General features: G+C 34.6%; 1 protein-coding gene across 2 annotated transcripts; it reads left to right on the top strand.

Moving 5' to 3' along the window:
* Window positions 1-32,348: 32,348 nt before the first annotated feature.
* Window positions 32,349-54,703, top strand: LOC18433423 (calcium-dependent protein kinase 13). 2 transcript variants are annotated; one of them, XM_011624718.3, is made up of 9 exons: window positions 32,349-33,366; window positions 33,869-33,992; window positions 36,666-36,809; window positions 37,003-37,155; window positions 42,912-43,027; window positions 43,121-43,288; window positions 53,654-53,884; window positions 53,991-54,201; window positions 54,302-54,703. In XM_011624718.3, exons 1-8 carry the CDS (start codon window positions 32,875-32,877, stop codon window positions 54,141-54,143), a joined length of 1,581 nt encoding a protein of 526 aa, XP_011623020.1. In that variant the 5' UTR covers window positions 32,349-32,874; the 3' UTR covers window positions 54,144-54,201; window positions 54,302-54,703. The 2 variants fall into 2 exon arrangements, with proteins under 2 accessions (XP_011623020.1, XP_011623021.1); XM_011624719.3 differs by having other exon boundaries at window positions 43,121-43,308.
* The last annotated feature ends 17,386 nt before the right edge of the window (window positions 54,704-72,089 follow it).

Genomic DNA, 72,089 nt, shown 5'->3' with positions numbered 1-72,089 from the left:
GTTACATGAAATACTCAGCTCGTTTTAAGATCATTCAACTAGTATATAAATTATGATATTATAATATTACATAACCATTATGATAATCAAATTATTATTTTATAGCATTCATGTTGTTCATTATTTATTTACATTTGAAATATTTCTTGTGAAATATCGTCCTCACCATTAGTATTATTATTATATCATAATAAGTTATTTTGATGCTATATAATAATAATAATAATAATAATAATAATAATAATAATAATAATAATAATAATAATAATAATAATAATAATAATAATAATAACGTATATTATCACTACTTAAAAGGGAAAGCCTTCTATGTTCCCCCCACAACATAGAAGTTCTATCCTTCCTCTACCATCCAGCTGTCCATTTTTTATCAAGAGAGCCACTCACCGTTTGATCTTAGATCCGACATCTCAAAGTATTTTATTTTTAGTTTTTTTAATGCAAATTTTCTTAATATAAAATTTCATACATGTCATCTTCTCATTGGGGCGCACCTATAAAAAAAAATAATACCAATAAATTTTCGATAAAAAATAATGACCAAAATACCCCTTGAAACTTTTAAGGGTATTTTGGTTATTTTATTTTATTGAAAGTTTAATAGAAGAATGGACGTCCAAATTTTGGTGTCAAAACAGTTTATAGAAAAAAAAATTAAAAATAAAACAGTGATGTGACATTGTGATTGGGGCAATCTTAGCCCTCCATTCAAAAATGGACGGTTGGATAAGGGTGACGATAGAACTTCTATGTTGTAGGAGAAACATAGAAAGCTTTCCCTTGTTACAATATTATATTAACATCTTAATATTATATTATATATCTGATGCTGATAATGATGATATATTATTATATAATTTTAATATTTATATGTAATATATTATACTATTTACTATTATTATTTGAAATATTTATTATTGAAATCATGATACTTAAATAAATAATATAATAATATCATGAGTTGGAATATATTTAATTGGCCTTAAGTTATTCACGAGTTAATATTTTAATTTAAGAATTATATATCTAATAGAAATAACCTAATATAATTTAGAATATTTTTATTTTTATTTTCATATATTTTAATAATATATATTCTATGATATATTTCTCTTCTAAAATCTCTCAAAATATATGGATTTACTCATAATGTAATATTTTTGTTTAAGAATTATATATCTAATAGAAATAGCCTAATGTAAATTAGAATATATTTGTAAATTAGAATATATTTATCTCTACTTTCATATATTTTTGTCTAAAATGTCTCAAAATATATGGATTTTCTCTATTCTATCAAAAAATATCTCTCTAGATAAAATAGTTTGGATTCATTTTTTTGTGAAAAAGCAATAAGACATCCTACAACATACCCTAAACTTCTATATTTTAACTTCACTCGAGGCTTTTGAATTTAATTTATTTTTCTACAAATCAAATCAAGCTCAAACTTGAGGCATGCGCACTTCTCATGCACACGCACCTGTTGAAAAAGTGATTCGCTGAAAATAAAATGACTGAAATACCATTCAATTGTTAGGGATATTTTGGTTATTTTAATTTCATAGAATGATTCTGTTTTTTTCTTTTTTAAAGGTGTGAGGAGATGATGCACATATACCCTCAAATTTTCAGCCTAAACCGATCAATAGAAAATAATATTAATAATAAAATATATTATTACCATATACACTCTCTACCGTCCAATCAAGATCAAACTGCGTATGTGCAAGTCCACACTTAGGTTAGGTACACCTATCCCAAAATTTCAATTCAAGAGGATTCGTCGAGAAAAAATAGAAATGAAAGAATGCACACATCAACCATCCAGATCTTGGAAATCGAATTAGGGAATTGGATCTGAGTTATCCACATCAGGTGATATTATTGGACAAATTGATACAAAATGTAAGATAAACAAACTTCCGTCCTTTGGAATAAATGTTCCTGTTTTTTCAAGGGTGTGCCTTTTTTTTCCTAATAATTGAGTGGGAAAGATGACAAGTCCCTATTCGTTTTTACAAATAGTTTACAAATAAGTTTTATGAAGGTATTAATGTGGTGGTGTCCGTAGTAATGGAAACCAGTTTGTGGGATGCTACCACCACGACCCCAGCCCCTTTTCAGTGCCTTTTGAAAAAGAATAACATCAATGTTGTCAAGTATTAGGACATTGAAAAAGATGTCTATGGTGTTGTTATGAATACGTGATTTTAGGCAATTTATATAGGTAAACACAAGAATACTGTGTCTAGTAAATGTGTGCAAGCGTTTGGTACTCAAGCATAAGACGCTAGTAGTGTGGAAACATATGCAAGTTTTCGGTGTTTATTGCAATAAAATCTAGGCATAATTACAATCAGGAAATGACCATATATATTCTTGGATTCAGACAGCCATGACCGATTCTCAAATGGACTAAATCTCTGGACATACCCTTGGCATATGCATTAAAAGTCTATGCTCCAAAATCAGAAGTTTTGGGTTCATGTTTGATGCGTACATCATTAATATGTTGAGTTTTGTGGGATTTGGAATAAGATTTAAAGGGTGTTTTGGAGCTTCGCCGGTGGAATGTATGACTGCTAAAGGCTTGCAACAAACTTTCGATTTAGGCAGGATGATATTCAAATTGTTTGAAAGAAAGCGTGGACATAGCTTTAATAGATTTCAACCAAATTTCAAGCGATTTGGACAAGGTCTGATCAAGTCTCTGAAGCGCTGATGCAGTTGTATATAGCCTTGTTGAGGATCTACAGCAAGTTGTCTCTCTGCATGCTCCTTTAAAACCTTCAAAACTAGGCCCTAATGGCCATGAGATGCACTGAAAATTGTTGAGCTATGCTTTTATAAGCTGGATTAGTCTATGGAGCAAATTTCATAAGCTTTGAAGATAAAAGACCCACTTTCAATGTTCACTGCGAAGCTCTATGTCTTCGTCCTTAGGATTGCGGCGAATTATCGAATTTGATAGTTTCAAGTTCGAATGAATATGGTTTGTTCTAGAATATGATCTAGAAGCCCTGATATATGTATTTGAACTTTTTTGACGAGATTTGAACAAGTTTATATCCTACATTGATGAAATTAGGGCAAGTATGAAAGTAACTTTTGAACTTAAATAAATGTTCCTTCATGATCTGGAAAACATTTCACATGGCATGGCTCATCAGCAAAGTGATTTGATATGTCTTCCTAAAGAATATTTAAACTCAAGATTTGGATCAAAATGTCAAGTTCCTATATGAACTTGAAAATTTTGGAAAGATGATTATTTTGCTGACATAGCTTATTTATGGTTCTTCAATCTTTTTCACATGCTTTTTCTTAAGAACAACGGTTTTGGATCACACATGATAGTACTTTTTTAGAACCTAAAGTAGGTTGCAATTCATTATTGAGTCCATGATGAATTCAATTTGTGAACCATTCAGGATTTGCATGAACAAGGTACGTAATTTTATATTAGAAATAAGACTTACACATCTAATGATCTAAACTTAGACATGCATGAGGCATAACCACCCTTCTAAGTATAAACTTTTTGTGGGGAAACATGAGTATCATGGAGGGGACTGGGTCCCAAGAAAGCAATATAGATGTTTTGTAATAAGTAAAGAGAAAGGTTTTGTCACACCCCAAAAAACTTCAATACAGATATTCTTGAGATGTGACAGTCCAAAACATATATACATCTCTTGATAGGATAAATTTATAGTGGCGAGGTCTTACAAAGTAAATAAAGAAAGCTAGCACAACAACAATATCTTCCAATGTTGATTTTGACTAGCACTCAAAATGAATCCGCAGTTATCTTGAAAAAATGTTTACCATAGTTTGATGAGTTTGGCTACTCAGTAAGTGATCATCATAATCCTAAAAATAATCATGGTTGAAAGATATCAATATTTTCAAAAAGAAGATCTATTAACAGAAATGCATCAACAATTTCACTTTCAATAAATGCATAATTAAGTATAATCCGAATAATTGAAATGCATATAACACTTTAACGGCAGTGCATAATTCAAAGGATTTCACAAAATACCCTATTGGCGTCCCAAGTAGGTCACCTATATACCCCATCAGCGTCCTAATGGATCCACTTAATCCCTATCGGCATCCCAGATAGGTCCACTTAATCCATGCAGGTCCACTTATACCTCACCGGCATACCGATGAGTTCACTTAATCCCTACCGGCGTCCCGGATAGGTCCACTTATACCTCACCGGTGAACCGGATGAGTCCACTTGCATACTTAAATTATTTCTAAATCTCTTTAAACATTCGAAAGCAGCAAATATCATGTACTAAACATATCACTAAAATCATTAATATGAATCTCACTGACACCATTAATAACAGTCACTTTCAATAACATTTCAACCAATCAAATATTTTGGGCTCAAATTTAGAAAGGTAGCAGTTCGTAAAGACATTCTAGCATAATTGCCAATCTAATATGTATAGAAAAACTCTTATAGAAATTCAAGAATACAGAATTATCACAATTTATGGGATGTTAATTTGCAAATAAACATTTCACAACAATGCTATAATCAAATGCAAAAATATCATTTTTCAAATAATAAGGCAGTTATTTGCACATGAAATTCACAATGTCTAAATATCTAAAAACAGTAGAAAGAAATCTCACAATGTTACTAAAAGCAGAAATATCACATTTATTTGTAATAATTTGATACTATCTAAAATTTTCTAACAATAGGCAAGATAAATAAATAAATTTATTTTTCTAAGAATTTACAGCATTTAAAATTTATAACATAGATAAAATATCACAATTTTTATTAAAAAGATTATTTTTCAAGATAATGAGGTCGTGTGCGGATAAAACTTTATCGTGCCTAAAATTCAAGATAATAAGCGGAAATAATTATTTCATTTTATTTTTAAAAAGAATGAATTATTTTTTGAGACAATGAGGTCACTTACACACAAAACTTATAAAATAAAGATCTTGGACGGAAATATCACTATTTATTAAAAACAGACTATTTTTCAAGAAGACGATGTCACTTACCTAAAATATTTTGAGAGGGAGCTTCCGATAAAAATTCGGCTAGAGAGAGAGAGACCTCAAAATTTTCTAGGGTGGGAGTCCTCGCCTCTCGTATTTAAACTCTTACGATACCTTATAATAATATTTTATTAAGTTACACCTCATACACGAGGTGTAACGTTTATATTACCTCTTATACGCTTAAAGCCCACGTCCACTGGACATGGCAAGGTAGCAGCAAACAAAACAAATTCAAACTAAAAGCTTTGAAAATGGTGATGGTCCCTAAGGACTATCATACTCATATGGACCATCACTTATTAAAAGTTTTTTTTTTTTTTTTTTTTTAGGATTATTACAGGTTTCTCCTACTGTATAGAAGATACTCCTCATCCAGCCGTCCAATTTAGATCAAGTGAGTCACGAAGATCTAGATCTGATGCCTCAGAGTATTTTACTTTTAGTGTTTTTTTTTACAAATTAAATGAATAAGAAATTTGGTACGTGGCATCATATCAATGGGGCGAACCTTATAAAAATATTAAAAATAATTTTTGATAAAATATAATGATCAAAATAGTCTTTAAACTTTTAGGTGTATTTTGGTTATTTCATTTTATCGTAAATATTTCTTTATATTTTTTACATGTGAGACTTTAAGAGATGAGTGGACTCCCAAAATTTGGTATCAAAATAGCTTGTAAAAATAAAAGTAAAAATTAGATAGTGTGGATACGTGACATTGTGATAAGAGCCATCTTCGTCCATTCAGAATGGACGGTTCGATAGGGGAAGCATACGAGTTTTATGCAGTAGGGGAAGTATAAAAAGTTGCCCAAAAGTAAATAAGTGAAGCTTTATAGAAAGACATTAGTGGTAATGATTACAAAAATAGAAATGAAAATAAAAAGTGAAAACTTAATTCCTAGAAAAATATAACAAGATAAAATGGTAGGAAACTAAGAAACAACATGACAATGAGAAGCTAGGCATATTAGATTACAGAAAAAGAATGGAAAGCAGGTAGAGATAAGAAACAGAGAGATTTCTCAAGTGATTGAGAATGGAAAGCAGGTAGAGATAAGAAACAGAGAGATTTCTCAAGTGATTGAGAGAGATAAAGTGGGTGTTGCATCTCTGCTCGTAGAACATATTTGAACTCTAAAGTACGAGTTATTCATGAGAAGAAGAGTAAGACATGTTAATTAGGGTTGAGAGTAGGTAGGTTCATCCAGGTTGACTACGTTTAGGTAAGTCGTGGACCTGACCCAGATCTAGGTCGAGTCCATGTCAATTGGAAATCTGGAAAAAAAAAAACATTAAAAATGTTGTATATTTTTATAGTACGTATAATAATGTGTGTATAAAAATAAAAATAAAATGTATATTTTTTAGTTGTCTTTTATTGCCATAATATATTTGTGTTGGGTAATGTGGTATATACTAAATATGTATTTGTATATAAACCTTTTTAGGTTTCATTCCTCCTTAATGAGAATTGATCGAGATTGTTTCACTCTAGAGACTTTCTTGAGTTCTTCATCTTCATTTGTATATAAACCCTTTTTAGGATTTCATTCCTCCTTAATGAGAATTGATCCGACCATCTCTTCTCTGTTGCTGCTCACAAATCGTCCTTTTTGTGAAGGTTGGTAATCAAATAAAATTTGTTATTTTCTCTACGATTTTTGTTTACCTTGCAAATTTTATGCTTTACAAATCTCATGATAAACAAAGCTTTTTGACATTCTTGGTGGGCACCCTACTCTCTCTCTCTCTCAACTCCTTTAGTTAAGCAACCTATTTCTTTTTCCCACTTCTGAGAACTTTTTATTTGGCCCCTTTTCATGCAAATCCAGTCCCTTTTTCATGCAAATCCAGCCCCTTTTAATTCATATATCTTTACTCCATCTGCTCTCTCTTAGGTCTCTTCCAACGGCTCCTCCTCTCTCAAGGGTTTCTTTTAACTACTTTCCTACTTTCCCTCTCAACTTTCTCCATCTCGTTTATACTTCAGAATCCTCAACATTCTCTCTCTCTAGTCCGCACTTATATTTTTGTTCTCTGTAAGTCAAGCTTTAACATCTCCAAAAACCCCATTTCACAACTCACTTATTCTCTTGCTTTTCTCTCTCTCTCTCATATCATGAAATTCAAAAATAACACAGAAAGTGCTACTATTTATGTGCGTCTTGATGGGAAGAACTATTGCTTGTTGCCTTTCCAGATGCAACGCTTTCTTATAAGAATAAAATTATGGGGCTATGTTGATGGCTCTATACCCTAACCTACCAATGAGAATGGGCACAATGATTGGTTTGCTATTAATAGTTGCATTGTTACATGGATCATGAATTCGGTTGCGCACAAAATTTGGCGCAACCTCACATATTAACTTAGTGTCAAAGCCATGTGGGATTATTTGAAGGAGATTTACTCTCAAACAAACACGGCTCGTCTCAATGCACTTGAAATAGAAAGTATGAAAACACAACAAGGGTATTCTACTGTCCAAGACTATTTCAATTCCCTATCGGACATATGGAATGAGATGGACTCGATGGAGACAAAGTCACCTAACGAGGCAGTCACTAAAGCAAGAAATCAGACTTGTTTATTTTATTTTCTAATGGGGTTGTGATCAGAGTTCGAAAATATGAGAGCATCTATTCTTCACCGCACTCCTGCTTCATCACTAGATGATGCTGATGCCCTATCAGATCTCCTTGCTGAGGAGACTTAAGCTCTTTTGGAATTTGCAAATCCAATTCACCAAACATCACTAATGTGGATTTAGCTATACCCAATAACTCTAACAAGGGTTTCAACTTTGGCTAAGTTCAATGCAATATATGTAAACAAATAGAACACATCGCTGCACATTGTAAGAAGCAATATTTTTGCAATTATTGCAAAAAGTCTGGCCATGTAATTGTTGATTGTCGAAAGAGACCTCAGGCTCATGGAAAGGCTTCTATATGTGGGTCTACTCAATTAGCTACATTGGCCTCTATTTTTAATTCAGTCACCATGGAGGATGTTGTTTTTGCTGACTCCCACTCTTCATCTACACTTTCATCATCTATAGTTCCTCCATCTATTCCAGGTTTTCTCTTTACGGACTCAAATACACTTAAGCAACTTGCTCATGCCTTATCTGCTATGGGCTTTTTGGGTAATTCAAATGCTCTTTCAAATACTTGGATCATAGACTCAAGAGCATCTAACCATTTGACATGATAAATTTCTCACTTATCCTTTGTGACACATCATTTTGATAAAATGACTTATTTTACTGCTAGTGGATGTTTTCTTCATGTTACTCACTCTGGTAATACCATTATCCCTGGTCCATCTGGTCATTCCTTATTACTCGGGATGTCCATCATATTCCCAACATTCCTTTTAATTTGATATTTGTTGAGCAATTAGTTGACAATAAGTGTTTTGTATCATTTTCTAATAAAGGTTGTGCGGTGTAGGATCAAGCAACCGGGAAGGTGATTGGGAAAGGCACTAAGAAAGGTCGGCTCTTCACAATTTATTTTAATGAGGCTCGTTCTTACCTTTCACAAGCCCTGCCTGTTTGCCACATTTCCCCCGTTTCTCATGAAATAAGCCAATCAAATTCCCTTTGGTATATTTAGCATTGTAGGTTAGGTCATCTACATTCTCAAAAAATGTTATCCCTTTTGAATTCTGGACTTTTACCTACTGTCTTTTCCAATAAAAAGGTTAATAAATATATTGTGTGTGAGAGTTGTAAGTTGATAAAACACGTGGCTCTACTTTTCCCCCATAATAATAGTAAAAGTACAAGCCCTTTTTCTTTAGTGCACTCTGATGTGTGGGGGTCTGCTTCTATTCCTTCCATTAGTGGGTTTTCTTATTATGTGACATTTATTGATGATTTTTCTAAGTACATATGGGTTTATTTTCTCAAACATAAATCAAATGTGTTCAGTGTATTTAAAGACTTCCATAGTATGCTTAAAAATCAATTTGAAAAAAATATTAAAGTCTATAGGTCAGATTTAGGGGGGGAATACCTATCTAATGAATTTCAGGCATATCTTCGTATATGTGGCATTATTCATCAACGTTCATACCCTCATACCCGTTAACAGAATGGAGTCGCAGAAAGAAAATATCGGCATATCCTTGAAATTGCTCGCTCTCTTCTTATAAGCACTAATTCTCCAAAGAATATGTGGGCTGAAGAAATCTCCACTGTTGTGTATCTTGTAAATCTTCCTCCTACTCATGTTCTAGAAAATGTTTCATAGTTTCATAAGTTTTTTAAAAAACCCCTAACTACTGGTGCAATTGTTTTGTTCTTCTTCCTTCTCTTGCACGGGATAAACTCTCACTTAAGTCTATCAAGTGCATGTTTGTGGGCTATGCAACCAATTAAAAGGGATATCGCTGCTTTGATCCTACTATTAATTGTGTGAGAATCTTACAACATGTTACCTTTTTTGAAAATATACCTTTTCATCAACATCATTTACACTCGTACATACACCTGATTTTTCAATCCTGCCTAGATTCGGCATTCCTAGTATTGTAGGTCGTCACTCAAATGAGCTAGCTCTTCCTAGTGCTGATCATATATTACCTCCAGTTGTTGATCTGCCTACTGTATATCAGCAACTTCGACGGTCTCTTCGTAAGTCTGTTTTTCCTAATTGTCTTAACTTGCCAATGATCAGCTCATCCCATACATGTTTTCCAACAACCACTACAAACCCCTTCTTTCGAGCCATCCTCTTATTCTCAGGCATCTAAACTCCAATGTTGGCACATGGCGATGAATGAGGTAATTGCAGCTTTAGAGGCCGAATCACACTTGTGATTTAGTTACATTGCCCCCTAACAAGTATATCATTTGTAGTAAATGAGTTTAACTAATGGCACTCTTGACCGACACAAAGCACAATTAGTTGCACAAGGTTACGCCTAAGATGACTACAATTCATACTCTTCTTGCACATACATCCATTCGTGACTGACCTATATAGCAGATGGATGTCAAAAATGCCTTTCTTAATGGAGAACTTCAAGAGGAAGTTTATATGCGCTAACCACCTGGGTTTGTTGCTCAAAGTACATCTTTAGTCTGTCGACTTCATAAGGCAATTTATGGTCATAAGGCAATTTATGTTTGAGCGTTTTCGAGCTATCATTCTTGCAACTGATTTCATTCAAAGTAAACACGAGCACTCTATGTTTATTCGTACCACAAAGGTTGGAATTTGTATTGTTTTACTATATGTTGATGATATTATCATCTTTGGAGATGATTTTACTTCCATCAAAGATGTGAAGCTACGATTGCAAGAAAAATTTCAAATGGAGGACCTTTTAGAAGCATCTTACTTCCTTGGCTTTGAGATCACTCGTTCTAAGCATGGTTTTTATATTCATCAACATAAGTATATTGTTGATCTTGTTTCAAATACCCGATTGAATGATGCGAAGGTTGTTGTTACACTCCTGGAACTCAATGTTAAACTTTCTGCACATGTTGGTAATGATCTTCCAAAGCCTACAATGTATCACAAACTTGTAGGCTCCCTCATCTATCTCACTATGATACGTCCAGTTATTGCATATGATATCCATGTTGTGAGCTAGTTTGTTTCAGATCCTCGACAACCACATGTCTCAGCGGTTCACTTAATTTTGCTCTATGTTCGAGGCACTTCCAATCGTGGATTATTTTTACCTCCACATCGTCTTTAGATCTTTGTGGATATGCATATACAAATTGGGCAGGTGATCCAGACACTTGTCACTCTACTATAAGATATTGTATATTGCCTGGATCATCCTTAATATCATGGAAGAGCAAAAAATAAGATACGGTCTCCAAGTCAAGCACTAAAGCTGAATATTATGCTATGTCATCCGTTGCTAGTGAGATTATTTAGGTTCGTGCTCTTCTCAGTGACTTTGGTATTACTATTTCAAATCCCACAACATTATATGCAGATAACCAAAGTGTGATTAAATTTGCATTTAATCTAGTCTTTCATGAGCAAATAAAGCATATTAATGTGGATTGCCAGTATGTTTGCGGCCACTATCTTGATGGCATATGTTTCTTCTAGTACACAAATTATTGATATTTTCACCAAATCAGTTACTCAGACACACCATGATTTTCTATTAGACAAGCTAATGCTTTACTCATGTCCACATCAGCTTGAGGGGGATAATAATGTGTGTATAAAAATAAAAGGGAAAATATCTTCATACCCCCTATTTTTAAGTTTCATTTCACAATAGACCCAAGGTTTTAAAAAATATCTTAAGGAATAAAATTTGTAGTTCTTATTTCTTCTAAGGTGAGAGGTTACCGAGAGGAGAGAGTGAGATGTTTGAAAAAACAGGGGAAGAGAGAGTGAGAGATAAGGGAAGAGAGAGAGCGTGCGAGACACGGGAAGAGAGAGAGACAACGGAAGAGAGAGAAAGGAATAAATTTGGGATATATAAGTGAAGAGAGAGAAATGATTGGGTTTAGAAAGATCATGTCTTTCTTACATTTGTTTAGGTTAAAAAATATGTTTAAAGTTGGCAAGGGGTTGGAAGATATCTTTTGAAGCCTTGAGTTTATCAAAAAATGAAACCTAAAAATAGGGGATATGGAGATATTTTCCTAAAATAAAATGTACATTTTTCAGTTGTCCTTTATTGCCATAGTATATTTGTGTAGGGACTAAATACGTATTTGTATATTAACCCTTTTAGGGTTTCATTCCTCCTTAATGAGAATTGATCGACATTGGTTCTCTCTAGAGACTTTCCTAAGTTCTTCATCTTCTCCAAATCTAATAACGTAGTTACATAAATTTATATGTACCTTACAAACATAATATCGAATCATGTCGAAAGGTTTGTCCCCATCTGCGACCCAACCGAATCCCATAGGGTTCAAGTTGGACTCGGACCTAGACCTGACTTGGGTCTGGTCTAGGCCAAGTAGACCTAGGCCCGACTCATTAGGAGTAGTATCTAGGTCTAGACCCAGACCCAATTGGGTCTACTCATCTGGTCCACATGTGGACCAGACTTGGTTCCCACCCCAAATGTTAACAAAGAGTGTTGAAATAAACTTGTGTCGACCCTTTGATGCGATGAGTTGGCCCGTCTCGGCTAGACACGTATACTGGAGCCTACGGGTCAAGTGCAGGCCATTTAACTTGGACGCGACTCGCATTGGCCTGGGTTAAGGTTGACCCGATATGAACCAATATTTATGTATATCATATATAGATAACAAAAATCTATTTATTACAAATAAATAATAAATAAAAATAATTTATGTAAACCTTGACCCAACCCGTCATCTTGATCCAATGACTTGGATCCCACCTAGGTCTAGGTCGGGTCTAGGTACAATGACATGGACCTAACCCTAGTTGGATCTAAGTTTTGCCCTAGTCCAACTAGGATCTAGTTAGATCTGATCGGACCAGTTTACACCCTTATTAATAAGTAAAACAAGATTATTTTGTAGATACAAGAAAAAGACAATAATGGAATGCATGTAAGAAAGGAAAATATGTTTTAAAATAAAATGAAATAGGGAATATAATTAATAAAAAGGATGGTATACTACAATATTATTCACTTTTGGTACAAGGACGTCACAATCGCTATTAACAATGGATGTGAAATCCGATGGGTTAAATTATCTCACAACATTCGAGAAACTTTATTAGGACTTTGTGTCTAGTCAATGATACATCTCCAACTACCAGATGTCACATCTAATGGTCAATAATAATTGCAGCCTCCTTTTATAAAAAATAAATAGTTTTATTATATACATTTCCTCAAATAAAAACGTGGAGTTGAAATAATTAAAAATTTAAAAGCAAGAAAAAGGAGGAAGAAAATGGATTTGTCTAGAGAGTAAAGGGGCTGGCCACTTTGATTAGTATATAACATGAAAAAAATTACAAATAGATAAGTATTACTTAGGAAAATTTCTTTATGCATCAAGGGAGGCATATCTACATTTGTGTCCCATGAGGCATAGGACATCATGGTATGTAATGGTCCTTCTTAAAAACATAAAGATCAATCGTATATAAATTTCCTTAAAAAAAGTGCTTTTTTTTTTTTTTACATATTCATGAAGATATACCTAAAAATTAGGTCCGGATTCCATCTCAAAAATAGATTAACAGGGGACGCATATGTACGTATGAGTCCTAGGACTCATAGAAACCATGTCCTGTTAGTTATTATTTGATAAAAAACAAGTACTTTGAAAAATATTTGGTGCTATCAAGGGCAAATTGTGCTCTTTGCTCCCATTTGCAAATAACTTTATGAGGGTCATCTATTTGACCTCAGATCGGTTCTTTTTATTCATATGAACAATCAATCTAAAAGGAATATTTGATTTCTCGCTTGAAAAATGATCTAAATGAATGCATGTTCAAACAATGAATTTAGCTTACAAAAATAATGCCAAGTTGAGTACTTAAAAACTATTATTAAGGATTGTCTACTATGAGGTCATTTATCAATCATAAAAAGAGCTCAAGCTCACGATTACTTATGATAGAAATCTAATGGCTTGGGCATGTCACATAGTTTGATTTTATTTTATTATTTAAACTTTCAGCCTAGTCAATAGAATAAATGCAACTGTCTAATTTCATATCACATGGTCAATATTAATTGTGACCTTCATGTAGCAATTATAAATGGTCTTATTATATACTTTTTTATATTATTATTTGGGAAATTTATCAAAATACTCATAAGATGGTCTAAGAAGGATAATGACCTTAAACTTTCTCTTAACTCATATCAAGCTTGGGTAAAAGAACTGGGTTGTGTTAGGTTAGCAACCAACCTAAAAATTTGCCAAGACTTTCCATGAATCATGAATCAAAATACTCATGCCAGATAAGTTATTTAACAATCTACCTATATCTTTTGATTTAATTGTAATATACCCCGTAAAAAAAAAATGTGATTATGACTTGGATTAGTTGCAAAAGTGTAAATGTTGTTGGCTATTTAACAATCTACCGGTATCTATTTGTGACATGAAATACCAATTTATAGCAAAAGACACATGATCTCATGAGTGTTTTGATAAAGTCTCTTTTCTTTTTTTTTATTGGGGCATGTATGTTGCATTCCCTTCACAACAAATTGTACACCTTCTCCTGTAGCCAAAATACCAACTTACAAGGATTTGTTTAATCTAAAGTTTCTAGAAACATTAGCTAATGGTGAATAATTAAGTTTAAGTTCCTAACGTAGTTAGCAAGTCGGTTAATAACAATATATCAGAAAATTAGAATATGAATCGGTTTGCTCCAAAAAATCAAAGGCAAAAAATAGTGTCAAAAATACATGTCGCCAAAAATTAGTTGAGTTAGGGAATCATAAATATTTCGGATTTGGCTCCAAAAAAACAGAGTAAAAAAATCATATATATAAAGATAACACAATATAAGATTAGGTTATTGTATGGAGACATTAAAACCATTTAAATCTATTATATATTAAGTGAGAGGGATACCCTTGCTATTCTTACCCCACATCATTTTTTTTTCCAAAATGGCCATCTCTCTCTCTCTCTCAAGGTAACACATCTATCCCTCTCTCTCTCTCCACGTATCTCTATCTATATAAAAAGATGATCATTATTTCTAATTGAAGCTATAGGGGTACTCTCGCTATTATTGTGTCATGTGTCTTTTTTTTTTTCAAAATTGCCTCTTCTCTCTCTCAAGGTAAGACATTTATCCCTCTCTCTCTCTCCACGTATCTCCCTCCATCTATCTATCAAAAGATAAGCATGATTTCTAATTTTATATTATATATTATTTCCTATAATCTCCTCTCTCCCTCTCTCTAACTCTCTTTTTTTTTTTTTTTTTTTATAAAGATAAGCATAATTTTCCTCTCTCTCTCCACATATCTCTCTCTATCAAAAGATAAGCATGATTTCTAATTTGATATTAAATATCATTTCTTATAATCTCCTTTCTGCCACTCTCACTTTCTCTCCTATCCCTACAATTTTTCTACATCTCTCACTCCCTCTTTTCTAAAATCTCTTTCCCTTTTTCCTAAAATCTCTCACTCCACCTCTCTATAACTCTCTCTCCACGCATCTCTCTCCGTAAATAAGATTTTTCTCTATCTCCTTTTTAAAATGTGTCACCCACTCCCCTATTTCCCTCTTTTCTTGATAGATATAGAAGTTAAAGATTATAAATATCTATCTTTCTCTCTATTTTCCTCTCTATCACGTCCCTCTACTTTCTCTCACTTCCTCTCTCTCATCTCTTTTTTAAATATCTCACAAAATTTGAAAGTTTTTTCTTCTCCAACAAATTCTCTCTAAATCTTTCTCTCCCTCTTTTCTAAAATCTCTGTCTAAATTTCTCTCTCCCATGCTCTCTTTCTTATTTATATGATCATCTTAAATTTCTCATTCTCTATTGTAAAGAATTTTTTTGGTTGCGGTCTTGACTCGACTTTGCTACATGAAAAACCATTAACATCCAAAGGTATTTAATATTTAGGTTGTGTTCATTAATATTTTCTATTCCTTTGTCTTGGTGAGCTTTTTGGTTGTATCTAATGCCCTTGGGATTTTGTTTTAAATGGTTTCCTAACTAAATCTTAAGTGTAGGCAGCTAATTTGAACTTTCCATGTTCTTTTATTGTTGTTGTTTTTGACTGGTTTGCATGTCACTGTGGACAATACATTTTCGTCTTTATGTGTTTGTGTGATACAAATGATGGTTATATTACCCGATCGTGTCAGGGTGTCAAGGATTTTAAATCCTGAATGATGATGGCCTTCTCTTGGTGAGAAAGAGTTGTTGTCGCTCTCTAGCTCATGTGATTTAAAGTTCCAACTTTGTAGGATTTGAATTTAAGAAATCAGTGTGTTACTGTGTTTTGGATGAGTTTTTTTGTATTGTATTTCTAAATTAATTGTAAAGAGTAAGAATAATTTAATTTTATAAGAACGATACCATTATAATTAGATTCTATAATTGTAATTACAAAATTTATTATTTTAAAAAATTTTAATTTATTATTTTTTCATGCATACTCTCCCTCTCTCCTCTTTATCTTAATGATTGGATAATAAATATAATATACATATTATATTTACAATTATTATTTTGTAATAAATAAATTGTAAAATAATGTAATGTAATTTTAATTATAATAAATAATAAATTAAATTTAAGTGGAATACTTTTATTCTTATTAGAATATTATATTATAATTTTTCCTTGATTCCCTCAAGTCTAAGAACAATTTTTATAATAATTATAAAATTAGATATTGGAAAAAATAATTTATTTTTTGTTCAAATATTATAATTATAACTATTTTTTGTCCCCAAAAAGTAATTCAAAAAAAAAAAACAAAAAACCTTGCGTTATATAATAATTGTAAAAAGTAAGTATTAGTAAAAATAAATTGTTTTTATTAGAATGTTACAGTTATAATTAGATTCTATAATTGTAATTACAAATAATATTATTTTAAAATTTTATTATTTTTCTATGCATATTCTCTCTCCTCTTTATCTTCATGGTTGGCTAATAAATATGTTATAGGTGATATTTATATTTATATTTATTATTTTATAATAAATAAATTGTAAAATAATGTAATGTAACTATAGGTATAGTAAATAATAAATTAACTTTATGTAGAAATAATTTATTCTTAATAGAATATTACATTTATAATTTTTCCTTTATTTGCTAAAGTCTAAGTACGATTTCTATACACATATATTTTTATAATAATTATAAAAATTAGATATTAGTAAAATTAAATATTTTTTGTTCGAATTTTATAATTCTGACTAATTTTTGTCCCCAAAAAGTAATTGAAAAAATTAAAAAAATAAAACGCAACACCTTGCTATGTGAAAAGAAGAAAAATAGATAATATTAACCCTATAAATATTTTATTGAAAATATTATTCGATGATAAATATGTTTGTGATTAATATTAAATATCATGTGCAATGCCCGTACATATTACTAGTAATTTTTATGTCTTTACCTAGTATCATAAGAGTCATACTTGACAAATGTTGTCTAACTTTCAATAGATACAACAACAATGCTAAGCATTTGGGAGCATAATGTCTGTGTGAATTGGGAGCACAATGTCTGTGTGAACATGTATATGTATCAATGGGGACAAGGAACCTACACATCACTCAGGGCTGCTTCACCCATCCAGTGCATTTTTTGCTGCAACTGCAATTTCTAAATCAGAAATTTGCACCAATGCCTGAAATGAAATCATGTTAAGAGTATTGTTAAAGGAACAATTAAATTTGTGAGCTGCCTTTATAAAATCTCCCAAATCAATGACCTGGAAACCAGCAGTCTTCTCAAAGGTAGCTATTTTATGTACAGAACCAAAAGCTGAAAATACCTGCATCACCATTAATAAAAAAAATTTAAGATTCGAATTTTGCCAAATACTATTGGTTAACATATAAAAAAATAAAAAAGTTATAATTCTCCCCCTTTGATAAGTTACTGGAAAATTGTCCACAAAGAAAGTACCATCTACCTAGGCTAGAAAACAATGACACTGCCAACACAAGGACATGGCTGACAGCAATTTATAAAACTTCAGGACGTTTAAGAAATTCAATAATTTCACAGGGTTTTGATGAGAATATAATAAACTGTAACAATCCTTAAATAATAGAAGGGGAAATACAATGCCCAAATAATATACAAGGAAATTTCAAAAATAAACAATGTGTGGCTCATTTGAAGAATGCTGCAAACAGCAGGTCACAATAAATGAACAATGATGCACCATTAACTGAATACAACAACTAACTGACAACAGCATTTGTTAACATTCTTGATAAGCAAAACAATATCTAAATAATTGAATTACATCAGCATGACCACGCTTCAACTATTGATAAGAAACTGCAGGTTAAGCTGGGAAAACTTCCCAAATACTTTTCGATGGATAAGAAAACAAAGATAAAAGTATCACCATTCAAGACTGCACCTGTCGGAAACAATAAGAGAAACAATGATCTAGAGGTTATAAGCCACCTATAGCTAATAAAATCAGTGAGAAAAACCAACTCCAGGAAATCAAGCATTCAAATTACAGGGTGCCAATACAATCTTGCGGACTAGCCATCCACAGATATAGGCAACCAGTTATCAAAGAGATTTTGGAGAAAATTGCACCCTCAATTTGTCAGTCAGTTAACACTTCAATTTGTAACCATAGCAAGAACATAAATGGGAGCATTAGGAGCAAGTTTTTATAAGAGAGACAAACAAAAGGAGAGACATTGATCTAGAGATCTGAAACCACCGATACCTACTCAAATCAGAGAGAAAATTTGCGGCCAAGAAATCAAGGATTCAAATTCCCAGTGTTAGTACAATTTTGCAGAGTAGGCTTCCAAGGTTATAGACAACTTGCTGCCTGAGAGCATTTGGAGAAAATAGTATCCTCAATCTGTTAGATAGCTAATGCTCAAATTTATAGATGTAAGCAAGAACAGAAATGGGAGCGTTAGGGCACATTTTTAGAAATGAGAATCATATGGGATAGTTAACAAGCCAATGCATTTATGTTGAGACAAGTCCTGAACTCTTACTTAAACATGCTCCCCATTTTTCATCAATGGTGACATGTCATTTTGTATGTTAAAGTGAGGGATATTTGTTGCATATTGCTAGTTTTTTTTTAGAATATTATGCATAATAAAACCAATTAAGATACAAAATACCTTTTATAGACGAAGATTTATCAATAGGATAGACAACAAGATTGATTTAGGTCTATCATCAGACCACATGACTCTGTGAAATCAGTAGTAGAATGGGTGATATATATACTTAATGACAAATGAAAATTATATTACTTATCTTAAGGAGTGCATGTGTCAGTTCATATATGGACATCATTAAGAAAATTATGATCAAAGATAAGTAAAGAATTTAGATAACACAGACATGAAAGATTTAAACCCTGATGATAAAATAATTTACAAAAAACAACCTATAATCTTTTTGGAATATTAATATTTATGTAAGATTCAAGTCAAATAAAGATGGACTGAAGCCCTCTACAAAACCCATGTGGGCCCATAGCAAATTAATTCAAGTTGATTTAATAAATTTTAGATTCCTATCATCTTGAAGGGTCACCATTAGAGAGAGATTACTTAACTCTTTTTTAGAGGAAATAATTCTACAACTCTAGCCTAGGTGTGGGAATTCTCCCCAAAGGTGAGAGTCCATTTTCTTCTTCAACTGAAGAGATTCCCCAAACCCCAGTTTGTGGATTGGAGGTTCCCCATACATAAACTTGGGGCCGTTTCTTCTTGCCCCTTTTGCATGGCACATCCCCATTTAAGCAATGTTGAAGGAACTCATTTCAAAGATAACTAGAGTCTAAAACAAAGCAGGATAGTTGTTTTGATCAACATGACGACGTCTAAACCTCACTTGAATCAATTCACAAACATTGCTAGAAAATTTTTGAAACGTATATTATTAAACTTTATTCCAAATGAACTTTCCAAAACTTAATTCAACCGATGACTTTAATATCATATGAAAGTGTTGCAATATGGTTATTTTTCCAAATCTTATTTTGTCTTGGAATGAACCTAGTAAATTTCTGAAGTGGATTTTTAGGCACACATCCTCCAAAGAAAGTTTTTCTTGATAAAACGATTTTCAATAAAGCACTCACAAATTGAAGTGAATTTTTTGATGAACAACCTCAGAGGGAAGTTTTACTTCAGAAATGATTTTAAATGCAGCACTTGCAGCCCCACGAGACAGGTTCACAAGTTAGCATGAAGTTTTTACTATTCTGATGTAACTCTCCCCTCATAAACACCATTATTTGAACCATTTCTTGTCACATTTTGGATGTAGGTTTGACAAAAGGTCATGCATTTGATCATACGACTCTCACACATGAACACCAATCTTCTAGACCAATGGGTTAGATTCTGGGTAAACAAGTACACAATTTGGTGCTAAGTTTAAAGAATGAAATTATGTATAGAGCAAACACCTTACTACAGGAAAAGCCAGTAAATTTCATCTTTCATGTAGCATGTGTTACCTTGCAATGCTTGTAAAACTGCATACATAGAACACATAAAGTTCTATATTAATTAAGCTGCAGATGAATTGATGCAACACCGGTAGTGATGAAACTCATTTGTTGAGGCTAGTAAATTGCATGAAAAAATAAAGAAAATGCCGTGCCCAATCTTGAGAGTGAGACACGAGGACTTTTCATCTAAAGTAGACATTAAAAAATTCCACACTCTAGATAAGTTGCAGGTTGCTCTATGTGGAACCTGTTGCCATGCATCCCCGTGAAGGAGGCAGAATTAAAACCTTGAGAGGTGATCTTCAAGTCTTACTTGCAAGCAGTGCAGATCATATGGCAAAAACCCATTAAAACCTGAAATGTTTCAGACCAAATCACCTCAACATAAGAAAACACCTTGAATTCAATAAGACTCAAGAAATATGTTATGGGCAACCTCTCAACCTAGGAAATCTATGAGCAACCTGTTCATCATGTATTCCAGTCCTAGAAAATGTTCATGCAATTTTTTGAAGTCAAATTTATCACAGGACACCAACCAATTATTATTCAATAAAGGTTTCTGTTAGAACGATAACTAGATGTCACCCAAGTGCTACAAATGTCACATGATCCGATGGCATTCACTGAAACGTACTAAGCACAAGTTACTATTAAGCTCAAAAGCAATGCCTTAACATGATTTGATTGTTCACCCTCTATTGAACAGAATCCATAATAAGCACAAAGTGGAATAAAAGAAGCCTCAAAAAATCTGAATGGGACTATATATAAATGTATGTATATAAAGTTCTACGAATTTTCCCACCAGAGAACTACTCACAACATGGTGAGTGTGATTGAAAAATTAGTTTTAATATTTTTTTATAGGTGCACTCCAATGAGAAGATGACACGTACCAAATTTCATGTTCATAAAATTTGTATAAAAAAAACTGAAAATAAAATACTTTGAGACGTTGGATCTAAGATCAAATGGTGAGCGGCTCTCTTGATCAAAATTAGATGGCTGGATGGTAGGGGAAGCATAGATCTTCTATGCCATAGGGGAAGTATAGAAACCTTTCCCTTATTAATATTATAGTAGTAACACTATTAATATTTACTATTCTTGTATGGGAAAATTTTATTTAGAACCGAGGTTCTAAACAATCAAATTCAATCCTACCTCAAAATTTTCACTAGAAGAGGTTGTTTTGATGCCCAAATATCCTTAAATTCATCATCTCCAATTCAAGATGCATGGACATGAGGAAAAAATGGATTTCAAGATTTGGAAATAGTGTATTTTGTAACACACTTTTGGACCGTCAATTTTCAAGTTTTCATAGATCTCTCGATCTACACTATTTTTGAAGCTTTAAAATTTATAAATAAAGATGAAAATATATTTTAAGGCTATCAAAAAGATTTCCAGTATTAAAACTACATTTCTTCACACTATTTGAATGTAGGCTCTAATTTGATTGTTTAGAGCCTAGGCTCTATACAAACCATACCCTTCTTGTATTATTGATATAACCAATGTCTTATTATATGTCATATTAATTTCATCATCATCAGCGGAGTTTTTTTCCAATTAATTGGGGTCGGCTATATTTCACATTAATTTATCAATAAATTGTCATCGGTAATTCAAACTTCAAACCTCTCAATATAAGTTTTATTTGTATTGTTGTCAATGTTGTTGTTGTCATCATCATTATTATTACATATAATAATGTATTACAATTATGCATATTAATAAACTCTGCATACGGTTTCTAAGAGTCCACGTAGAAATGAGTCACCTCTTAAAAATCTATTTTTGAGATGGATTTTTGGATATAATTTTTAAAGACATGCAATCTCTAACATGGAGATCGTGAATGTGAAAAATAAATACATTTTGAAAATTAGAAATAAGAATTCTATTGAGAAATTATTTGCATCATTAGTTTCAATTATTTTTCGATGGACCACTTATTTACATCTATTTTTAAGACGGATTTTTTATACCTTAGGAACGCATATTTTGTAGAAATGCGGTCCACCCACACGAAACAAATTTCCTTATACTATTATGATGTTTACAGTTAATATATTCTAGTATTATTTTTATAATATAACTATTAATACTTTGCCATTATTAACATTATATTATCTATTTTCTATTATTATATTAACTACAATAATATAATATTATTACAATTATTTTTATTGTTAATATATTCGACCATTAATTTTATAATAATACTATTAATTATTAATATTCACTATTCTTATATTAATGATATTATTAATAATATAATAATAATACAATAATATAACATTATTATAATATGAAGTATTAATACAATCCAAACAATAGACATACATCTTCCGGGTCTCTCATCAGATGAACATCATGCACCAATATTCTAGGAGAGCCAATTCTAGGAGATGTCTAGGATGGGCATCTTCCCAATACATGGACCGTAAAGGACAATGAAATGTCTTTAACTTATGTTTTGCAAATGAAAGCTTCGTATAAATTAAAATTTCAATGTCTTTTCTTGTGTGAATGTTCTATAAAATATTTTTTATCTTTTATTTTTTATTGTATTTATTTTTTTGGGTAATTCAATAGTAGGAATCAAATTTGAGATGACGGGTTGTATACAATCTTTATAAAGGTTTTAAGAATAAGCTAACCGGACCGAAACAAGTCCGTCCAGATCGAGAATCGTCGGGGTCAGTCTGATTCGGCCTAATATTAAGAACTGACATAACAAGTGGTGGCAATGGACGGTTGGCCTAGGCCAGCCCGGTCAACCCGACCCTAAAAAACTAGGACCTGGACGACAAAATGTGGCTTGAGGACAAGGCTAGGGAAGAGCAACCACATAAGTGTAGGGCCGGGCCGGCCCTGGGCCATGGCCAGCCTTGTTCCGCCCGACCCAGTCCTATTTTTCTTTGTTTTTTCCTTAAATTTTCTTTTACTTTATTTGGCCTAGCGCGGATATGGCTAGGATTGGGCCAGGCCAAGGGCTTCTTTTGCCTGGTTAGGGCCATGCTAGGCTTGGAACGACCCTATGGGGATTGGGGCTAGGCCGGCCCAATTCAGGCCTGGCCCGTTGCCAGAACTGGCTGGTTAGGTAAGAGAACTAAGCCAACTTTTTTTTTTAATATTTTTTATTTTTTTTTGGTTCCCTATTTTTTTTAGTTTTTTATTTACTGGTTCACTTAGCCAAACCACCAATCCAAATTATCGATCAGTCAATTTGGATGGTTTTCCAGAGGGATGATTTGGGTCACTGATCCATGTCTTAAACCTTGATCTTTATTTGGTATCTCTTCTATATGTGAAACCTTCACATAAAGCATACAAAATAGTTTTATTTGGAAAATTTGTTTATAGCATAGGTTTTATGACACGACAAAATTTAAAGGAAAAAAGTTTATACAAGTGCAGGGTTGTTTTGATATTCAAATATCCTCAAATTGATCATCTCGACATCACAATCCATGAACATGAGAGAAAAACATATTTCTGAGTTTTGGAAATAGTGCATCTTGTAATGCATTTTTTGGCCATCAATTTTCAAGATTTCATAGATATACTCAATCTATACTATTTTTTAAGCTTGAAATTTTATAATTAGAAATAAAAAATATATTAAGGCTATCACAAAGATTTTCAGTATTGAAACTACATTTCTCGACTCTATTTGAAGTTGCACTTTACTTTGTTTGTTTAGAGCCTTGGCTCCACACAAACCACACCCAAATTTAAAACATAGTCTCACATTCTAAAACCCTATTGAAAGAAAAGTGCAACGTCCACCTGACTGGTGCATAAGCAACCTTCTCAATTTTTTGAACTGGGAATTTCTTTTTCTCATTTTTGTTCGGGTGCACCTGGTAAATATAAATCTACACCCCATTTTCAGATAAAGAAAATTTGCGGGAAAAAAAATCAAAAATCAAATTTAAAATTGTTTTGAATAAAAAATTGACCATGCAAGGGGTACTTTGGTTCAAATTTTGAATTCAGAATACTCTTTTATTGTGTGCACCATTTTTCAGATGTATGGGCACCCAATTTTCAAATGAATATCATTTGTAACTAAAAATTAAGAATAAAATCATTTTGTAGCCCTTGATAAGCCTGGTTAGCGTTAAAAGGCGGTTGTTCATCGGGGTGGCAACGGGTCGGTTCCGGCTAGACCCAGACTCGAGTAGTATTCAGGTCCAAGTTTTGGACCCGGACCCAACCCGTCGGGTCCAAAAATTGGACCCATACCTGTACTCGTCGGGTCTTGAGTCTACCTGGGTCTGATTGGGTTCATTGCCACCCTCACCGTGAGCTTCTTTCTTTCTTTTTTTGTTCCTTTTTTTTACCATCACATACCCATATTATTGGCAACAAGGTCATAATCACCTGCAATCAATGTTTTAAAATGCGGTCGCATCTTTTAAAAATACGGTTGTCTGATACTTGGATATTGATTTTATGCTTTGATTGTTAAGTTAGGATGAATTTGTGACAAGAAATCGAGGATTTCAGAGGCCGTTTCAAGTTTTTTTGAATGTTTTATGAAGCTAATTTCAAGTTTATAGTTTTTATCAAGGGATAGTGGATACAGAATCTTCGATAACTATTATTTTTGGACTTCAATCATTAAACTAAAATACCTACTATCATATATATTGCCTCCATATTTTTTCTATGCATTAACCTATTTTTATAGATTTTTTAGAATTTTTTTATATATGCATCTGGACCGCATCGAGCTGCATCGGCCCTCCCACCGCTTTTGGCCGCATCCTGCATTTGAAAACACTGCCCGCAATAGATTTCAAGCAGTCTGATTTATCGTTTAGTTCTTATTCATTGCCAAAAAAAGATTACGAGTTCTTATTGTATACAATCCTTAATATATCCAAACGAATAGGGCTTAAAGTAAAGTATTTTATCTCCAACAGTTTACAGGTATGGGTCAGGCACGGGTTGGATCTAGCTGGACCCAGACCCGAATCTAGACCTGGACCTGAATAGTATTCGGGTCCATGTTTTTTACCCAGATCGGACCCACCAGGTCTAAATGCTAGACTCATACCCCAGACCCGTGTCGAGCACACCCGGTGGGTCTTGGTTCATGTCTGGGTCCATTTCCACCCCTACTTGTGCACGAAGCACCCTTCAAGCGTCTAAACCATTTGGACTCTATATCGTCTTTCAAGTATTCTGCTCTATTTTTTTTAGCTTCAAAGTTTATATTGTACGGTAAAAACAGATTTTTAGGCTTATTATAAGGCTTCCAGCAAAAAAAAAAAATGCATTTCCTAGGGTGCGGCTCACTTGTGGAAGATGAATCTTAGATTAAATGATAATTATAATTGAAGTGGAAAAAATTTACGCTCCTTTGGACTGGGAATGTCATTTTTTTTTGTTATGTGGGCCTTTGTGGTATCATGTCTGCTAATGGGGCTGAAATGGCGTCATTGTTGCAAGGTTTAAAGATTTTAAGGACAAACCACTGGTCTATTATGTATAGTGGAAGGGGATTTTTTGAATATCATTTTTTGGTGCAAAAAGGAGCAAATAGTACTGGCAATTGAGGCAACGCTGGTTGCAGATTTTGGATTTGGGGAAATGATATGATACAACAGTTGTATAGTACTATAATGCAACAATACTTATAGAAAACCATATTTTTAGTATTTGTATGATCCCAATTTTTGCACATATATTCTCTTCATCCTCATAATCAATCATATGAAAGCAAAAATTCAATTTGCACCCTAGATATGGTCAAAATTAGTACCCATCCAACAATGAATCTCAACCATCCATATAATAAATTTTAAGATCTTGACTTTAACAAATTCAAAAATCACTTTTTTCTTTTTTAACATTGTTAATCTAATGATTATAATGCTATATAAAAATTTTGGGAATAAAAAAACCCTTCTGAGGCCTATAGCTAACCATCGCAATAAAATGGACGGCTTATATTAATTGGGCTAGAATGAAAACTTTATAGTATTTTTTCAAAAAAAAAAAATTTGCGATTGTTCTTCATAATGAAAAGAGTATACATCTAAAAATTCGTGTTAAACAAATACGTTTAACATAGTCTTTATAGATGGTTGCATTATACTACTATACAACCGTTGCATGAAATCATTCCCTTTTGCATTTGACGGCTGTTTCAAGAGTTTCGTTTTATAAATGTTCATCAGAACGCAAATGTTTTGGCATGTGCATTAGCTCTAAAGGGGCTTCTGTTTTTTGAGTTAGTCATTTCTAATGATGTATTGGGAGAGTTATAATATTATTGTTGTAATCAATTAATAAAAAGTTTCAAATATTGTTAAAAAAAAAAAAAGAATGCTCCTACAAGAGCATACGATCTATTTACTCCCTCTGATAAATTCCAATCTAAGACTTTTATGACCCCAATTTTTAGGATATTATTATTCACCCAAAAAAAAAAAAAAAAAGGATGTAACTTCTTCAACCTAATAATTACCTTTAAAAAATAAAAATTTCCAAATTGCACCATCTTTTTATTGTTATTATTGAAATCAAAACATTTCAAGATTGAATGGACAAAATCCAAATTTTTAGTGTGAGATCCAGGTGATGAATGACCTACAAATCTATCCTTTCTAAAACTAATCATTTGGTGATTTAAATCTTAAAAGTTCAGGCCAGCTATTATGAGGGAGTACATGTACAATATACTCCAACTATAGGGTAGTAACCGTGTTTGCACCCATTGGTCATGAGTATCCACATGGACCAACTTTTTTTTGACGGAAATTGTATAAATTTTATTCAATTATAAAAGTAGTACAACATATTAGGAAAGGAGAACATCAGAAACCATCTAATTAGCAAGAGAAGATTTCTGTTTAGCAAGGGAATCCACCATACCATTTACCTCCCTAAAGACATGAATAAAGGAAAGGGATAAAAGCCTAGAGAGATCCAACGTTTCCAACAAGAAAAATCTGAGTTCTCATCGGACTTTATTTTCCCTTTTGCACCAGCTGATAACATTAAAAAAATCCCCTTCTATAATACACCTCGTCCCAAAATTCTTATCCCTGAAGAGACGAAGACCCTGAACAAGAGCATAAAATTAAGCAAAGTTCGATGTCTTTACCCCTAACAGCCCTGCATAAGAAAACAAGATCTGACCGTCCCAATCCCTAACAACACCTCCATAATGTGCAACCCCTTGGATTTCTATATGAACTCTCATCAAAATTCAATTTAAACACCCCTCTGACTGGCGGAGGCCATCTTCCAATGGGTCTCACCTTGTGGCATCCTAATTGAAAAATAGTAGATAAATTGAATCTTACATCAACCTTAACAATGTCTTCCCCTCCTTATGAACCGATAAACACATCTAGACAGAATGGAGGATCATCTCCAACACTCTATTCCAAGGCAATGAGGCCCTCTTAAATACTCTTCGGTTTCGTTCTTTCAAAATTTCCCAAAGAATTACCCTTATACTTATTTGCCAAATAATAGCACCAGTTTGAGGCAAAGAAGGGACCAAAAGAGCATGCAAGACTCCCACAACAGTCGCAGGTAAGACCAAAAGGGTGCCTAACTGTAAAAAAAACTAACACCAAATATCATGAGAGTAAGGGCAATGTAAAAAAAGATGAGGTCAGTTTCCGTATCACTCTTACAAAAAAGGCATATATTAGGCAAGATCTTGCCTATTTTGATAAGATTGTCGGTAGTAAGGATCTTTATCTTGTATAACCAGCCAAAAGAAAGCTTACACTTTTAGAGGAACTAACCACCCCTAAATGCGGGCTAACTCTAGCATTATCCAATGCACCTGTCATAAAAGAGAAGATCATATATTAATCTAATCGAAAACTGATCATCTCTAACAAAATCTCAAATCACCTCATCCTCTGCATCGTCATCACAAGGGATATCCACATGAATCATCGCATGCTTGTCAACTTGATACATGAATTGGAATCAGGGCCCATCCCAATCTCATTATCTTTCTACCCCACACGTTGCTAGTTACAAGGACATAGCAAAGAAATACCCCCCCCACATGCTATAGGAGTATAGGACAAAGCCTACAAAATTAGGTATTGAACAAAAATTCTTCCTAGAAGAAAAGGACAATGTCTACAAATTGGGGGTATCATCAGACCAAGATGTTGTTTGACCGTCTCTCCGAATACTTCTTTATTTTTATTACTCCAAAGTTGGGTATTAGCCATCTATTGGTTGATCTTTTTGTGTTGGGTGCGGTTTGCAGGGAATTGAGGCTCTAAACAATCAGAGTAAAGCGCACCTTCAAGTAGTTTCGAAAAATATGGTTTGAATACCAGAAATCTTTGTGATAGCCTTAAAATATATTTTCATCACTAATTATAAAATTTAACTCTTGAAAACTAGTGTAGATTGAGCAGGTCTATGAAAACTTGAAAATTGACAATAAAAAATGCATTATAAGATGCACCATTTTCAAAACTTGAAATCCATTTTTTTCTCATGTCCATACATCTTGAAGTCGAGATGATCAATTTAAAGATATTTGGGCATCAAAACAACCTCTTCTAGTGAAATTTTTGAGGTGCGCCCTAATTTTTTTATTAGAGCCTCACACTTGTATAAATTTTTTCCTAAAGTCATCCCACGGGATCAGTATCAAGTTGTAACTTGCTCCCTAAGGGCCCATTTGGATCCTTGGATATTTCAATCCTGGGAAAAGTCAATCCTGAAATTGAGATTTGTTAGAAATGTCAATTCTTTGTTTGGATCGCATACGGTAGAAATCAAGAAAATACAAATTCCCAAATTGTCTGGAATATTTTTTCTTGGAAATGTAAATTCTTTATCTCTCTCTCACACAAAATTTTGAGATAGGTTTTCTCTCTAAAATTTTATCTAAACTTTTAATACTCTATTCACAAACTTAAAATTTGAAATAATTTCTCTCTCTAAAATTTTTGAGGTAACTTCTCTCTCTAAAAAAGTATGTACATTCTCTCTAAAATTTGACACAGCTTTTCTCAATAAAAATTTGAGATACTTTTTCTCTCTAAAACTTAAAATTTGAGATGGTTTCTCTCTATAAAAATTTTGAGATAGTTTCTCTCTAAAAAATTTCAGATAATTTATCTTTCTAAACAATTTCAAGTAGTTTCTCTCTCTAAAATACGATGTAGTTTATCTCTCTAAAATTTTAAGGCACTTTATCTATATAGAACATAAAGTGTAAGATAGTTTATTTCTAAAAATTTTAAGATAATTTTTCTCTAAATATTTTAAGAAAGTTTCTCTCTAAGAAATTTTAGTTATTTTGTCACTCTAAAATTTGATATAGTCTCTAAAATTTTAAGATGCTTTATCTCTCTAAAACTTAAATTTTGAGATAGTTTCTTTATCTAACACTTTGAAATAGTTTCTATCTCTAAAATTTTGATATACTATCTCTCTCTAAAACTTAAAATTTGATATAGCTTTTCTATCTAAGTTTTTCAAATAGTTTCACTTTCTAAAAATTTTAAGTACTTCTTCTATCTAAAATTTGGTATAGTTTATCTCTCTAAAGTTTAAAATATTTTTTCTCTCTAAAACTTAAAACGTGCGATAGCTTCTCTCTCTAAAAATTTCAAGTAGTTTCTTTTTCTAAAAATTTAATATACATTATCTCTCTAAAATTTAAATTTTGAGATAGTTTCTGTATCTAAAATTTTTTAAATAGTTTTTCTCTTTAAATATTTCAAACACTTTTTCTATCTAAAATTTGATATTGTTTCTTCCTGTAAAGTTTTAAGATATTTTCTCTCTCTAAAACCTAAAATTTGAGATAATTTATCTCTCTATAAATTTTATGGTAGTTTCTCTATCTAAAATTTATATAGTTTCTAGTCTCTAAAATTTTAATACGCTTTCTCTCTAAAACGTAAAAATTGAGATAGTTTCTCTCTCTAAATGTTTGAGATATTTCTCTCTAAAAAATTTTAAGCAGTTTCTTTCTCTAAAATTTAATATAGTTTCTATCTCTAAAATTTTAAGATACTTTACCTCTCTAAAATTTAAGATTTGAGATAGTTACTCTCTCCAAAATTTTAATATGGTATGCTTAAAACTTAAAATTTGAGATAGTTCCTCTTTCTAAAAAATTTGTATATTTTCTCTCACTAAAATTTGATATAGTTTCCCTCTCTAGAATTTTAATATGTTTTCTCTCTTTAAAATTAAATATAATTTCTCTAAAATTTTAATATTATTTTTGTTTTTCAGCAAAATGGATCATTTCCACCTGTTTTGGTAAAATTGAGATTTTCAAAATTTAAGCTTAAAATGAGCCTCTAAGAATCCCAATGAAATCTCAACTCGAAAGGAAATGTAAATGAGGTGCCAATAAGCCAAGCGGGTTCTAAGGTAAATGAGGTGCTAACGGAGAATCACTTATTGGTATTTTCAAATAAAACTAGAATTTTAAGTTCTTGAACCCTTGGATCTGACCATCTAAAATTTGGGTGGTCTTTATGCAACCCAAAGATGTTATTTTCTTCATGCACATAAGTCCGGTGTTTAAATTTTTTTAATGTTCCGGTTTTACGGATCATACAATTTTATTAATTCTTTTTATTACTTTTATATAAGAGTTGAATCGAGAAAAAGGTTTATTGTGTACGATGGAAATGAACTCGAGACATCATGACATTCAATTGACGACCCAAGTTTTGTTTTAAAAAAGTATATCATGGATGGTCCCCCGGATCGTATGTGCACCATGGTACACCTGAGGCTGTCCAAGTCCTTTTTGAAAGTACACCAATATTCTATGCCCTTTGGTACATGGCATCCAAGTTCCATTCCTGATCGTCCATTCTCAGTGGTGGATGGTGAAGATCAGTCACAGTGCCCCAACTAGTCCTTTTCGTGTGCTACTCCATACAATACTGGTGTATCGTATGCAAGTGGCCTATGCTATAGCACACAATATGTATGGTACACGAAGAGGCATCTACCATCCATTCTGAAGAGTGGACTGTCACTAATTAAATCATTGTTGGTCCATTGTCATGGGGTAAACTGAATCCTGACCTTCTATGATTTAAAACCAAAGGTGGATGCTCCCTTCGTGCACATCATACACCACCAGTGTACAATGTTACCGTACACAGTGGTGCATGGTATACAATGTTCTCCTTTGTTCTTGCTTCATACATTCGTAACCGGCGAAATTTCGCTGGCGAAATTTCGTTGGAAGTTATGGGTTTAGGTAAGGCATCCATCCATTATGCACGGATGGCAATGGACCAGCCCTAGCCAGGTCATTCTTGGCCTTGGCCTTGACCATGTACTCATAGTGCCGGCTCAGGCCCAGGCCCAGCTCAGGCCCTAGTAGGGTTAGGTCAAGCAAAAATAAAAAGGTGCAATTTGTATAGAGGAGGCTCTAAACAATCAAAGTAAACCGCACCTTCAAATAGTGTCGAGAAATGTGATTTAAATATCGGAAATCTAGTGATAGCCTTAAAATATATTTTTATATTTAATTATAAGATTCAAAGCTTCAAAAATAGTATAAATCGAACACATCTATGAAAACTAGAAAATCTTAAAAATAGATGATAAAAAATATCTTACACGATGCATTATTTTGAAAACTTGAAATCCATCTTTTTTTATGTGTGTGCTTCTTGATATCGAGATGATCAATCTGAGAATATTTGGGCATCAAAACAATCTCTTCTTATGAAATTTTTGTGGTGGGCTCTAATGTGATCGTTTAGAGCCTTGACTCTATATAAACTTTATACAAAATAAAAAAAAACAAATAGAGGCGGGTTTCTCCAAGCCCGGTCCATGGCCAAAGCATGTGCCCAAGCCCTGCCCCATCACCAGCCCGGATGCACCGTCAATTTCGGATGGCGAAATATCGTTGAAAGTTTCGGATTTCGGTTAGGGACGTCGAAATCTTCCGGAATTAAAAAACAAGAAAAAGAAACGCGAATCGTCGGCTTCTTCCGACAAAAGTTGCAGTGACGCGGAAGCTGAGCAGGTCGCTAATGTACGAATAATTTCAGTCCCATTATTTATTATTATTTTCCCTTCATATCCATTTCCCTTTTTTTTTCTTTTTTTTTTTCTTCTTTTTCTTCTTTTTTTTTTTTCACTTTCAGAAAACTCACACCAAACTCTCTGAAACTCCGCCTTTTCGCCTTCTCTTTCTCTGTCTCTCTGACGCTTTGTGAAAATTGGCGTCTTCGTAGCTCTGTTTCCATTAATGGCGGAATCCCGACTTCGAGATTACTTGGAAGCTTGAAAACCCTCGAAATGGTGGTGTTTTGAGCTGAGTTTGTAGAAAGAAGCTCCGTCTCTGTTTAATCTGAGTCGTTCCTTCTAGGGTTTCAGAATGCTTTTGAAGCTGAAGGAGCTTCTCATCTGCACGAGTCCCTGCGTTTACGGTTTTGGACGGGATTTGAAGTTGCAGGAGCTTCTGGATTTTTCTAGTTTCTAGGTTTTTACCGAGGGGCACCTTGAATCTGTGTCTGAGATTCTAGGGTTTTGCATAGGGTTTAATAGTTTCAGGAGCACCAGGTTCGAGTTTCTGAGTTTCTAGGGTTTGGGGCAGGGCGCTTTCAGTCGAAGTTCGGTTGTTGATGCTTAAGTCTTTGTTTCTCTGGTTCTTAGGGGAGGAGGTAGTGGCCCTCAATGGGGAACTGTTGCCGCTCTCCTGCTGCAGCTGCAAGAGAAGACGTGAAATCAAATTACTCCGTCCATGATCAAAGCAAGAAAGAAGGAAACAGCAACAAAAAGTTAACTGTTCTTAGTGGGAGCATAAAGGGGGGGGTCGATGAGAAATATGTGGTCGATAGAGAGTTAGGAAGAGGAGAATTTGGGGTCACTTATCTGTGTATTGATAGGAGTACTCAGGAGCTTTTGGCCTGTAAATCTATATCAAAGAGGAAGCTTCGAACTACTGTTGATATTGAAGATGTGAGGAGAGAAGTGGCCATTATGAACCATCTCCCCATCCATTCCAATATTGTATCTCTAAAGGAGACCTGTGAGGATGAAAATGCAGTTCATTTAGTTATGGAGCTTTGCGAAGGAGGGGAACTTTTTGATCGAATTGTGGCTCGGGGCCATTACACGGAGAGGGCAGCAGCTGGGGTTACAAAAACAATTATGGAAGTTGTTCAGGTAGGCCCTGATTTTTTTTTTTGGGTTTATCAGTTCCTTTCTTCTTCTTTCTCAAGTTTTCTTTTGTGATAAGTCCTGAGATCCTTGCTTTTTGGCATGAAGATATGGGCAAATGTGGGATGTAATGTCTCGTTAAATAGTGTCTGACACATTGGGTTATAACAGGGTTAAATACTATGGGAGAGTTGAATCCAATGACAAATTTGGATGTTCGTGGTAGTTTTTTTTGAGTTTGGATTCATTAAATAGCAATTTCACTCTGCTGATGATTGTGTCTCTATTCATGTTATGTGTTTATTTTTTATTTTTTATTCATGGTTGGCAACAACACTGTTGGTGAAATAGTAGCTATAGAGAGATAATTCGTGGTTGAAGGGTCTCTCTCTCTTCGATTGTTTTATTAATGGTAGATGTTTTATTAACGGCTCTGCTTTTAATCTTCAATTTGTGTCCTTCTTGTTATGCTTGATTGCTTAATGCGGCATGTATATTATTTTCTTAGGTTTGTCATAAGCACGGTGTGATCCATAGAGACCTTAAGCCAGAGAACTTTCTATTTGCAAACAAGAAGGAGAATTCACCTTTGAAAGCTATTGATTTTGGCCTGTCCATATTTTTCAAGCCAGGTAGGCCAATGCCTCTCAAATTAGCACGGTTCTTTTAAATTGGGAAGGTTTTTTTAGTTTTATGTGACAGTACATAAAATCATACTTAAACTGCTGCTTTACACACACACATATTCATCTTGTTATAATTGGAAGTAGCTTATGAAATTTTTTTTTTGAGAATTTTCAAGTGTACATATAAAACTATACATAATTTGTTTTGTTTTGAGTGAGTTTCGATGTGTTCAAAATCCTTGGCCCATTTGTGTTCCAGTTGGCCACGAAGGTCGAGCCAAGTGCTTGAGACTCTGGCTCATTTTTAACTTATAAAATTATTGAAAGCCTTAGAAAACTAAAAGGCAAATTACAATAATATACATATATGGATATGCACAAGAATATCATAATGTAGTATCAATATTCTTTTGTTTTGGGCTGGGTCTTTGGGAAAATAATTATTGTGCAATGGGCATGCATCGAACACGAGATCTTCAGAGATATAACCTTTGTTATTCAATATTGACATGAATCAATACCGAGTATATAGAGGGTAAAATTCTCAGAAACCTGTGATCATGAATCATGAATTACAAGATTTTTGGAAGTAATACTGTTCGTGTGTCAGTGTGTGCACCTACACATGGTGCATCTAGGTTTTGAGAAACTATTACTTTATCAGGAACGACAAACTGATATGTAAATGTTTGCTCTGACTGATAATACAAGTAAAATATATAAACTAATTAACATATTATGAATGTCAAAAAGTGAAAGGCTATAAATAGTCAATGTTTAATGATTAAGCTGATAAAAGAACACAATTTTTGACGATCAATACACATGATTTCCTTTATGTAATGCGTCGAGCATTTGCCAAACCTAAGACTGCAGTGGAAAACAGCTAACATTTAATGCATCGTGCCTTGTGTATATTCATACCCTAAAATTTGGGTTTCGGTTATATTTTTCGAAAAACATTTTTACTGGTTTTTGTTTCTGCCTTGCACCTCCTCACCTCTTGGTCCCGCATTCAAATAGAAAAAGGATTGTATATTGTGAGACCATTTATCTTTGTTACAAGGAGGTCACAATTACTCCTAGCCATTATATGTCAAATTGAATGGCTTGAGACATGTCATAAAGTTCAAGAAATTTGTTTGAACATTGAGCCTAGTAAATGACACTCTTACAACCATCTAATTTGAAATCCAATGGACAAGAGTAAAGTTAACCTTTATCAAAAAAAGAAAAGAAAAGGACAGGAGTAATTGAGATCTCCTTTGATGAAAAGTAAATAGTCTCTTTGTATACCTTTCCAATAAAAAAGATCATGTTTTTTCTCACTAGATCCTGGAAGCGTCAACCGAATTTCCCCTATCCGTGGGCTCCTTTTGCCTATGGGATGTGCTGGGGGGCAGGTGCTGAAGGTTGTCCATCTGAGGTGGATCCAATTTAGGTGCATCCATCTACATTCATCTTGCCTCCAGGCCGGTGCGTAGGCACCCAGGTCAATGACCGTGACTACTAATGAGCAAATTCTATAAGCATTTTCTTAAAAGATACCTAAAAACAGCTTGAATATGATCATTAATGAGACTCTATCAATTTGCCTGTTGAGTATTTCTCATGAACTTAAACAATGAAAACAGAGTAGAACAACCTTTCGCACGGTCAGGAGTAATGAGTTCAAGTAAAATACTATGTAAAGATGTGATCTGCACTGAAAAATATCTAGCAACATTTTACATCCATTGGAAACATTTGATTGTGAAGTACAACTATTGTAGCAGAGCCCCAACTAAATGGTTATTTTTCTTCGCATAATTGCTACATTCTGTTTGAGAAAGTTACATGTTCCCAATTACAACATAGCCCCTTCACAGCAATATAATGATACATGATTAGTCCTTTTCTTTGTATTGCTTTGTTTACAATTTGTTGTTGCCCTAATCTCATTTTCAAAATTGTCTTCTCTTTTTTATATGGCCTTTGGTCTAATGTTGATACACCCAATTTGCTAGAGAGACCCTAGTGTCAGTACCTCCCTTGTGCAGACTGAGGTGACCTACCCTATGAGAAAAAAAGTAGTAGAAATTGCATTCTCCTCCAAACTGTGGGCCAAATATAACATCGAGAACATGTTGCAAGGCACTTTTATCTGATTTCATTGATTAGATTAATATGCTCATAACGGTGTTTCATTTGTAACCTTGTTAAGCTGTCTGTTCTCCAGACATTTTTTATTTGAAGTGCAGATATGTTAACCATCATGTTCTAACGGTTAGTTTGTTGAATGCCCACAAAATTTTGAATTTCTATGAACACGGCCTCATTGAATCATCCCATGTAGTCTTTTATAGTGGCACCCAATGGATCCAGCTCAAAATCTTCTCTGTTCTTGTCCTGAAAGACCACATAACCTATATGTATCTAGATTCCCTTTATTGCTACCCTCAAATTGAGTTAAGAACTGCACGGATGGTGGTGCCGACTCCACCATGCTTCTAACATTGAACCAATGTCTAAGGTCTTCCTTACTTCTGCAGGTACAAAGCCATCAACATTTTTGGTATCACTATCTAACTTTAAACTTGTCATTTAATTCATTGAGTGCTTAAAATGTTTAAATAGGTACATGTTCTGGTAACTACATAGTATAACAAGGGCATAATTTTTTTTTTTTAAATATTGTAGGTGAGACGTTTTCTGAAATTGTTGGTAGCCCATATTACATGGCACCTGAGGTACTTAAGCGGAACTATGGTCCGGAAATTGATATATGGAGTGCAGGAGTCATTCTTTATATATTATTATGTGGAGTTCCTCCATTTTGGGCAGGTATTCTTTTCCTTTTCTTTATGATGCTTGACTTTGATATCATACTGTAGATGTTTTGAAGGCCTTCTCTTACTACCACATCCTTATTTCTGTGGTTATACATGGGGACTTACATACAGAGTTGTGTGGGTGTTACAGTGAAATGTATTTTTTATTTTTAAACTGAAACAAAACGCCTTTATATTTCTTGCAGAGTCAGAACAAGGGGTTGCACAGGCCATTCTTCGTGGGCTTATAGACTTCAAAAGGGATCCATGGCCAAGCATTTCAGAGAATGCAAAGAGCCTGGTGCGGCAGATGTTGGAACCAGATCCAAAACTTAGGTTGACTGCAAAGCAAGTTCTTGGTATTGTACATACACATTTTCCAATTCTTTTGCATTTCATGACCAATATTTAAGTGTAGTTGTTTGTTCTCTATCACTATTGGTCACTTATGTTAATTATGGTCCCAGCTTCCTGCCATTAACTCAATGACCCATCTTGTTTTTACAAAGCTATTCCATCATTGCAGTTTTCTCTTCTTCTATTTATTGTTTGCCTTTTGCAATTATCTTAAAAAAGAAATGTGAGGGAAAAATACTTTATTGTAGAGGCAGGGATTTATAATTATTTACCAGTCAGCACGTCATTTCATGACAAGTTGTGCTTTCTACAGGATTTCTTCCATTTGACAGAGATGGAGGATCCTTGTACTTCATTCATCCTGTTGGAAAGTATCACTGATGTTGATCTCAAAAATAGGAAAATAAAGTCTCTTTGATGTTGGCATTCTTTGATTGGGTTGTGATCCAGATCTCCTAGTTATGGGACTCCATGCTATACCATTTCCTTTGATACCTTTTGGACTTCATTTGCAAATCTTGTAATGACTCCGAGGCCAAAATCTGGCAATAGAGAAAATTTATTTTTCTATAAGGTGCTCTTCGTGGGGCTTAAATATTTGCTTGGCGAGACTTCAATTATCATTGATCTGATTGATAGACTCAAATTGTGGACCAAGGTGGTATTCTTGTCATACTGTTATGTGCTGATTGATGCTATATAAATGGTAGTGTTGAGTGCTTTGGTTGTTTAGAAATCCTACGTTGTGAAGGAGTGATGATGCATCTAACTTGATATTGATCTAAATTTGTTATGTTCGGTGGTGTCATGGGTTTGGAGTAATCTTTTTGTTGCCTAAGCTTGGTAGAATATTTGATCTTGGATTGGAGACCAAGAATGGATTCTTGGTGAATTTTTCAGGATGAGAGTGTGGAACCTTTATTTTATTTTCAGGGCTGGGGGTTGGGGGATGGGATAGATTGAATTATAGTTGCGGGAGTCTGGGGGATAATGCTATGTTCCCACATGAGGAACTCCATCCCACTGTTCCTTTAAAGGATCTTAGAGGTAGCTGGGTTTAGAGAAATATGGATCTCACTGCCCATAAAATGGGATCTCAGTCTACATCCTTGTAGGATCCTTAGTATCATATATGGTGCATATCACATCGTGGTATACTAGAATTATGGTATTAAAGGCTACAATTGGATATCATCATAAGCCAATCTATGCTATCATTAATTGTAGTAAATTGGAGTACTATAACTATGCATTGATAATAAGCTAAGGTTTATGATAATTGAACAATCGGGCATTGGCTCGATCTTAGTTTTATCATATACTATTAATTGATCTATCTTGTTTTGTGCATAGTGGAGCTTAGATCCCTCCAATTCAAAACCTCGGTGCTAGTGACATGGGATCTTGCTCCCATGTATCCTAGGAGCTAGTTCCTTAACTTTAATGAAAGGACAAATGTATCCATTCTCCGAACTGATCCCGCTCCTGAACCTTCCCGCCTCCAACAACTATGGAGTATGGATTGTATTAATAAAATAAGAGATTTCCATTGAAGTGGCTGGTCCAAAGGGGCCAGAAACATGTATGCCTTTTTCACTCTTTTCGTGGTTTACGTGATTATCTTTCATAGAGTGGCTTCTGATGGGCTATTGATCATTCTCAAGAGCTAGGTATCAGCTGTTTTGGATGCATGTGAGAATTGCTGAATTTGGCTGGGCATATCCTTTCTGATGCATTGTACATCTGTAGGCTGTTTAGGGACATGGCCAAGCTCTGAAGGGTTTTCGATGGACTACACAAGGAGTTTTGAATTTGATGGAGGGGAATTTGCTGGAGGCCACTTGGTAGTTTAAGGGTTCTGCTCTCTGGAATCGAGCGAAATAACGGGCATCTCTTTTGTTGATGATGTTGTTCGTCTTGAAAGGCATTGGTTTCACAAGTTCATCCATCTCCTTCTATATAAGTTACTGGGTTCATTTTGGGTTGTGGTTCTTAGATATGAGGATGATTGGCTAAGGGAGCAAGGAAGTGGTCTTGGGATTTTGTTGGGAAGTCACCACAGTGCAGTCATGTCACTGATGGCTTACAGTTTGATTGGTTCTCGCTTGGATTTTTTTTTTCGATCTCATGTGACACGAATGCTTAATTGACATTGTGGAATGATCGACACCTTCCTGTTTATTCCCGTCATGCAGCAGTAACTAAGATTGACATCAGGTTTTTTATGAGGGGATGGGGGGTGGATCTATTTTTAGTGAATGCACTTAATGCACCTTCCTGGCCATGTAGGCACCACGTAAGCCACCTAGGCAGCTTCCTTGAGTTTGAGGTGACTGAGAATAAAAGCATACAAACCTTCTATGAAGTGGCCTCCTAGGGTGTCAAGCCAACTGCCTAGGTAGTCAAGGAGGCTCCCTGGGCTGTCTAAAACGTAGCCAAAGCAGCCCTAGGTGCCTGTCTCATGGCAGGTTCGCTTCATGTGGGCTTGCCTTGGCCTCGGAGGGGACGATTTGGTTTGTCCCACCTCAAGGTGGTGGCTAGGTGACCAAAGCAGCCTTGATGTCTTGGCCATCTTTTGAAACACTACTTCAGAAGATATATTCTCTGTTTTGTGCCTTAAATTAAGATATGAGAAGCATTAACGTGTGTGCTAACAAGTGGTAATTGGACACATTTTTTGCTCTTATTATCTTGGGCCTACATTTGAGCTGAGAGGATGCATTTGTTGCTCTCAATTCCTACAAAGCTATTGAACTCTTCATAGGGTTCTCATACTCTATGAAATGCCTCGATGCAGATATGGGTATAGACCATAGTTGTTGGAAACATTTGGGAACCCGAATCGTTTTAGGAATCGGAATCGTAGAATCGCAACTAGCTAGAAGATTCCTGTTTTGGAATTGACGTCCATACAATGGGAATTGCGGGGAGCGAGATTCCTATTTTTTGGGAGTCTAGAATTGACCAAAATGGAATTGAGATTCCGCCACGTCTGGAATCAAGATTCTGACCTTGTTGGAATTGAGATTCCTACCTCCTTGGAATCGAGTCCCAAGGTATCAAAATTCGGAAATCTTAGGAATTCAAGTTTCCAATGTATGTGGAGCCGATATTTGCATCAGTCTGGAATCGAGATTCCGACGTATTTGGATTCGAGTTTCTGACGTATGTGGAACCGATATTCATGCCAGTTTGGAATCAGGAATCATATTAGTTTAGAATTGAGTTTGATCCCAACTGGTAATCGTGGTTTGTAATTTTGTGGAGTCAAGTACGAAGCCCCATAGAAACAAATTTCCTATATCAACAACATCTCGTGCTTTATCGACTTAAAACCTATTTAAGCAGTCGATATCAGATGTCTCTCCTTGGACTTGTAGAAGGGTTCCTCAAATTTGAAGTCAATGTATTGATTATTGAACTTTGGGTCAAGTAGTCCACTAGCTAAATTATCTACAAAAGATACAAATGTTATCCCCTGTATTTTTGAATTATGAACTTGACTTCATTACTATACAGACAAAATAGGATTTTCTATGCCATGTTATTGTATGTGTTGTAATTACCAATTATACTTTAAAGAAAAGACAGTCAATCCTAGCACTATTAGAAATGTGAATTGAGCCAGTCGTAGCACTATTAGAAGCATTTGAATAGAATGACGTTTTCTACTCCAATTACCTTCAACTATTCAGGAAATTGGACAATATGTACTTCAAATTGTTTATTTTCTTTTTTTATTAATTTTTTTGCTTGCATTCTCATTATGCCATTGTGGTACGGGAGAAATTCAGTCTAGACATCAAGCACACACATGGATACATTATTGCATGAATTAAAAAACAACATGTGGGTAGAGAGAGATTTTGACGTCAAATGGGTATCTTATAGAGGTCGAAGCAGAATTTCATGTTGATTGAATCCCACTTTTTATGTTGTAGATTCTAGATTCAAAACCATAACGAATCAAGATTCATCACATGTGGAATCAGGAATTAACAGACGTGGAATCAAGATTCAATAAATGTTGGAATCGATATTCAAAAAATATGGGACCGAGATTCCACAAATAATGGGATCGAGATTCTTAAATAGGTATGAAACGAGATTCCTAAGTTCCGAGAAATGGTTTCTGTGAAGGTCCCTTGTCAGACTTGCTGAATCGGGATACTTTGAGCCAGAATCGTGACCTTGGCAGAGAGATTCGGGTAACTATGGCACGGAGAGCAGGGATACAACTCTGCATTTCTCAAAATTCACAGAGAAGGGTAATGAATATTGTGTGTGATACATGATATAGAGATTAGTTATCTCATTTTATATTTACACGTTTCTTGGGAGTGTCAAGTATCAATCTATCAATATCGGTGTCCACATGTTATTAACCTGGTAAGTTAAGCACATACAAGTATTTGTGCATTATAGCTCGTACCCCCAAAGTAAGATTTCGGAGTTGGTGGGGTTCGGAAGCTGCAGTGCTCTTTTCTCAGTGCTGGTGGTTTTGGACCTTTGGTTGGGGGGTTGAGGTGGTCCTCCTAAGAGTGTGAGGCAAACACCACAAATATTGTGAGTTAAACACCGCAAATGTTAAGTGAAACTGATTATTATGGTTTGTTGAGGTTGTTCACCATCTTGTTGGAAATTGTTTCCAAGAGCGTGCTGTTACCGGGCTCGACTTGCTCTTGGGTGTTCATGGAGAATTAATAGAGACTCTTGGACTTCAGACCTGCCTGGGTTTAAGAAGTTAATGGTAGTCCAGGGGAAACCCAGGTCTGGCTGACACTTGCTGGGTTTTCCATGAATGACAGTGGTATGGTCCTAGAATGCTACATGTCCTTCAGACAGATTCAGTGTGTGGAGCTCTCTTCCGAACTTCTTGTTCCAAACCTGGTTCTTTTGACTATTTCTCAAATGGTCCATATTCCTTTAGATGCATTATTTATGAAAAAAGAATATGCATGGGTGGAGTTTCATCAGTACAATATGTTAACTTATTCAAACCAGTACCTTAAACAGGTTTACCACAGATATTGTTCTTGTTTCCTTGTTCTGGGTCTAGTATATCATGGTGCAAAGTAGACTTGTTATCTGATGAGTATGGAACTGTAGTTTTATTCCTTCTTTTGTTTCCAAAATATGGCTTAAAATGTATTGGATTACTTTGAATGCTTTGGTTTTACATTTTACAGAGTAAGGATTTCAGTTTTATTTGTCAAGGGTAAAAAATAAGCATTTCTGTAAGTGGATGTTAGTCTTATAGATCAATATCTTGCAAAGTGGTATGTGCAACCCCAATATCGTGTGGTAAAGCTTTCTTTAAAAAATTGAAAGTACCATAGTGCTAGTTAGTAATAAATTTTTCTTGTTACTGAAATTATTCAGAAAAAATTGTTCTGTTACTAAAGTTTATTATAAAAAAAAAAATTACAATCCAACATACACATCTCCTGGAAAAGAATAGCATCTCACAGGAGCTTACTGGTCATGGTTATCATTTCCATTGAAAGGTAATTTTCCAAGTTTTGTTTTTTCACCCTGCTAGGGATTCTTTCACTAATCACAGGTTGGCATTTTTAGACAAACTTTCTGGGTTCAGTTTTAGAGAGTAGGCCAATTAGTCAAATGTTACAGAACATAGATGTTTCATATCTGTTCCCTTCTATTACTGATATCTCGGTAGAGGTGGCAACTTCATTTTGAAGAAGAGTTCTCTAGTGGGATTCATTGTATTAACTTTTCTCCATTGTTACTATTGCAGAGCATCCTTGGCTACAAAATGCTAAAAAAGCTCCAAATGTTCCTCTTGGAGATATTGTCAAGACAAGGCTTAAGCAGTTTTCAATGCTCAACAGGTTTAAGAGGAGAGCTTTAAGGGTTGGTTCTACAAATCTGATCTATTGTCGATTATATTCTTTCCTTTGTGAATCTTATAACTGAAAATCGACCCATAAACATATATGCTAATAGGTCATTGCCGAGCATCTGTCCATTGAAGAGGTGGAAGATATCAAAGAAATGTTCAAAATGATGGATACAGACAATGATGGCACTGTAACCTATGAGGAACTAAAAGCAGGAATTCAAAAGCTAGGGTCCCAGCTTTCGGAGGCTGATGTGCAGTTGCTTATGGAAGCTGTATGTATATCTTTTACTCTGTAAGTTTGATGGTGCATGGTAAACATAATAAAATGTATTAATGCTGTTTGATTATTTTCCAAATTCACCAAATGACATAGATATTTACTATTGGCGATTGGACATTGCTTGCATCCTCCATAGAGAGCCGTTGAGAAGTGAGAAAAATGATGTATGCTATATTAGAACTTTGTGAAGTTTGATTGATTGAATTTAAAAAGCACACATATGAGACATTGATCAACGTGAAATGTGGCTGCAATGACTAGATTGGTGTGAATGACCTATTCTCAGTCTTATATGTCATCCCTTCCTTCAAATGTTCATCATATCCAGAGTAGTCTTCGTGTTCCCTGGGCCTATTTTTCCCAAACTTAGTGGTGACTGAGATTCCTTGTTTGTGATGTGCATATGGTGCTTGCTTACAATGAGAATTTAAAATACTTCCCTTTCTATACAAAAACTTTGTAAAATTTTTGAAGCTCGTGTTGCCCACAATTTTACTAGGTGGTATCGGTCCTCTGTGCAACCTCTGCTCAAGAAATTGGGGTGAGGTTTCTTTGGGACATGTTGCAGGTAGCTTTTACTTGTTTAGCCTTCCGTTCTCAAAATCAATTATTTTTTAAGTAAAATGTAGCGATATATAAATGCTGTAAATTATATTTTGCAAAAACCCACAAGGTGTAGGTGATGACATCCCACAAGTTGACTGCTGAGAAGCATACCATAAAACACAAAACCCTTGCTTACAAAAAGGAATAGTAAGGGGTGAGGGAGAGAGATAGGTTAAGAAAGAGAGATGTTTAGGCTAAGAAAGAGAGCAATTTAGAAAAGAGAAAGGGTGATGATATAGAGGAGAATAAAGGTATGCAGAAAAAATAAAACTAAGAGAATGAAGAGAGTCAGAAATGGAGATAGTGGAAGGAGAGATGGTGAAGGGAGAAAGAGGAGTTCGGCAGGCATCCCACAAGCCGGTGCTCTGCCGGAAAACAGCAAATAAACCAAAAAATAAGAGTTGTCTTTCTCAAAATCAATTTTTTCTTAGTATTTCCCAAGTGATTTCTTTTTATTCCCTCAACCAATTCTGAGGTGATTTAAATTTCTTAGGGGAGTCTCTTGCTCCCACACAAGTTTTCTTCTTCCTTTTGCTCATCTTTTAGATGTTTCTAGTCATTAAGCTTTGAATGGATGTGATGCTAGAGAATAATGTGGATCATATGGAACCTTGACTATTAGATGTGGCGAGGTTGCTTTTCTCTGGTTTCCAAATTGGTGGAAGTTCTCATAGGGTGTAAAAATCTTTTTTGTCTTTTTTTATCTGCTACTGGCTGTTTCCTCCATTATTCTGATGGCTTATTTCTACTTGGGTTATGATGTGAATGGTTAGGCTTTTTAAGCATGAAAGCACTCTCTCATATGGTGGGTCCTTCTCATTCGAATGCTCTTCATCTATCTTGGGTGGATGTTATGCCATCTTTTGGTTGGTTGGTTCAAAAGATTTTCCCTTCTGGTCAATGTTGATGTTGTTGGATATAAAAGAGGCTTCACATTTTCTTGACTGGGAAGATTTGTAGAGCTTTGTTGCGCCAGTTAGAGATCGTGGTGATGGGCTATTAATTCTTGAGATCAGTGTATCAAAAAGTGCTAGGCGGGTCCTAGGTGGCCTGGGGGTTCCAGGCCGCCTAGGCGAGCGCCCAGAACCTGGGCGGCGGGCCCAGTTGAAAAAAAAGAAAAGATAGAAGCCGAGAAGAGAATTTTGATAATCCATATTGTTAAACAGTAAACTGTAAAACCATACAAGTGTAAGATACAAAAGTCAACACTGAACATAACAAAAATATGCAGAAATTTAGAAAATATACAGTATAGGATACAAAAGTCAACACTCAACACAACAGTCAACACTCAGCACTTAGCACCAAGAGGCAAGAGTCTTCAGTCATCATCATCATCAGAAGGAATATCAATAAGGCATGCCTCATCATATGCATCAGAGTCGAGGCCATCATCATCAGAGTCATCTTCCTCTTCAATATAATACTCGTCCTCCACTGTTTCTTCTGAATCTGCCTCTTCCTCCTCCTCTTCTTGTACCTTCCTCTTACTAGTATGTACAGTCTGTGCTGATGAGGCCCTAGGCGTCTTGGCTGCTCTGAACTCAAATATTGTCTAATTTCCTCCCTGGTAGCCTCAAGAATATTTTTACACGGGACAACATCTCCCTTAATACCGACAAGGTGTTTTTTAAACCGGTAAATACCCCATTAGTATCCTTTCCACAATAATCACATTTAATACATTTTTTATCATTTGGATTCGGGTTATAACCATACTTCCAACTTCGATCCACTTCTAGAAGAACCTAGAGAAGATACTTCCATAGAACAAGGCTTATTTTCATCATTTTCTGGTTCTTCTATATTCAACAGATGTCTAATCTCATCCTGAACTGCTTTAAGAACCTTTGTACAAGAAGCAACATTGCCTCTAACACCAACAAGGTGTTTTTTGAATCGGCTAATACCCCCATTGGTATTTTTAAAAAAATTTACACATTATACAATTTTTATCATTTGGTTTTGGGTTGTACCCATACTTCCAACCCGGATCACTTCTTCTAGAAGTAGCAGAAATAGATATATAACAAGGATTTTGTTCGTGTTTTACACAACTTATATATTGCTTAATCTCCTCTCTGATAGCTTCAGGAACATTTTTACAAGGGGAAAATGTTTCTTAAACCGATTTATGCCTCCTTTTGTATTTTTTTCACAAAAATTGCATCGAACGCAATTTTTGCCATTTGGATTCGGGTTGTGTCCATATTGCCGACCCGGATCTCCACTCCGACTAACACTTGAAGAAGACATCTCAAAATAAAACAAACAATCTAAAAAATAAAGTTTTGCACTTACTTTGATTGCTCGAATTCCAAACTTTGAGAAACACTTCGATCCAATAAAATGTAGTTTTCTGGATGTTTCTTTCTCTCTAAAAGGGTTTCTTGTGGGTTTAGGTTTCAAATGAACCTAAAATCCCTCATTTTAACCTTTTATATCTTTTAAAAATATCAAAACAAAAAAAGAAAAAAAAATTTTCGCCTCTTGGTGGAGCACAGGCCCTGGGCGGCCTCCCAGATTAGCCGCCTAGGCCTGGGCGAATTGCCTAGGCATTTCGGTTTGCCTAGGCGTCGGGCGGTCCGCTTGGTTGAAGGCAGCAAGTTTCCGGAAAATCGGATTAGTGTTACGAAAGGAAAAGAATTGTCTTGCTTTGGTTCGGGCAATGTTCAAAAAAATGGATTTGGGCGCCTAGACGGTTTGGGTGCCTGGCCGCCTAGGTGGGCACCCAGGACAGGGTGCCCTCACCAAAATCAAACCCCACCCCATTAAAAAAAACGGATTCGGGTGCCTAGGCGGTTTGGGTGCCTGGCCGCCTAGGTGGGCGCCCAGGGACAAGGTTCCCTCACCAAAATAAACCTCCCTCCCCCCGAACCCGCCCCAAACATAAAAAATAGGGGAGTTCTTAGGGCATGGTTTATATCCTTAGGGAGTATTTGGGGCAAATTTAGAGCTCCAAACTCCTCGTGAGTATAAAATAGACGAAAACATAGTAGTACAACAATACAATACTACAATGAGTACAATCACATAACATATTTACGGATGAGACAATCATACAAGTCTCAAAGAGATTGTAACTTTGTAAGTTGTATGACGTTAAAATGCTTGAAATACCAAATGTCATTGTAGGAAACTAGAAATCCATACTAGAAACGAATCAACGCTATAGTCATACACAAGTTAACAAGGCAAAATAAATAAACAAATGCATCAAGTCATCATTCATCAACTAGACAACTCTATGGCATCAGTGGCATCACCACTCAGGGTGTTCAATTGGATCATGAGGAGCATCTGATGATGATGTTGTTATCCTGCCATCATCATCAGAATCATCGCCTTCCTCAATATATTAAGTGTCATCCCTTGTCTCCTTTGAATCTACTTCTTCCTCTTCATCATCCTCTCTTAATGTCAATATACCCTCTTCCTCTTCTTCGCCATTGCCTTCTCCTTTCCCTTTCCCTTCCTTTGGCTCTGACTTTGAGTTTGAGCACGAGCGGTACGCATAGGGGGCATTGCTGTCCCAGCAGCCTCACGAACCTGGCCCCAGGTCAAGCCCTCTCCAGGGAAAGCCTCATCATCACTGGCATCGACCATCCACTCGCATGTGTCATCAATATCAAAAGCTTCAGTAGCCTCCCTTTGATTGTGCTCCAGCTGATGATGACGCTCTTGCAACTTCTGATTATACTGAACAAAGACTACTGAATATGTATGGCGTTAATTTAATAAGTAATATTACCATTTCAAAGGTGCTGAAGTTTCGCTGACATCCAGAGGAGCTGCAAGTCAGATTTAGTATTTTCATGGCCATCTGCCTCAAAAGAGGGGTTCTTCCACCATGGCCCATCCACCATGCACCTATTTCATGTAAATGTAAAATTGTGAATGTAGTAATTTAGTAAATTAGGAATCTAGCCATTTGGGTAATTGAAATTAAATACTTAAATTATAAAATCAAATTGAAGAGGTTCTAAACTTACCAGCAGAGATCTTGGACGTTTGTCTGATTGCCAACTCCTTACCTAGAGATCCAGTAGTGAGTTTATACAAATCTAACTCCATCATTGCCTTATCCTGCACGTCAGCATCATGATTGAGCTTCACATTGCACTGGTTGAAAGCATCCATGAACTCAGGCTTGCTATGTACTTCAGCATCGGTGTAAAAGTGAGTGAGGTTAAGGTAATATCTTGCTAAGTGTAGGAGCCTCTCAAGCTGGGAGTTCCATTTGTCTTCAATAATTGTAAAAAACGGCCCATACCTCTTTTCATCCCCCAGACATCTCTTGATTTCTTCCTTCGCTTCCTGCATGTATTTATAGATGTGCCGCATAGCAGGTTTCTTCTCAGCATCAACCAACTTGAGAACCTTTACCAAAAGGTGAAAGACTAACAAGGCATAATGGACATGATTCCAAAATCTTGAGTCCATGATAATGCCCATAACAACTCTTGCATCAGCTTTCTCGGACCACTTGGACTTGGTCCAATCCTAAAAAACAAACGTAGACCTCAATTTGTCCTTCTGCTCATATAAAGATTTCAAGGACAAGTACAAGGTGAAAAAATCTAGTCACCCCAGGCCTCACCAAGTCTCTGTCCTCAGTAGACTTTCTTATCATGGCTAAGACCTGACCAACATAGAATTCCGTAAGTTAAGTAAATTACCCTTAATAAATCGATGCATTAAAAATACGCAAAATAAGTAACTAATGAAACTAGTATAGTACTAAAATGTATACCTGAGTGTGACTATACAAATAAACTGACTTTCTGTGCCTTTTCGATGGTTGTCCTGAACGTCTTCTTCTTACTAATGGCCTCAAACATGAGGTTTATGTAATGTGCTGTACAAGGGGTCAAGAAAATACGCAACCTCTTATCCAGCAATAATTTAGTGGCCGCCATATTAGTAGAATACATATCGGTCACAACTTGGACCACCTTATCCTCCCCCTATCTCCTCTATATACTGGTCCACCAAATTAAAAATGAACTGTGCATCATGGGACTTGTCTGAAGCATCAATAGCCCTCTTGAACATTGTCCCTAAAGGACAATTCAACATCAAATTCATGATGCTTCTGCGCCTCTTATCACTCCAGCCATCGGTCATTACTATGCAACCATATACACTCCACGCATCAGTGTGGGTCTTTAAGTAGTTGTTCGTTAGCTCCACTTCTTTCTCGAGTACTGGCCCTTTAAGCTTAAAAGTAGTTGGAGCCCTCAACCCTGGCCCACTACTTCCAACATAGCCTGAAAGCTACTCAAGTTAGCGGCATTAAAAGAAATGCCCGCTTGGAACATCGACATCCTCAGATATTGGATGACCCTTTCTCTCAGATCCTTCTTCATATGGGTCTCTAGGCTTGTTTGACCCCTTTCTCGTGGTAGTACCTCAGGATCCGGGTGAGGTAAGAAAGCAAACATTAGAGTGCATGACGCCACATCCCCTTTAATGCTGGCTAAATGCTTCTTGAATCTGTTGATGCCGGCATGATAACGTTTTTTGCAAAACTTGCACTCGATCCTATTCTTGTCAAGAGGATTTGGACAAGTTACATACTTCCAACTTGGATCAGTTGGCCTACTTGATGCATTAGAAGCCTTTTTCTTCAATGAATAATAATTGATCGAGTATCAATCAATGTGATTTAGAATCAATCACCTAATCAACAAACCTGTAAAATACATAAGATTAAAGAATTAAGTCACTAAGACACTAACTATTACTTTACCATAAGACTTAAATGAATAACTAAATATATAAGATATTTTAAGACTTTAGTTTCACTTTCACATAAGACTTAACCCTTAAGATATCACATAATCAATTATTTATCAAATAAACTAAAACAAAAAAAATAGAATATTAAAATAAGACACATTGTACATAAAAAGAATCAATTATTCATAAAAGAATATAATATATACTCAATTTCATCGTCCAAGTGAGAAAAAAATCAATAAATCACCAAAAAATAATCTTTTAACTACAAACATGTAAATATGCCGTAAAAAAATAAAATAAAAGAAAAAACACATGATTCATAACATAATATGTTATAGCAAATTAAAATCAAAACCCTCTTTCAAATATGATAATGCTTTAAAAATATCAAAATCAAATCGATGTCGGTTCAAACCTCGTCTATTGGGTCGCCAAAATTTCTTAAAATCAACTATTAGAAGCTCCAAATCCACCCACGAACTATTGCCTTCGTTTTAGGAAGAAATCAAAAAAATAAAAAATTTGTCGATCTTTCGATAAATCCCAAAATAGTGGTTTTTGAGGGGTTTTTCTCATCCTAAAGTCCATGGATTTTCTGTTAGGGGTTTAGAATACCCCTTAAAACCTTTTTCCCCCATTTTTAGTGGGAAAAATTACATATTTTACCCTCACCCGAGGGTTTTTTCTGCCGCCTGCAAGTTGTCATGGGGCGGCGCCTAGGCGAGCGTTCAGACAATAGCGCTTGGGCGGCGTCCAGATCGCCTAGGCGGGTGTTCAGAAGCAAAACTCCTAATGCACCTGCCCAGATTGCGGCTAGGCGTATTGAAATTCTTTTCGCCTAGGCGATCGGGCAGCCGAATTTTTGAACATTGGGTTTAGGAATTATGGTTGAGAAAAATAAGCCTACTCGCTCTGTTCGGACTCTCCTTGAAGGAATGATTATATTCTCGAGGAAATATGCCATGGACTTGCTTGAGATGGGTATTTTTAGTGTCTAAGCTTGTTGTTCACCCCTTGGTGCCAAGTTTTAATAAAATGACATGTTGGTCCCGTTTATGAGAGATTGTTATGTTCTATGGTTTAGTTGGGAAACTTCCCGACTAATTTATCTTAGTATACCCAGCACTCGAGTTGCACGTTTTGTCACCCAATTCATGCAAGACACCACTTCTACACAAATAAAGTATCAGAGAAAGCAAGGTGGAACCTTACCTGGCCACGTGAAAAGCTGGAAGAAAAGTGTCAAGATCTTGGCCTCTACTTGTGAAATGGTGTCGCTAAGGGTCTTGCTCAAACATATTGGAATCCCATTCACTTTTTTCATGAACATTAAACATGAAATCATCTATAGAAGTGATGTTTTTTTTGGATTTTAGGACATTCTATCGACCCAGTTTAGTACAGGCATGTAAATCGGTCTCTTGATTATTAACTATCCAAAGAAGAACTATTATTGTCTTAACTCAGTTTCTGGAAGACGTTGAGCATATTGAAGTTGGTCATCTACTCATCATTCGCATGAGAAATGGTGGCTGCCAAAGCCATCAGGCACCTTGTGCCAGATAAAAGACTTACATAAAGATATATTTAGTTATTCACTGAGGATGTTGCTAATCATAGATTACAATACATTCTATGTGAATTGAATATGTGTAGATTCCATTTGTGTTGCCTTTCAACCCAGATAAGGCAATGGAATATATGATAAAAATCTCGATAAGCGATAACTAAAGTACATACCTCTCTGCTAGGGTTTGTCTCCTATTCACAAACACATCGGAGGGTGACGAGGAATGAGCACAAACTTGAAGGAAACTATTCAACTACTAAGCTGAATGCAAAGTCCACATTGTAAGAGCCAAGCCGTTGGACGCGTGAGGGCTCTTTCTAGTGTTGCACATGAACCAAAACAAGGACTAAAGTGGGAGAAGAGAGAGGCACAGATGGGGCATGTTTCTCTGTCCCTCTCTCAGGAATGCTCTCTTTTGGGTATCATGTGATTTCTCACTCGACGATTTCATGGGCATGTTTTTGTCCGTCTTGTATCTTATTCTATAGAAAGACCCCACACCCCTTGTATACATGTAGGAATCCCTTCTATCCTATTTGGATGGTTCATGATGATTTCCTTATCTTCATTTGGATTTGGATTAGGATTAGGAGATTTCTAATCCTAATCTTACCAAATCCAAGAAGAATAGCAACTAGGGATTTCTGACCATTCTATCTAAATTGTCCTCCAAGATAATCTCTCTTTCATCAATTGGGGTCTGCGCCTGTGGAGTATGTAACCCGTAAGATAATCTCTCTGTCATCTATTGGGGTCTGGGCCTATGGAGCATGCAACCCATAGAGTCCCCATATACCTATTTAGGTGCACAACTGCATGTAGTGGACTATGTGATCCACATGGCAGTCATGTGTAGGCCCGTTTACTGGATGCGGGATACCTGTGCCCATACCCTTGAGCTGATGTATCTCTATGATGGATAGCCATATTTACTGCATTATCTCTCCTCGAGAAAAAGATCTCTGGGCTGCGTTTTTTGAACTTTTTTTCATGATTGTGTTTGTCACATCCAAGAGAATGTGGCTACAAAATTTGGGCCCAAAGAAATGACTCGCGCCCTCAAAAATGACAGGGCCGACATTGTGGCTGTCTGCCCTAGGGCAAACCAGATCTATGGAATGAGAAACAAGAAAGAGAAAAGAGAGGCATGTGATCCTGTGAGAGAGAAGCATACCCTGCCAGTTCCCTACTCTTCTCCTTCTACCTTTGGTCCTTGTGTTGGGAGGTGCCCTGAGCATCCATCAGGAATCTTGCGGCTGGGACTTTGCTTTCAGCTCTATCCGTTGTCAATTCCTGGTTATCAAAATTCTGATGTGCTGCTGCATTTCATGGTCTAAACCCAATAGTGCATTTGAATTGCTGAGGAATGTTGCAGATGAACCCTCTAGTTATTAGGGCATAACTAAAGCATTAAGCCCAGGTTATGATGGTTATATGATACATTCGAACCAATCAACTTTATTCTACTTATTGCCCCTAAACCGCTATTTTTTCTTAGTGTGTTTTTGAGTTTTCTAATATGTCTTGGAAAGAGGAAGCGGGCAGGTTTTTTCGAAAGAGCTGCATTCTTAAGATGATTTTTTTTTGCAAAGAATGGATTTCTTACAATAAGGACTGTCCCTACTGTAAAACATGGAATAAAGGAGGATCCTATGTGCGAGATCAATCATCGAACTCCCGCATGATCACCACTTTCCTTGGATGTTGCATGTGGAACCTTCAATCCATGAGCAATGAAACTTGCACATAAAAACTGACATTACAAACACCAATAGTAGACCTTAGGCCAGGGGCATGGTTTGCCTGTCTCTGGTACCATTTGAAAAATCAAAAGAAGAACGAGAAGTTTATGTAATTCCTGGTAATCACATGTACAATTAGAATGGTTTTGACAAATATTAACAAAGAACAAAAATAAACATTAAACTCAAGTTCTGAACAATTCTTGGTACTTGTTACAACAGTTCAACACACAACCAGAGGCACACACACACTGACTGTATCTCATTGGTACTTGGCTGGCTTTTTAGTGATTCATTTACCCCATTGGGGCTGTAAATCTTGCAGCAAATGGTGGCTTTCTTCATTCGTTTTAGAGCAACAAGATATGGGCATCAAGCTATTCCCTCGCTTCCTGAAGTCCTTTGTTTTTGCTTACCTGGATGAATGTAGCATTGATTAATTGGCTGAAGGAAAATTAACAGATTTGTCTCTTGTTTCTTGTATTTTTAGGCTTCTGTTAACTTGTAATTCTATAATTCCATCTACCCAGTAAAGGTCCCGATCATTTAAAAGCTGGGAAGGATAGCAGCTCGTTGAAAATTGGAATTATTTTCCTTTCACACAAATGTGTGTTATCTAAATTTTGACTGTAGGAACGATTTGAACAATGCTTCCTACTTCCTGGATAGATGATAACTTGATGAGAGTGAACAGGTTGATGCTGATGGGAATGGAACACTGGATTACGGAGAATTCATTGCAGTGTCCCTTCATCTTCAGAGGATGGCCAATGACGAGCATCTTCGCAAGGCATTCTCTTACTTTGATAAAGATGGTAATGGATTTATTGAGCCCGAGGAGCTAAGAGAAGCCCTAGTTGAAGATGGTATTACTGATTCCGTTGATGTTGCAAATGATATCTTCCTAGAAGTAGATACTGACAAGGTGATCATACATTAAAATGTTTCTCTATGTGTGTGTGTGTGTGTGTGTGGCCATGATGGAGACTGATACCAAATAAAATGAAATGGTTATTTTCAATGGTACACAGGACGGGCGCATTAGCTATGAGGAGTTTTTGGCCATGATGAAGACTGGCACTGATTGGAGAAAGGCATCTCGCCACTACTCAAGAGGGAGGTTTAACAGTCTTAGCATCAGATTAATGAAGGATGGGTCCTTGAATGCAGGTAGCAAGAAGTGAGTGATTATACGTGATGAGTTTTGTCGACATTCAATCTGGGCCATACATATTGTTTCAGGTACTTCAAGCATTGGCTCAGTCATGTATTCATTTGTAATTTTTCCTGTCGGTGATGCTACTGCTTAATGTTCCTTGATATTTCGTCCTTTTTGTATCAGGGTAAGTTAAATGGTCCTGTGAATCAATTAATGCCTGACATTGGAACGCTTGCCTAGCCAAGCAGGAAGTTAGTACTCAGTTCTCTACCGCTGGGGACCTCTGTTTGGTGCTTATCAATGATGCAGGGGATGAAGTGGAACACATCATATGTATCACTTTTTCTAGACATGTTAATTTGGCTTATATGAAATTTGTATGCAAAATTATGTAAAAACAAAATGGTTATGTTTTGTGCCACGTTTCTTGAAAGATGTAGATTTGATTGAAAAAAACTGTCTTTTTTGTTTGCTGTATAAGGTGAATGTGTTGATTATTCCTGCAAAGTTTTGCCATTTCACTGTGAGTTTTGCAGCATTGAGTATTTTCGTTTGAGAAGTCTGGGTGACGTTGGCTTTTTCTCATTGTTATTGAGGATGGGTTACTGATGAAATCCTTAGCTTGGTGAATGGGTTACTGATGAGTAAGGGTAAAACCGTTTTCTCAATGAGTGAGGGAGTTTTTTTTTTTTTGGCCTTCAAATAAACAGGGAGATAGGAAGGGACTTTACTCTTGAATAGCTTGAGTGGACCAAACAGTACCTTTTAGTTTTCACTAATTGACAAGGAAGACAGTGGGATTACTTATGGATAAGTGGCACATCCGACCTGGATATGTGTTACAAGTTAAAACTAACGAACACCTTTTGTCTTTAAAACTTGAGAAAAGTCATTAGAAACCTTAATCTTCTCCTAAGCATACTGTATTTCCCGTAGGTAGATTCCAACTAAATTTTGCACCATTGCCTTCACCTAGTGTAATTGCTCATTAGAAACCTTAATCATGCGTATTAGTTGTAATAGTGTGCATATCCCATTATAAACTACAATAAGAAGAACGCCATTGTCTGTGGAGCTTGGAGAAGAAATGACATGGAAATCCTAAACCTCGTAAAGTTGGAATTGGAAGTTTTTAGATATAGTGGGTTTAGCATAAGGGCTATAATTTGTGTTAAAAAGTGACCATTAGGAAGATGCAGTTTTAGGACTGAAAACTTTGTAAATCTATTCCTGCCCCACCCCGTGTTTTTTTTTTCAATGTCCATTCTTGCCTTTCATTATGAAATTTGACGCGTTAAAATGATGCAAATCTTATGGATCTATCAACACTTAGACATGTTATTTTTAGGACTTAAAATCCTTTTTATCTAAAAATCTTTTTTTCTTTTTGAATGCTAACTTGGGACCTGATGATAATGAAACTTTAGACATCAATATCCCTCTTAACCATCTTTGCAGCTTGCTTGGAACCCATTCTCTGTTTCCATTTTCGATAGATAATCATCAATGTTGAGAAAATCAATATGATAGTTTACGGGCACCAAAATGCATTTTATGATTGGGTTTTGAGGCGCGGCTTTACTTTTTATTGTAAAGCCTAAGGCCTCCCGTAAACTTTTTCTTCTAGAAAGGTGGAAGTGGGAAAATAGGTGGCAGTGGGAAAATGATGGACTGATAGGTGGAATTCTTGCCCAATGACAATAAAATTATTCTCCGACCAATTTGACAGCATCATAAATTACACTGATATTCACTTTTCATAAACTGATAATTAATCATAGGACACAGTTTCTAACGAGTCCATGTAGAAATGAGTCACATCTTAAAAATCTATTTTTAAGGGGGATTATTGGACTTAATTTTTAAGGACATGTAATCTCTAATATGGAGATCATGAATATAAAAAAATAAATATTTTTTCAAAATTAGAGATAATAATTCTATTAAAAAAACATTTGGACTGTTAGTTTCAATTGTGTTTAGATAGACCACTTATTTACATCCATTTTTAAGTTGGATGTTTCATTCCTTAGGACTGTACACTGTAGAAATGCGGTCCAGCCCGTATGAAACAATTTTCCTCAATTATACAGATGACAGGATAGTGCGTCAAGGCTATGATGCCACTGATTTCTCTTCTCTTACCGGTGGTGTTTTAATATCTTTTCGAAGCTGATTCTTGAAAATAGAAGCTCAGACAAATGAACTAAAAAAGGGATGAAGTACAGACTCCAAAAATAAATATCTTAGGCCACAATAGTATAAGTGTTGTTGGAATTGAAGGTTCATCGCTTAGAAGAATTGATAACACATACACGCGCACACGCGCACACCAACATCTAACGTTTGAATCCTTACTTTAAAGAAAATGTTGAATCTAGAGTTCGTGATAGCCTGGGTGGATCAGATCAAGAGTCGATAAATGGTTATACGACAGTTGTAACAAACGAAAAAAAAGAACTGAGTCTCTGGTTTTGAGGCATGGTTTAGAGTTGCTGTCACAAACTGGTATCATCTTCTACTGAACAGAAATCAATTTGTGTTTTAAGTTATGACAGAGTTCAAATAACAAGTCTTTGTGGCGTACAATTATGTTAAGAGGGCTCCCCTTTATGTTGCGTCTGCAGTGGACCACCAAATGGTTTGCATGTTAAGAAGCTAGTGTTGAGAGATGAGCAATCAACTTTGGTCACTCCTACTGTTGTATTTGAGAGTTGCTAATAGTTAATTGTCTAATAAATTTTGAAATCTAATAATCACTAAATCTACTAGTCCCCTTAACTTCCAAAATGCAACAACCATTTTGTTTGGAGAAATTGATCAATATACACCTAACTTTTGGATAAATGAACAATTTATTATTTCTAATCTATTCCAGCAAATGAACGTTTTATTATTTCTCATCTACTTCAACTCATGGACATTTATTATTATTATTGTTATTATTACTATTATTATTATTATTATTATTATTATTATTATTATTAGTATTATTATCATTATCGTTATCATTATTATTATTATAAACAAATAAAAAAGAGATTAAAAGCAAGTAAAAAGAAAGAGAGTAAAGACAATGGTGAATGAATGAAATGAAGAAAAATATTTCTTGTTTTCAGTCATGCAATGACACTATCTCAAGACTGTATTTGCTTTGCTCCTTTGCTGATATAATTAGTGTGCAAAGAAATGTCAAACAAAAGAATATTTTATATTTTCTAAATAACTTTCTTTATATATCTCAAAAGCATATTGTTCGAACTTTTTTTTAAAAAAAGCATATAATGAGATCATTTACCTTTGGTACAAGGTGGTCACAATTAAATTTGACCATTCAATGAGAAATTGGGTGGCTGCATTTATTTCATTGGCCAAGCTAAAAGTTCAAAAGAATTTTTTTTGAACTTTATGAAACACCAAAGCTGTCGGATTTCACATCGGATGGTTGTAAGTAATTGTAACTTCCATGTATCAAAGGTTAATGGTCTCATTGTATACAATCTTTTTTTTAAATGTGAGGTGAATACCATATACTTCCCAAGAGAAAACCATTAGCCATGGGAAGAAAGACACTGGCTGCCAGTTGGTGTATAAGGTGCAGTGGAAGTAATATTAACACACCCATAATGTTTGGAAATCAATTAAGTTGAAATTGTTATATTAAAAAGTAATAAAGTGTGATTTTTCTGTTTTGAGACACACCTAATGAGGTTCACATGTTCTATTGAGATTGATCTCAGCGTGCATTACGAATTACAGGTAAACTTATTCTCAGAAAACAATGAAACAGACAATCTAATTTATTTGTCTCGTTCAAATTCACTTGGACATCAATAAACCAAAATGCTTATTTTTTTGTGAACATTCTGGAAATGCAGTGAATTTGAATGAGAATTTTGATTCCTTTTAGATAGAGAGTCTAAAGGCCCTTTTAATTGTTGCAACATAACTGGTTAATCTGATTTGTTGCGACATACTGTTTAATCTGATTGTTCATAGAAGAATCATGTCTTTTCCCTGTTAAAATTAACATTTGTTCACAAATTTAGGTTGCCTACATTCACACTGGTTCATTTCTTAACTTCTTAGTGCTAATTAACATGCTCTTGACCATGAGAATAGTTCTGTCACACAGTTAATGGTATCCAAGAACCACCATAGCAGCAGCAAGCCCATAACCAAGGCCACTGCCCATAACCGCAGCTGGTGATTGTGCTATCCTTAACCAAGGTCGATACAAGTTAGTTTCAGCCAAAATGTGTCTGAAACGCGAACGTTGCAACCGCATGCATGCACAGGCTAAAGGAATGTCATGGGCCAACACCAATCACACTTGTGCACGGACTAAGGGCACCAGTTATGCTGATGCAAGTGTAAAAGTGCAAAGTACCACCAATGTTAAATGAGAAACAATGTAATGCTCAGTAGTGAATTCAGTTTTCTAGACACTCTAATCCCATGCACGAGTGCGATTGCCTTTAGTCCCCTTCTGTATGAGGAACAATGTAATGTATAATGGTATGTTGGATATGATAAAGTGTTTATTCAGAGCTTTTAGAAATTCTTGTGCATAGTTTCTGGTATGTGCATGTTTTTTGGTATTTCATTTGGCCTTTTAGACAGCGTTTGACGAAATTGCTTTTATTCTCAAGACCAATCTGCATTGAAGACAATTGGCAGGGTTTTTTACATTGTTGTAAACAAATACAATCAAGAGAACTTAAGGGGTGGTTTCAATAGGCGAAAAGATAAAGTAAAGTAGACTTCGATGGGCTGGCCATATATAAGCTAATACAACACCGGTTAGGAGGTGTGATTCGGCTCAAGTGGAAGGCTTTAAATGAGCAAAGCAAATGCCCAAAAGGAGATAGATGGAAGTAATGAAAAAAGATATGGAGACCTGTAGCTTGAGTGAGAGTATGGTCTTTAGTAGAGCAGTATGGCCTTTAATACGTAACCATCACAAATATGCACAGGGAAAACCTTTTTGATTAATGAAATAAAGCTCACAAATTTTGAGCTTTCAGCAAGTTCAACAGACTAAACATTGTAACGAGGGCAAGATGGGAGGATAACAGATTGGAACAAGTCATAGAGACCAATGAGCTTAAAAAAATATATGTACAACAATGGATATTCAGTATCCAATGATTGCTTTCACAATACTAACTTCGTGCACTAATGTTAGACTGATAAACCAAATCCATGAATATGGGGCCTAGGGCCAGTAACAATTGATCTAGTTGTTATTGGAATGCAGGCTATGAAGCCATCAAAACAACGTAAGTAAATGAACAGAGGGTCGCTTTAGTCTTGTGCATTGCTTCAACGATCCTATGAACGAAATTCCACATCACAAATCTCAGTCTCTTTAAAAGTTTATAATCAAATCATGCTTCTTGTGCTGTCCAGCCCCCTTGTTGGCTACTGATATGGCTCCTATTCCTATTTCAAATATGCACATGTTAGAAGGTCGCAAAGATGTTAGTATGTTTATTGGATAAATAACAATAGGAATACCAGTCTTTAGCTAAAATTGTAAAAGTGCAACAATTCCTTAGCGTTCATGTGCATCAATGAAATGAATAGTCTGTCATACTCATTGTAGTATCGATTATTCTCATTCATTTGGGTTACTTCCAAATAACTATCGAGTCTTTTAAATCATTGCCACAAATCAAATTGTTTGAATGTCCATACACTCCAGTAAAATAGCTACTGTTATGCATTAGTAGCTCATTATACACTATACAGTAACTGCTGAAAGATACCAGTCAGTCCTATTATATATTTCTAGATTCTAAAACATAGCAGTAATTACTGGTATACAGCAGTTGTTCATCATACACAAATAGCTACTTCTATGGATAAAGCCTTCTTCTAGGACATCAATATGCTGTTAATAATGGCTGTAAACGAAATAAGGATGAAAAGGTCAAAAAATAGAAGGGAAAAAGAAAGCTTTTAACCAATGAAATTTATGGGTTCTGGGTATTTGGAACGACCAACTCATACATAACAATTTAAGCATTCAGCAAATAAGTAACCAACTTAAGCTCTTTAAAAAAAAAAAAAAAAGAGTTAACCATACTCCATAACTTGATTCATGTTGTCAAGGCAAAAAACAAGCAGCTGGTAATTCATGTTGCAGAAAAGTAGGACATTAGACGGCTCAAGAGGTATGTGATATTAAGTTTGGTGATAGAAAAAAATCGCCACTTCCATTTTTTCTTAAAATATTTGAGTTACTGCAATTTATGAAGGAAGGACAAAAGGGGCCTTTTTGGGGAACAAGAAAAAAACCCTAATGGTTGTCTCTATACAAGGTGATCAGGGATGGACATGATACTCTTTTTTTTAGGTCACCCTTTTGGAGTCATGGAGTCATGGAAAGAGATCTCCAAGAGAGATATGAGTCTCCAAAAGAGAGGCATCGCCTCCACTAGGGATATGGATTATGGGTTGGTTCACTTTGGATTTCTAGATGGAGAAATAGAGAGAAGTTGATCAACATGGTTCGACTAGGAGAGCGAGTTTAGAAAGAAAATTAGTAAGCATTTTGCTATATTAAAAGATGTATGTCTCTTGTAATACAAAATTGTTACGCCTTGTAGACCGAAGCAGTTTTCTTATGCGGTCTTGAGAAAATTCATTTTCCAGTTCTAGATACAAAAGTCTCCAATTGAGTGTGAAATTTGAGCTTCTCCAATTGAGATGATCCTTCATAATGTGTGGTTTTGGTTTTCAAATACTAAGGAAGGGCTAGGAGTGTCGAAAGTGGATGTATTGTTAAATCTCAAAAATTTGGTTTTGTAGAATGTTGTGAGATGCAGGCCTCAAAGGAGGTGGTGTCCGCCGGTGCAAGGGAGTGTTAAATTGAATTTTGATGGGAGTTTTTTGGAAAACCCAAAGTCAGCAGGATTTGGAGGATTAATTTCAAATTCAGATGATACAATGTTATATTCTTTTTCAGTACCATGTGGGGAAGCTACCGCTAATAAAGCTGAATGTTTGCGCTTGTTGGATGGGTTGAGAATTTTCAAAGACAAATGTTTTGATTTATATTGGGTAGTGGACGGGGATTCTTTGAATGTCATCAAGTGGTGTGATTTTATTGGAAGACCGCCGTGGATTTTGTGGGATTATTGGATGGAAATTTTAGATCATTGTTGGAATAGGGCTATTACTCTCCAACAGATTTACCGTGAAGGAAATGATAAGGCGGATTCTTTGGCTAAAGCTGGTGTCCTTTTACAATCGGTGGCAATTTCTTCTTTTGTTGATGTGTAATAGTGTTGTAACACTTTGCTATCAATAAAATTTTTGTGTTCTTATCAGTAAAATAGAAAAATTGTCGAATGTAGAAAGCACATCAGTTTTAACCCAAAATTATAATATTCATTTATAGTAGATTTCAATTTGCCAGGGCGAAGCCTTAGGTATAGCCCCATTCAAGTTGAACTACGTAAATCTCGTACTACTATTATGTGATTTTTTTTTGCTTCATTTCTAGCACTTGATTCATTGTATACACTTATTTTCTATGTACATGGTCCTAAATCTACAAATGAAGGGTCCTTGAAGACCATGCACGAGAAACTTAGGGGCCACACTTTCTACCTTGTAAAATCAACCTACTCTAGAATTATATAATTCTAATATAACTATATCATCATCATCATTTAAGCTATATCTCAATAATATCACAAGTCATCATATCTTTTTCCACTACTTTTATACATGTCTTTTGGGACTTTCATTTTACCTTTTAGAGCCTTCCACTTAAATCAAATCGCACTTCCTAATCAGTATTGTATTGGGTTTAGTCTATGTTGCGCATGACCAGCCCACCTAGATCTACTTTCCCTCATCTTATCGCCAAGCCTCCAATATAACTATATCAATTTACTAAATTTAAGCCAACTAAAACTATTCAAGGCAAAGCAATTTCAACTAGTGCAAGAAAAAATAACAACAAATTTCTACTTATGGGTTCTTTCTCTATTAGGCCAATCCTTTCACATCAATCTATCATATCTGAAATATAAAAAATAACCCAATATATATATATATATATATATATATATATATATTAGCGTCAATATTTTCCATTCCTTCCTTGTAGAAATTCCCTCTAGCATCAAAACAGCTAAACTTCTGAATTGGAAGTTCACAATAATTATTAAACAGCACATAGAGAACCCATTATTTTTCAGAAGACCACCTAACATTTAGCATCACACTACATGTAAACTCTTGATGGTTTGTCAGGAGTTTTGGAGAACTAGCCCCAGCCCATTCTATGAAGCACAAAGATGGAGAACTAACATGCACCTTATGTATAAATGACTAATTACTTCTCTTAAAATAAACAACTTTAGCCCTAAACATCTTGCCTGTACAAAAATACTTCATCACATGTATTTGATTAAGGAAAAAGTTTATAGAAGTGCGAGGCTCCAAACAATCAAATTAGGGTGCACCTTAAAATTTTCACTAGAAGGGATTGTTTTGATCTCAAATATTCTCATATTGATCATCTCAACCTCAAGCGGTTTGGATATGAGAAAAAAGTGGATTTCAAGTTTTTTGAAAATAATGCATCTTGTAATGCATCTTTAAACAGTCAATTTTCAAGATTTTCAAGTTTTCACAGATCTGCTCGATCTACACTATTTTTGAAACTTTAAATTTTATAATTAGATATGGAAATATATTTTATGGCTATCACAAAGATTTCTAACATTAAAACCACATTTCTCAATACTATTTGAAAGTGTGCTTTACTTTGATTATTTAGAGCCTCAACCTTATACAAACTGTACCCTTAATTAAATGGGCTATAAAAAATAGCTTCTCTAAAATACTAAATAAGTAAGGGTACAGTTTGTATAGAGCCGAGGATCTAAATAATCAAAATAAAACTTACCTTTAAATAGTATCGAGAAATGTGGTTTCAATACTGAAAATATTTGTGATAGCCTTAAAATATATTTTTATCTTTAATTATCAAATTTAAAGCTTAAAAACTAGTGTAGATAGAGCATAAATATAAAAACTTGAAAATCTTAAAAATTGACGTTAAAAAATTGCATTACTAGATTTACTATTTTCAAAACTGAAAATAAATTTATTTATTTTTCTTCTGATGTCCATGTATCTTGATGTCGAGATGATCAATTTGAGGATATTTAGGATCAAAACAACCTCTTCTAGTGAAAATTTTAAGGTGGGCTCTAATTTGATTGTTTAGAGCCTCGGCTCTGTATAAAATTTTTCCAATAAATAATTACTTTCAATAGGTAACTCAGTTTCATTGATTACACATTTATCTCTCTTTGAAAATCTAACTTTATATTGCAAGAAAGTAAACAATAAGATTATTTAATTTTAAAACAACTTAAATTAAAAAAATGTAGACAATCAATATATCCGCCGTAAGTTTTGTTAAATCCCAATTTTCTAAAAATGACACCTCATATATGCATTATACATCAAATTTTAAAATTCCATAGATAAACATAAATAACTAAATAATGGCACACCCACCCACATTATTTTCTCTCTTTAATATCCGATATTATCACAAATGCCTCTTTATAATACTGGGTTCGACCCCTCCCCAATTGTGATACACATAGAATATGTTGTTAATTTCTATGACAAATAATTCACCTTAACTTTACTTCAACACTTGCTAGTGCTTCGACTTTTACTAAAGGATGAGGTTTTTGCAAGGTCCACTCTTTATACTATACAATATTCAAGTAAGGCATACCTCTAAATTTTTCTGGAAGATGTATTTCTGCCATTGGAAACATTACAATTGCTTGAAATCTACATTCAGTCTTCCTTCAGTCTAAATATGAAATTTCAAAATCAAATAGATCTATCAACACTTGAAATTCTTAAAATAGACAATCCGAATAATTTGTATCAAGATGTACTAGTTTTAAGGCTTAATTTTTTTTTTTTATATCCATTATCTCAACGTCAAAATGTTCAATTGGAAGCTTTCCAACTTCAGATTGCTTTTTTTTACAGGAATTTTGATTTGCACCTTGCTTCTATGGTATAAAGTTGCAACCTTATATGTTTTTTTTTTTTCCTTTTGTAAAAGGGAAAAGTTTATATAAGGTTTACAATCTTAATATGTAGAATCACATATGCACATCAAAAATCCATCATAAAAGTTAGTTTTAATGTTGAAAAAACATCTAATTGATTATCTCGACATTGAAATGTATGAATATGAAAGAAAAAAAAAAGATTTTGAATCTCAGAAATAGTGCATCTTGCAATACATTATCTAGACTGTTCATTTTCAAGATTTTCACATGTTTATGATCTGCTTGATTTTAACAGTTTTTGAAGTTTAAAATTTTATAACTATACATAAAAATAGATTTTGAGATAATCTTAAGAAAATTTTCACCAAAATTACATATCATGATAAAATTTGAAGGTGCGCCTTAATTGGATTGTTTAAGGTTGCAAATTTATGGAAACCAGACCCCTAGTAAAATGGGTTGCTTTTGTGGCATAAATAAAACTGGTTATTTTATGTTTGTATCATTCCTTTCATATAGCAAAGACGTTTCATAGGTGCCCGCACATGTGGGAAGGACAAAAGTGCCATGAGTCATTCATCTACAAATTGGTCATCAATCCATATATTATCCCAACGGTACTCCAACCAAGGCTGAGGCATCATATGAGGCCATTTCAATTTAGACAATTTAGACTTTTAGAGTAGGGTGGCGTTTGTATGAGGCCGAGGCTCTAAATCATCAAAGAAAGGCGTGCCTATAAATAGTGTCGAACGATGTTGTTTCAATACTGGAAATCTTTATCATGGTTTGAAATTTTATTTTTACATCTAATTAAAAAATTTAAAAACTTCAAAAATATTGTGATGGTCTGAAAATTTATTTTCATTTCTAATTATAAAATTTATAGCTTCTAAAATAGTGTAGATCGAGGAGATCTATTAATACTTGAAAATATTAAAAATTGACGGTCCAAAAATACATTACAAGATGCAGTATATTCAAGACTTGAAATCCTTTTTTTTCATGTCCATACATCTTGAGGCTGAGAAGATCAATTCGAGAAGTTTTGGGCATTGAAACAAACCTCTTCTAGGGAATTTTTTAGGTGCGCCTTAATTTGATTGTTTAAGGCTGGAGATCTATTAATCCTTAAAAATATTGAAAATTGACGGTCCAAAAATACATTACAAGATACAGTATATTCAAGACTTGAAAGCTTTTTTTTTCATGTCCTTGAGAAGATCAATTTGAGAAGTTTTGGGCATTGAAACAACCTCTTCTAGGGAATTTTTTAGGTGCGCCTTAATTTGATTGTTTAGGGCCTCGCACTTGTATAAACTTTTTTTCCCAAGGCATGAGATTGTCATTGGTAGAAAATACATATAAAAATAGCATTTAGCATAGGTTTTTCAGTTAACTAAAGCATAAAAACCCAAATATATTAAATGGTGGTCCTTCCAAATTGTTATGTTGTATACAATAATGACAAAAAGAAGAAGAAGGGTGAAACCAAACAAACTTCTGCATGTAGAAATAAAACAGCAAAATGTTTAAGTAAATTCATATATATTCAAAGTTCAATTTGAATTCCTAGCTGCCTAAATATTTAGATTTTATTAAACCTTTTTATACTCTTTATAATGATGCTTTGTGTTCAGAGGATAAAAAGATTTTTTATTGGATTACTCTCTATCTAACTGTAACTATTATTTTAAGATATAATCATTTTGAAGGATTATTTTTTGGAGAATATATTGCACCTTTTTTTTAATTGAGCATATTGGAGGAAATTTTTGATAGAGATTTAGTTAAATCAAGATTCTCAATTTACTTTCACTTTTAAAGTGCTTATCTTTGAACCAAAATTCAAAGATTTTAAATAAATAAAAAGATAAAATTATAGCGATGAGGTGTTTTTTTGAAAAAAAAGATGCAATACGGATTTATATTAGTTTCGTTAAGAAAAATATGATTTTTGATGATCTTTTGAAAAACTCAAAGTTCTTAACATATTTAAAAAATCAATTTTTTTTTTTTGAAAACATCGTGTTTTAAACTGAGACTTAATAACTAGGGGCTAGACTTTCAATTTTTAAGTAATTTTTTTTTTTGAGCTACAAGTTTAATAATCCAAAATAGATTTTAGAGCCGTCATTGGAGTTTTTCGTACCCAAAATGTTTTTCAATGATACTTTATTTTCTTTTCTTTTTTCAGAAAGCCTAGGTTTCATAGAAACCACATCCATTTTAAATTGAAGTCTCCTAAACCATTAACACTTAATATGCTCCTAGATGGTTAAGATATTGAAGAATAAATGCACACTGTTAATATTTATCTATACACTACATTATTAAGCTGAAGTTAAGATGTAGACATGTGGTAAGTGACATTTACATAGAAAGAAGGGAAAATATCATCGTACCCCATATTTTTTGTTTTTATATCTCAATAGACTCAAAGATTCAAAATATATTTTTTAACCCCCTGACTAACTTTATTCATTTTTAACTATTTTTTTAGCCCTAACAAATATAAAAAAGATATGTTCATTCTAAATCCTTCATCTCTTTATGTGATATATTCCCCCAAATTTCTCTCGCTAACATTCACCCTCTTTGTCTCTCTAATAGGGGAGAGAGTGAGTGAGAGATACGGGGGGAGAGGGAGTGGAAAAATAGTTAGAGAGAGATTAGGAGAAAATCACCTGAAGAGGGATAAAGGATGGTGTTTAAAAATAATATGTCTTTCTTCTATTTGTTTGGGGCAAAAAAATAGGTTTAAAAGAGATAAAGTTAGCTTAGGAAGTTAAAAGATATAAAACTTGAAATTTTTATGATTCAAGATATATATTTCGAAACTTTGGATCTATTGAGATATGAAACTTAAAAATAAAAAAAACGGAGATATTTTCCTAGAAAAAATGTAGAGCACTATGTAAAGAAAATAGATTCTCTTTATTAGGATAGAAGCGATAAGTTAAATTTAAAAATTGTCTACCAAATCTCTTCTCAAGACTTCTTACTCCTAAGTCCATGCACACTCTTATTTCTCTTTCTCTTCGTAAATTTAGATAAGGAATTGTTTTTTCAAATCTTATACAAAACATTGAAATTAGCGTATCAATTTTTTGTGTGAGATACATAAAAATATTTGATTTAACGGCTCCTTGGAAAGAATTGTCCATCAAGGAGGGAAATACATTGAAAGACGTACATAAAAAGATTACTGGTTTCTAATAAATTATAGAGAGTCTCCAATAAAGAAGATATATGCTTAGAAAGGTTTGACTCACCATATCATCTCCATAGTTAGATACTCGTTTCTAATAAATTGTAGAGAGTCTCCAATCAAGAAGATATATGCTTAGAAAGGTTTGACTCACCATATCATCTCCATAGAGCCGAATGCTTTTTCGGATGATACATAATGATATAAATGTTGATATATTTTGTGAGGTCTTTTTTTTTTTTTTTTTTTAAGATAAATAAAAGTGGTAAGAAAGTAAGGATTTCAACCCGTACCCTTTGGTGAGAATGAGTCAGAAACCTCACTATTGAACTTTGAGGTATTCTTCTTTCTCCTTCTCTTTAACACATCCTCCATTAATATAAGGTCATCAAATTTGATATGTATCTCTTAAAGAATGAGTCAGGAACCTCACTATTGAACTTTGACGTATTCTTCTTTCTCCTTCTCTTTAACACATCCTCCATTAATATAAGGTCATCAAATTTGATATGTATCGTGGTTGTTCTCTTACCTTGACATCTTGCATTTCACTTGCCTCTAATTTATTGAACCTTTATAACCAAGTGAAGCTTAGGGTGGTCATGCAAAATCACCTCCTATTCAACCTACGACATTTCTCTCATCACGAGGGCATTTTTGGTTATTCTAAAAAGCACTTTTTTATTTGGAGGCCTCATAACCCATTTAGAGTGAGAAAGGTGTGGTTTTAAGTAAGAGAGCCATTGTGAAGAGAAACATGACGAGATTTGAGGAAGAATAGAGATTGGGGGTTTTGGCAGATCCTAGTTTCTTAGTGGCCTTGTATTGGCTGGATTTTATCACGATTTCCTTGTGGCGATGGTATTAGTCGACATTGACAAAGCAATGAGTCGAATGATGATGTTATTGTGGAAGGAAATATTAATTTGAGCTTTCTTTACTATCGTATGAGGTAATCTTTACAAAATTCAGAAACGTGTAATTCTTCTATTGAGTGTCGTTTCGTTACTTATTGCTCGTGAATGAAGCCCGATCTTAGGTCTACCACATATATTATGTGTTTATGGTGCTTTGATTGTGATTTGTAGTTTATATTTTACTTTCTCTTGATTTCATCATATTTTTACCTAAGTTACTACACCATGTATTCGATTCTTGGGTGTTGGATTTCTTGGAATCAATTTGTTGTTGAAAGACGAGTTAGTTTCGAGGTGTTAAATTTATTGCAGTGGGGGGGTTCATCACAACAAGGGGTTAATCGAAATAGCCTTAGTTGCTATTAAGTGGTACCAGAGCCCAAGGGAAGTATGCAATAATTTGGAAAAACGGCTACATATAAATCTGAAGTAGAGAATTTTGGTGAAGGGAATGATTTTGAACTTTGAAAAATAAAAGTTCATTATATATTTGTACAACAAGGTCTTTATAAAGCATTACGAGGAATATCTAAGAAATTGAAAAATATGAAGGATGATGATGGGGAAGTATTGTATAGAAAGACCCTCACCACAATCCGCTTGTGTTTGGCGACTGAAACATTATTTAATAGGGAAATTATAAAAAATATACCTTAATTTTTGGATTATTGAAAATAAATCCCAAACTTTTCAAAAAATCAGCCATACCCATTTTCTGGGTGAGTAGACAAAAACAACATTCACGGTAGTCTTAGAACCATGAAGGCATCACAGTCTATTGAAAACAGTGATGGTTATGGCGGGTTGTAAATCAAATGTAGTTTTGAAGCATCACGGCACTTAAAGAACCGTGATGGTTTATTGAACTATTATGGTTCTAATTTAACCGTTATACCTTCGTCACATGGCATAAGAAGTCTTAACAACCATCACGGCATTTAAGTGCCATAATGCCTCTTAATGACAATCACATTTTTTTTTGTGCCGTCATGCCTCAAAAAACATTAAATCGCCTATAATCATCATTGTAGTGAGTCTACCATGATGTTTCCACGGTCCTACTACTGCCGTGAAGGCTATTTTGGTAAAAAAAAAAAAGTGAAGAAAAAGAGTATAGATAAGGTTTTAGAAAATTTAGGGTTATTTTCAATAATAAAAAAATTAATATAATTTTCATGATTTTCCTATTTAATAGAGTAGGTGGAAAGATGGTAACGAATTTATGGGCAAAACTAAAAAGCTTGTACCACACTAAATCCTTCACAAATTGAATTTTCTTAAAAAGGAAATTATATTATTTGATGATGAAAGATGGTATGAAAATGTTAGAACACTTGACTGAATTCAACAATATTATTCATCAACTCGAGAGTATCGGGGTAAAGATGGATGATGAAAATAAGGCGGTGACATTACTTTGTACGCTACCGGAGTCTTATAGCAATCTTGTTGCTACCTTGAATTGTAACAATAAAGAATCTCTTAAATTGATTTCGGTTTGTAGTGTTTTACTTGCCAATTAACTTAGAAAGAAGGTATTGATAGATAAGTCAATGGGCTCAAGAATGGATGTACTTGTGGTAAAAGGCCGGTTGGATGAACAAGTTGGTTCATCAAGAGATTCCATAAGTAGCCAATCAAAGTCGAGGGGATCTAGCGACAAAATTTGTTAGTTTTGTGACAAGACCCGTCACATAAAGAAATATTGTTGGTAAAGGAAAATGCCAAATTCCTCAAAGGGTTTTGGTTTGGGAATGGAAGGGTACAATGGGGCCAAGAATGCGGCTCACCAAGTTGAAGACCCAATGAGTAAAAACGATTGTTTTACATCGAAGATGAGGTATTGGTGGTGGTATATAATCACATGTATTATAAAAATTGGGTTCTTGATAGCGGAGCCTCACATCATACATGCCCACATAAATCATAGTTTGATTCATATGACCTATGTGAAGGCGGGTGGCATCAATGAGAAACAACTTAATGAGTAAAATGATAGGAATGAGCTCAGTTTGAATAAGGATCTATGATAGGGTGGTTCGAGTACTTGAAAGTATGAGACATGTGATAGATTTAAAAAAGAGCTTAATTCCACTTTCTTCTTGAGATATGAAAGGCTACAAATTTACTGACCAAGGTGGAGTCCGAAGAAAACTTGTATGCATTATTGGGGAGCACAATTGTAAATGAAAACATACATTTGGTTGTAGAAGAAGAAGAAGCCCGCCATGGGGCACACGATTTGGAAATGGAAGATCTTGGTGTCACAAAGCAAGGTCATGATGATGATATTCATCAAGGTGGAGAAATTAAAGATTTGTGACTTTCACAAGAGGATGTGAACTCAGAAATACCTCATAAATTTTCTTCAGGTCAATGTCCAAAGTTTGGTGAATGAAGGGCCGATGTGACTAGAGTGTTGTATATTACACTAATGTTGATTTCGATCATTGCCATGATTTGTATATGGTTTGTTATTTCACTAGTTTGTGGTTTTTTTGATTGGCATGTGTTTAACCTAGGAAGAAAATGTTGTAATAAAGTGAAATATGCACTTCAGATTTAAGAAGCATGGGCAAGCATTGCCAAGTTTTTGAGCATAAAAAAGGCTTTGTGGGAGAGATTTATGCAAGGGATCTTGGTGATATGAGATAGAAAATGATTCACTTAAAACATGTGTGAAAGCAAGATGGCATCAAGGAGGTAATTGAGATAGCCTCGGTTCCAACAATGAGCATCGTGATTTAGTTTGAGTTTTTATGTGTTTAGCTATGTTAACTTTTTTTTTTCAAGTTCGAGAGATTGAGAGAGAGAGAGAAACTATTTGATGTTTCTCGAATCTAGAGCTACGACTAATCTACTTATTATTATTATTATTTTATTTAAGAGAGCGATATCACATTCTTGTTTTTTTGGGTGAATAATCTCTCTCGGATAGAAACGTTTTAATTGACATGTTGCTTTTCTATTTTTGTTTCATGTGAAAGTGGTGGCCGCAAAATAAAAAATGTGTAATGCCTTATCCGAAATAGTGTGTTTCATGATAAAGTGCTTTCATATCTTGCATGGTATGAAGCCGATTTTTTGGAAATCGCCTATGTAAAGAGATTTGATGAACCAAATGTACGTAAAAAGTCTACAAAAAGTTTTGCAAGATAAACCACTTTCAGGTTTCGAATCCATTTTCTTTTGGAAATTATCCTATGGATCTTAAAAAATGGACGGAAATTTTTTTATTTTTTTTATAGAGGTCCCTTTTTTCATCTTTTTCGAATCCAAAATTTGGATTTGGTTTTTCTAGCAATGTTTGAGGGCCCTATCAAGCGCTTTTCCTTTGTTCAAAATCTACGATATTGTAAACCCTAAATTGTCCAAATTGTAATGCCTCCTCTGATGCTGCCCCAAACCTTGGCCCGAGTACTATTGGTGCAGTGTCTTGAGTTATGACCAATTTGTAGATTAATCTTTGGATGTTTTTTTTTTTTTTTTGCCCTTTACACATGTGCAGGCATCTATGAAACATAATAAAAACATAAAGGACATTTTTTATCTAAGGTTGAAACCTTAAAAATGTAGAATTAAAAATGCATCTCAAAATAAAAAGTTTTATCTAAGCCACAAAAGCAAGCCATTTTACTAGTCAAACCATGTGATTTGTGAACAAGAGTTGCTTGCAAGCAAGAGGTATGGTCAAGCGGAATCTTTTGTCATAGAAATTAACAATTATTCTATGTGTATCACAAAGCCATCTAAAGCAAGGTTCTAGTTCCCAA

Source organism: Amborella trichopoda, chromosome 8 (genome assembly GCF_054954075.1).
Source record: "Amborella trichopoda isolate Santa Cruz 75 chromosome 8, AtrichopodaSantaCruz75HAP2 v2.0, whole genome shotgun sequence".
NCBI classification, from domain to species: Eukaryota; Viridiplantae; Streptophyta; class Magnoliopsida; order Amborellales; family Amborellaceae; genus Amborella; species Amborella trichopoda.
This window is presented reverse-complemented; position numbering and strand designations above follow the sequence as displayed.

What these genes read in the sequence shown, in the direction of transcription:
- LOC18433423 (XM_011624718.3), top strand. Translation starts at nt 32,875, where the DNA reads ATGGGGAACTGTTGCCGCTCTCCTGCTGCAGCTGCAAGAGAAGACGTG. An exon ending in GTCCATATTTTTCAAGCCAG is followed by an intron (nt 33,993 to 36,665) that starts GTAGGCCAATGC and finishes TAAATATTGTAG; the next exon opens with GTGAGACGTTTTCTGAAATT. An exon ending in AGTTCCTCCATTTTGGGCAG is followed by an intron (nt 36,810 to 37,002) that starts GTATTCTTTTCC and finishes TATTTCTTGCAG; the next exon opens with AGTCAGAACAAGGGGTTGCA.